This window comes from Sesamum indicum, linkage group LG8 (assembly GCF_026168435.1).
Source record: "Sesamum indicum cultivar Baizhima isolate 11 linkage group LG8, ASM2616843v1, whole genome shotgun sequence".
NCBI lineage: Eukaryota > Viridiplantae > Streptophyta > Magnoliopsida > Lamiales > Pedaliaceae > Sesamum > Sesamum indicum.
The window spans coordinates 21555472-21618630 of record NC_142664.1 but is presented as its reverse complement, the minus strand read 5'-3'; the positions used below and the strand labels follow the sequence as shown (position 1 = coordinate 21618630).

At 34.3% G+C, this 63159-nt stretch overlaps 7 protein-coding genes across 9 annotated transcripts; 4 read left to right on the top strand and 3 right to left on the bottom strand.

The window, feature by feature from the left end:
• The first annotated feature begins 2523 nt into the window (after positions 1 to 2523).
• On the top strand, positions 2524 to 9230 carry ALB4 (OxaA/YidC-like membrane insertion protein). Its single transcript, XM_011088401.3, has 11 exons — positions 2524 to 3195; positions 4150 to 4260; positions 4418 to 4492; positions 4802 to 4862; positions 5634 to 5707; positions 5846 to 5950; positions 6290 to 6397; positions 6786 to 6889; positions 7028 to 7264; positions 7342 to 7669; positions 8786 to 9230. Exons 1-11 carry the CDS (start codon positions 2839 to 2841, stop codon positions 8789 to 8791), a joined length of 1566 nt encoding a protein of 521 aa, XP_011086703.2. The 5' UTR covers positions 2524 to 2838; the 3' UTR covers positions 8792 to 9230.
• A 7424-nt stretch (positions 9231 to 16654) lies between these two features.
• LOC105168345 (putative pectate lyase 5) lies at positions 16655 to 18769 on the top strand. Its single transcript, XM_011088399.3, has 4 exons — positions 16655 to 16850; positions 16966 to 17703; positions 18032 to 18170; positions 18272 to 18769. Exons 1-4 carry the CDS (start codon positions 16744 to 16746, stop codon positions 18491 to 18493), a joined length of 1206 nt encoding a protein of 401 aa, XP_011086701.1. The 5' UTR covers positions 16655 to 16743; the 3' UTR covers positions 18494 to 18769.
• A 1724-nt stretch (positions 18770 to 20493) lies between these two features.
• Positions 20494 to 26652, bottom strand: LOC105168344 (TCP-1/cpn60 chaperonin family protein). Its single transcript, XM_011088398.3, has 9 exons — positions 26263 to 26652; positions 24360 to 24678; positions 23191 to 23539; positions 22645 to 22777; positions 22498 to 22550; positions 22276 to 22378; positions 21361 to 21527; positions 21171 to 21284; positions 20494 to 20999 (listed from the first exon to the last, which is right to left on the bottom strand). The coding sequence occupies exons 1-9, from the start codon at positions 26459 to 26461 to the stop codon at positions 20829 to 20831; spliced, it is 1608 nt and encodes a 535-aa protein (XP_011086700.2). The 5' UTR covers positions 26462 to 26652; the 3' UTR covers positions 20494 to 20828.
• An 804-nt stretch (positions 26653 to 27456) lies between these two features.
• On the bottom strand, positions 27457 to 34375 carry LOC105168343 (actin-related protein 3). 2 transcript variants are annotated; one of them, XR_002287627.2, is made up of 10 exons: positions 33995 to 34375; positions 33360 to 33825; positions 31574 to 31720; positions 29789 to 29881; positions 29383 to 29502; positions 28960 to 29070; positions 28728 to 28853; positions 28534 to 28632; positions 27850 to 28044; positions 27457 to 27773 (listed from the first exon to the last, which is right to left on the bottom strand). XR_002287627.2 is itself a non-coding variant. In XM_020696170.2 (9 exons), the coding sequence occupies exons 1-9, from the start codon at positions 34042 to 34044 to the stop codon at positions 27964 to 27966; spliced, it is 1293 nt and encodes a 430-aa protein (XP_020551829.1). In that variant the 5' UTR covers positions 34045 to 34375; the 3' UTR covers positions 27457 to 27963. The 2 variants fall into 2 exon arrangements, 1 of the variants encoding a protein (XP_020551829.1); XM_020696170.2 differs by having other exon boundaries at positions 27457 to 28044.
• Positions 34376 to 38887: 4512 nt separating this feature from the next.
• Positions 38888 to 45447, top strand: LOC105168341 (oxysterol-binding protein-related protein 1D). The gene is made up of 8 exons (XM_011088396.3): positions 38888 to 39880; positions 40886 to 41242; positions 41612 to 41699; positions 41825 to 42303; positions 43223 to 43378; positions 43615 to 43923; positions 44241 to 44585; positions 44964 to 45447. Exons 1-8 carry the CDS (start codon positions 39347 to 39349, stop codon positions 45135 to 45137), a joined length of 2442 nt encoding a protein of 813 aa, XP_011086698.1. The 5' UTR covers positions 38888 to 39346; the 3' UTR covers positions 45138 to 45447.
• Positions 45448 to 45902: 455 nt separating this feature from the next.
• Positions 45903 to 51248, bottom strand: LOC105168340 (ARM repeat superfamily protein). Its single transcript, XM_011088395.3, has 15 exons — positions 50781 to 51248; positions 49931 to 50107; positions 49725 to 49849; positions 49497 to 49638; positions 48984 to 49133; positions 48844 to 48897; positions 48643 to 48738; positions 48503 to 48562; positions 48309 to 48383; positions 48181 to 48234; positions 47990 to 48091; positions 47247 to 47882; positions 47004 to 47102; positions 46578 to 46685; positions 45903 to 46339 (listed from the first exon to the last, which is right to left on the bottom strand). Exons 1-15 carry the CDS (start codon positions 51177 to 51179, stop codon positions 46190 to 46192), a joined length of 2427 nt encoding a protein of 808 aa, XP_011086697.2. The 5' UTR covers positions 51180 to 51248; the 3' UTR covers positions 45903 to 46189.
• A 1539-nt stretch (positions 51249 to 52787) lies between these two features.
• LOC105168339 (Pyridoxal-5'-phosphate-dependent enzyme family protein) lies at positions 52788 to 56663 on the top strand. Of its 2 annotated transcripts, XM_011088393.3 has the most exons (9): positions 52794 to 52976; positions 53056 to 53169; positions 53364 to 53681; positions 54054 to 54096; positions 54208 to 54552; positions 55279 to 55408; positions 55578 to 55754; positions 55840 to 56073; positions 56334 to 56663. In XM_011088393.3, the coding sequence occupies exons 2-9, from the start codon at positions 53167 to 53169 to the stop codon at positions 56335 to 56337; spliced, it is 1254 nt and encodes a 417-aa protein (XP_011086695.1). In that variant the 5' UTR covers positions 52794 to 52976; positions 53056 to 53166; the 3' UTR covers positions 56338 to 56663. The 2 variants fall into 2 exon arrangements, with proteins under 2 accessions (XP_011086696.1, XP_011086695.1); XM_011088394.3 differs by lacking the exon at positions 55578 to 55754 and having other exon boundaries at positions 52788 to 52976.
• Positions 56664 to 63159: the final 6496 nt, after the last annotated feature.

Below are 63159 nucleotides of genomic sequence, written 5' to 3'. Positions count from 1 at the left end.
ACACACATATATAGGAAAAAATGCAAGCAACCACCTCGTGATATCGTAAATGAGCAAATTATCCTCTTATAAAAAAACAAATAGCGATTTATAAGGAGGTAAATTGCTTCATTTTAAAAAATATAGGAAGATAAATTACTATATTTTTTTCATAGGGGATAATGTGCTCTTTTTCAATTATCACATAGGGATAAATTGCTATTCACCCTATACATATATATATATATATACAAATTGATGTTGAGAGAGTAGAGTTTATAGAAAAAAGAAAAAAAAAAAATAGCAACTGCAGGGGATTAGATTCATGACCGCGAGAGGGGACAACAAAAATTATTAAATATTAGTTTTAAGATGGAGAGAACAAGAGACATACCTTGAAAAGGAAGAGCGGACAGTGAAAAGCGACGGGCAACAGTCGGTGGTCTGCGTAATTAGATTTAATTGTAGAGGATATCGATGTAAATTATCCTAAAAATAAGAAATAATGGAGAAATTACTCCCTCTACTATTAAATTGAAGTATGAGCTACAGATTAGATTCAATCTATGTAATTGTGATCATCAAATTGTGGTCTATTGGAAATTTTTGTAGCTTTTTGTTTCGACAGTAAAATTGACAGATCAAGTTTGAGTTGGAGTTTAATTGAGTCCCAGTATACGAGTGTTTGTCCATTTATACAGTACAATAGTTTATTTGATAATAGATTAGATAAAGAAAAAACCTATGAAATTGATGGAATTTAATGATTATTGTTATATGGTATTAAGGATGCAAACGTCCGTACATCAATTGCATACGAAAAGTTTTAATAGTTTATAAATTTCAAGGGCTTTTCTTCCTAACAAGATACTGATTCAAAACAGAATTATAAAATTTATATGAAATCAGAATGGACAATACCTTAGACAACAAAACACATATGACCTCTTTATCATATACAGTGCTAAATGATGTGAGATGTTGAATGGCGTTCCGTTGCGCGAGGTGTTATTCGCTTAACTTCATATGAGTCTCGTAGTCTCTCTAACTTGATATGAGTCTCGTAGTCTCTCTAACTTGATATGAATCTCATGATTTTATTTTGAAAAGGCAGTAAAGAGAGAAAGTTTGGGTGAATAGCAATTTATCCCCCTGTGATATTAAAATGAACACATTACCCCCCTATGAAAAAAATATAGCAATTTACCTCCCTATACTTTTTAAAATGAAGCAATTTACCTCCTTATATAGGGAGGTAGATTGCTTCATTTTAAAAATCATAGGGGGGTAAATTGTTCTATTTTAAAAAATATAGGGAGGTAAATCGCTATTTATTTTTTCACAAGGGGGTAATTTGCTCATTTGCGATTTAACAAGGGGGTTGCTTGCATTTTTCCCGAGAAAGTTTTAAAACTTATAAAAATTCCTCGTCTACAACTGATTTGATACAATTTCTTTTTCAATAAACTAATCATATATATTATTGCATACATATATCATTATATCTAAAGTCAATTAATTATTGATAAATTAATAATATTCAACCAATAATTAATTATTAAAAGTAATTACAACATACACCATCATATAATTTGAATTATATGGATTAATAATGAGTTAATAATCATAGAATAATAATCTAAATAATCAACTATTAACAAACAAATATTCATATTTCTATAAATTTCCACCTATAATCACAATCTTGAGACATCATCACTTTACCACCACAAAAAAAAAAAATCTTGGGTGATTGATAAAATATAAATTGTCTAAAATTATCTTCATTTATATTTATCACATATTGTCATGATTTCTTTTAATTAATAAATTTTATTAATAATTTTCTATTCATACACATTAAAATTAATCTATTTTATTAATTCTGATTAGATATCCATTTTATTTTATTTTTCATTCAATTAAGTAAATATAATAAAAATTTCGAATTACGCACATATATCAAGTGTGTTTAACTACTGGTATATATAATAATTAATGAATTAATTATAATTATATCATGCATCTCAATCATCAACAATTATAACAATCAACTTATCAATATTCGACATTTAACAATAATTACAACGAAATTAAACCAACAACTAATCTTAAAATACAACAATACTCACATATTGACGGAATTTTGCCTCAAACCTGAAGTTTGTGAAAATTGATTGGAGATTTGGTGAAGGTCTCGTCCAATTTTTGGAACAAAAAATATGATAATTGAGTTTTCTTGACATTTATTGGGAAATTTGGGTGAGATTTCTTGATTTTTGGGGATATAAATTTGAAATTAAGAGTTGTTGGACAAAACCCTCAGTTTGATGCCTTTTAGCCGTAGATTAGTTGACTCATTTTTAATGGGTTGATATGTAATCTGTATAAATGTTGTTAAGTTTTTTTATAGTTTGATTGTTAAATAGAGAGGTCTTTTTGATATATTGTATATTTTAAGGATCATTTTGCAATTTGAATGATAGTTGAGGGGCGGTGAATGTATTTTATTTTTTCAACCTCCGTGTACTTCTAAATCTCCCATTGACTGAGATTTCTGGGACGTTTCCTCAACGAACTGGAGAGCCTTTCTCCATATTTGTTTCTCCAGTGTAAAAAATAATTAAAATACAGATTTCTTAGGTCAACAGATATTTGTTTGTTAAGCAAACCCTTCTCAGTGTTCTCTCCCATTTTCCTATAAACCCCATCAATTTATGAAATACCTAAAACCTTCCACACTTCCAGTTGTATATTTCTGTATGCATATCTTCACGACTTCCTTTTCAATTGCTTGAACCAAGTTCTTGGGCATTTTATACCTATCCCACCCCCAGAGTCTTGGATTTTCTGAAGAGAATGTCGACGTTCTTGTATTCAATTGGACCAAATTTAGTGTTATCTCCGTTTCCGGGGAGGAGAAGAACGCTGAGCCCAGTTTCAGATAGAACCCATTTCAGCAATTTCACAATTCAGAGACCCTTTTTGAGGGGCAGTCTTGGGGTGGCTAGGTTTGGGTTGGGGCAGGTTCCGTTTCCTGAACCGGAAGATGCGGAGCTGATGATGAAGGGCTTGTTTGGGAGAGTTGAAGGGTTTCTGTACACTGTTGCTGATGCTGCAGTTGCTTCTTCAGATAAGGTTGATGCAGTTGCTACGACGAAACAGAATAGTGATTGGCTTTCTGGGATTACTAATGCCATGGAGGTTGTTTTGAAGGTTTGTTAACGATTTGATTTTTGTTTTGCACAAGTATTGGGTTCTTAGGACAGGAATGTTTCGATTCTGGTTGTTGTATTGGTTTAGTGTTTGGATATGAGTTGTGGAATTGATGTTTGGAGGAGAGGGTTGTTGATGACTTGGTGAAATTTGTTTGAAGCATCAAGATCAGAATTTGTTTTGAATCATTGGGGAGAAAGCTGTGATTGGACAAGGATTAGGAAAAGGAATTGTAATTTTATTGGTTGTTGGAAGTTTTTATTTTCTCTTTATGCTTTTTATGTTCCGTTTAAGCCGTTTGTGCTTTCATATGTCATCTTGACAGGAGTCAAATTTGATTGATTGAGGGTATTCTGTCACTCCCCTATGAATTTCTATGGAGCGTAGAGCTGAGAAATTATGGTTATGCAATGAAATCCCGAGCCAAACATAATAATTTCAGTATGAAATGAATTGTTTTTAACTTTGAAAAGAAAGGCGAAAATTGATGTGTACAAGATATGTATGAAGCTTTTGATCTAATTGCAGTTGAAATAGTTATGTTTAGTGTCAATATGTAAGTTAGCTACATGACATGGAGAGGAATTATTGTTATCGTTTCATGGTTAGCTCATAAGTTTCAACGAGTAATTTCACTTAGTGGTTTAATCCTCATCTTTGATACCTTGTTATTGTTGGTGGATGGAAATGTTCATAGTAGGAGACTGTAGCAAGTCAAAAGATTAAATATTTCAGTTGGTTCTCAATGGGAAAATCAGTGAAGTGTTCTCTTTAACTTGCTATCTTGAGGACCAGAGAAGAAAGAAATGTAATTCATTTCTCACCTTTTATGTCTTAAGGCATATGTTTGAATCTTTGCTACTGAGGTATAACTCGACAACAAAATAAATTCAGCTTGGTTATTTGGATGTATTAGAATGCTATAGGCACTATAAAGGTTCTACTATTTTGCAGGTTCTGAAAAATGGACTTTCCACTCTGCACGTTCCCTATGCTTATGGCTTTGCAATCATTTTACTGACAGTACTTGTTAAGGCTGCCACTTTTCCTTTAACAAAGAAACAGGTGATTTTCAGTGCTATTTCCTCATGCTTTTTACGCAAGTTTTCCCCCCACAATTTGAGTTATTTCTGATTAATTGTGTCTCTTAGTGTAATAATTATTGCTGTACTTTAAGCAGTTTTAGTTGTTTAAATGAGTGTCTTCTACCTGTGATGTTTAGGTTGAATCAGCAATGGCCATGCAATCTTTGGCGCCTCAAATAAAGGCTATTCAGGAACGGTATGCTGGAGATCAGGTTACTCTTTATCCTTTTAAGGATCATTGTTTTCTCATTCAAATATTTGACATTAGACATTAGACTTTCTTCTGTAAAATTGGAATTCATCTGAACCTTCAATGATGAAGCATATCTCATATTATTGGTTATCTTGGGCTTTCTATGGTTCTTTTTCCTTTTTTTCTTTTTTTTTTGGGGGGGGGGGGGGGGCAGTAATATGGTAGTTGTGTTTTCCTTTCAACAAGACCATTGAGCGATGCTGGGTAACTTAGAATGTCAAGCATTTTGCATCTCTCAGCTGTTTCTTACACATGACTGTCTCTGCAGGAGAGAATTCAACTTGAAACAGCTCGGTTGTATAAATTGGCTGGTATAAATCCACTAGCAGGTACTAGACTCATAGCCAAAGACCTCCTATCAACTGATACTAGAAGAGGGAAAATAATTCATTGTGTTCAGGGAATTATCTCTACTCGTACTCGTTACCAGGAAAAATGCTTTCATATGTTAATGTTCAGTTCCTTATGGTTTAGAGTAAATTGCATCTGCATTTTGAATACAAATACATCCATATTAGTTTGAAAATTATAATTACCTTCCTTGAGTTTGCAAAATATGACTAACTCAATAGGAAAAGTGTAAAAGTACTTAAATACCCTCACCACAATTTTCTGATGGAAAGAAAAAAGAAAAGGTATAAATAAAATTTGGCGAAATGACCAAAATAGATATAGCATCTTACACCTATTTTGTTTCTTTTCTCCGTCTCTCTATACTGTCTCCCTCATGTCGTCATATCTAGCCGTCTTTTCGCCTCTTTGTCGCTGGTGTTCTTCATTTTAAAGTAGTGAGACATGGGGGAAGTGACAAGGGATGCCTTACCTGAAGATTGGTCCAAAGGGCATTTTAGTCCAAAGAAAATGGTCGAATTATAGTTAAAATTTTATGATTGGTTTTTTGGAATATTACATGTCGAAACCATACAGAATGAAATTCACTAAACAAATTTCAAGTGGGATAATTGTACTTTTTCAATCTAACCGGATGTATTTGTAATTATTTATAATTAGGCCAAACCTCATTGGATGTGGACGTAATTACCCTATGTTTTATCATTGCTTACATATATCATGTTTATGGATCTTTACGTTTGCACCAGGATGCCTCCCAACACTTGCCACTATTCCAATATGGATTGGGCTCTACAGAGCTCTTTCTAATGTGGCCGATGAGGTAAACTGCACCACCATGTCCCTCTCCCCCACCCCCCACCCCCCGTACTTTGTTTCTTCTTGAAAATTGATCGTCCGTTCTATATAATTTATGCCAACAACTTTCTCATCTAAATGGGCTTCTGTCTGTACCATCAAGGGACTTCTTACGGAAGGCTTCTTCTGGATACCCTCACTATCTGGTCCAACGACTATTGCTGCTCGACAAACTGGTAGTGGTACCTCTTGGCTTTTCCCATTCATTGTAAGTCTTTACCATTCTTTTCCCTCCTGTATCAATGACATATTACTAATTGATGATAAGCATGTATGGACATGGTAGAAATGCTAATCACATATTAATGATATTTTACCTTATTTTATAAATGACTCAAGTTAATAGATTACATCTTGCTTGCTAGAGGCATATTTTTATGTGGTATAATAATGTTCAACTGAAACGCTGTTGAACCTATTCTGTAAACCTATGTTAACCCTGCAACAAACCCTGTTATCATTCTATGCGATGGCGTCTCCCTACCTATTTTATGCTAATTGAAGTGTTTTAGTTTATGATTCTTACTTTGTTGCATCTTTTTCACAGGATGGTCATCCTCCCCTTGGATGGTCGGATACTTTGGCATATCTTGTCTTGCCTGTGCTTCTGGTTATCACTCAGTATATTTCTGTTCAGATCATGCAACCACCACAGGTTTGTCTTGATTACATTATATATATTGTTGTTAGCTTTTGTATTGTTGGAAATCACAGTTACGTCATGTTTAACTGTTCCCCATGATCGAGTCGTATTTAACAATTGGTCTTGTAATGGTTTCTAATGTCAAGTTTAAACTTTCATTATTACTTATTCAATTCTGTATTCCCATATCCCTATGCTTCTTCTTATTCCAATATTCCCCTGTTCTGATCTTGAAGTTTTACTTATGATGGAGAGGAAATGTTCCTCATTTTACACCAACAAACTACTGCTTATTTAATATGTAGTATATTTTTATTAAAACTCGAAGGTACTGATTCTGATTACTGTAGTTAGTGTTTAGTAGTTTGTGTCTGATGAAGCTTTTTCCCACCATTTCCAGAGTAATGATCCAAACGTCAAGAGTTCCCAAGCCATAACCAAAGTGCTGCCATTGATGATTGGCTATTTTGCTTTATCAGTTCCTTCTGGTTTGAGCCTTTACTGGTAAGCACTTCATTTGTTTATGACTCAACTTTTATTCATAGTCTTCCATTTTCCGAATCAACTTACAATGAGTTTGGATTGAAAATGGAGTTCATTCCTGTCTCATAGTTCCTGGTTGTTTGCATACACTTCATGCAGGTTTACAAACAACATACTAAGTACAGTTCAACAGGTTTGGCTGCGGAAGTTAGGTGGTGCAAAAAATCCTATTCAGCAATTTAGTGACGACATTATAAAGAAAGAGCAGTCCCAAGTTCTGAAGTCCATCTCCGAAGAGCAATCCCAAGTTCTGAAGTCCATCTCTGAAGCACCAGCAGCCAAGGTGGTTAAAAAGGAAGAGAAACTGGCTTCAGAAGGGCCTCGACCTGGTGAAAGGTTAAACCATTTGCAGTTTATTTCATTCCTGTTTTATTTCTGGTCATCTTTTCTTCTTAACTTGCTCATTTTTCCAGGTTTAAACAACTTAAGGAGCAAGAAACTCGTAGAAAAAAGCAAAGAGAGGAAGAGAGAAGGAAAGCTGAGGAGGCAGCAACAAAGGGAATACAAATAACGAATGGTGAAGTAAAGAAAGACATCAGTTCACTTGAGACGGAAGATACCCAGCAAGTTACATCCGGCAGTTCATCTATTATTGATGGCTTGCCTGTGAATGGTAATAGTGTCAGTTCAGAAGGGAAGGATGATAACAGGGCATCTATTGATAATGAAGAAAATTCTGAAACTCCGGACGACTACAAGAATAGAAGAGATAATCTACATCTCGAGAAAAATATTGAGAAGGTACCATTTCCTATTCCTGTATTTCAACTCTTCGTTTATGCTGTTAGTTGCAAAGAACCGTATTGTTTGCTGCATGAAATGTTACCATTAAGTCTTTATGAATCAAATAGCACTTATATGGTAGTAAAATGGACAATGTTAGGACCTTCAGTTCAAACAGTCGGTTGAGTTATTGACACTTGCCGGGTAGGTTTCCTTTTCTCATGGTCGAAAATGATAATGGTGGGAATCACTGGGATGTTAAACTCAACTATATGGTAAATTTTGGATTAGCAATGAAATTTGCTTTAACTCAGTGGATTTTGTACTATGTTTAGAATCTTGTTAAAAGACTTCATGTGGAGTAGCTGTTGATTTCTTTAGGGGCTACGTATACATTTGGGTAACTCTTCTCATTCTATAGCATCTCAAGGACAAAATTGCATTTTCAATCCCAAGAATATGGGTTGTGCTAATGTCATCCCGTACTTTACGAGATTTTTAAAATTCAGAAAACCCTGTGAGTTTCGTCCCAAAAGGCCTAATTCTGGTAGATTTTTAACAGAGAAGGTCAGGTTCATTATACGTGGTCATCAATTTCAATATTTGATGGGAGAAAATAGGGGTAAAAGTTCATTCTTGTCAGTTTGAGAAAAATGTAAGGTAAAAGTTCAACTTAGGTTTGCTGATCAAGTGTGCAAAGTGCCTCTTCTTCACTTGAGCGCCTTTTTCAAGGAAATCTAGAATAAAATAAGTTTGATTCTTCATTGGATCAATGTCGTTTCAGAGTGTGATTTAGTCCTCGTCTAAGATTACACGCATCATGCCACTGTCCGTTATGGGTTATTATCAAGCTTCAATGAGGGATCTCCACTTTCTCATTTCTCAGAACCTCATAAAGTAAACATAATATTAAGTTCTTAACGGAACAAAGACGCTGTCCATAACTAACCGGTAAATGATCCATATGTCCTTACCTAATATTGAGTTTTGCCTATTCATATATTCATTGCTCCCTCTGAATGAGTGGCCTACATATCTCTGTGTCGACTCTCCAATATTCATGAAGAATGTCATCATACCATATGTCTACGTTTTCAACTTGTGATTTTCTGTTTCATTGTTTCAATTCTCCAGGATTGAGTTTCTTGCTGCCGTTAGAACCAAAGATAACTTACGAAAAAGAGGCATAGGAAGATACGAGGAGCGAGCTTTTTCTGAAAAGATTGGCAACTGCTACTATAGTCGTCAAAGAGCATACGTTTCACATCAGTTCCTGAGGATGGTGCTCGTCGCATGATCTTGGTTGACACGTTGCCGCTGAAGTATGCACTGTTCATGCAAGATGGCAGATGGAGCAATTTCCCATGCATGACTAGATTTAAATACAAAAACTAGCGTAGATTGTAATTGTGAGAAACAAATACAGAGTGTGGTAAAGTTTGTAGCATCCACTACAAGTCTGTAACAGTAGTTGAAGGATAAAGCAGCACAGCCCACATTGATTGGCTGGAGAAATTTTTGTGGTAGTTTGATTTATTCTCTTCCGTCTGCTGATTGAAGAAGAGATCATTTCTGTGAAGTCCCTTGTTCCCAAAGAGGAGGATCAAACTCTTACAAGTGACTCAAATCGAGCTCACGATGAACGATGTTGCTTGTGCAACAAGTCAGCGTTGGCTCGTCTAACCGAGTGAAACGTGTGTTTGTTGCATGATGGCAGTATTTTCATGTCGTCAAACAAAAATGCCAAAATTAAACTTTTTTGTATCTGTATGGAGGCCCATTTACTTGAAATTTTCTTTCATTGGGCTTACAAAAATTTCTAAAAATTGAAGCATTAGTATTAAGAATTAAGACGATGTTCAGTTACGTTTATCCAAAAAAAAATTAATTTTATCATATTTTATAAAATATTTAAAAAATAATAATAATCCGCTCTCATAAGATGACAGTAAAGACAATCAAAATTGAAAGAGAAATTAAAAACTCAGCTGCCTTTTGTCCGAAGTAGCTTTATAAATTAATAACATCTTATTTTTAGATTTATAATTTTTTTCTGAAAGAATAAGCAAACTCTATTTAATATTTTATAAGCTTTCGAACATCTTACAAAATATTTTATTTATCTATTTACTCATTAAAAAATTTAATCCTATACTTGGATTTTCCACGTCGACATATGAGGTTAATTATTTTTTCTTGAATATTGAAAATTTATTTTGTTTCTTGCATGAAATGCTCAACTTCTGTCTTACATCACAACATGTCAAAAAAATATTTTTATTCGATATTATATATATATATATATATATAGCAGGGAGAACTATATAACATCCAGTAATCTATGATGTATTTACAGAAATTATCTCTGTCTTTTGAAAAATTACGTATACACCTATCAGAAATGTCAATATCATTTCACAAATCACCTTTGTTTGTTAGAAAATTATTCATACACCCCTAAAAACGTCAACGTCATTGTACAAACTATTTCTACTTTTTTGACCGTTAGAATTGGCATCTATAATTAGGTAAAAATAGAAAGAATAATTTATGTCCCTAATCGCAAGTATTATAGTTAATGTTGACAAGTTAAGAGTAATTTTAATTGGAGCCGCCAAACAAGTTTGCTTCCCCCAAAAGTGAGATCACGTGCTCATGCACCGTACCACCGTGTAAGGTACAAGCAAAGACAGCCAAGCAAAAGTACTAATAAATATAAATATATATTAAATCCAAGAAATTGATAATTGGAGGCATACTGTTTACTAAAGAATAGTATGGTATTCATGATTGAGGTAACATCACCTAATTATCAACATCTCTCTCTCCATCTACACTACAAAACCCTAATTCAATCATTCAACATAATTTGCTTCATCTTTATCCAAACACACTTAGACAAAGTTGAGAATGTTCACATTATTCTTTTATATATATAGGGTTCTCTTGTTTTTTTTTTTCAATTTTATTTTTATAATATATACTTAAAATTAATAAATCTAAATTCTTAATTTTTTTTTTATAAATTTAAAATCTAACGATTAAAATTAATTGATTAGATTTAACGATTCTCGTCTAATCAATAAGGATCCAATCGTCATTAAAAAAAAGAACAAAATTTAATATATAGGAGCATAACGGTCATTTTATTAAAAAGCTAACGCCGTTAGTCATATTTAACAAAGAGGGATAATTGAGCTAAATTTATATAACAGAGGGGGTGTTTTGCCTATTTTCAAAAAAAAAAAATTTTTTTGCTAAATTTTTAAAACACAAGGAGGTTTTATGCAATTTGGCCAAATATGTTAGCCATGGTCAAGATCATGGATAACCGTGACAAAAAAATTTAAGCTTTCGGATCAATTTTGTTAATAGTTGTCATAATTTTTAAATCATAATAATTCTTAAATGAACTTAAAGCAAAATGGGAGACTTATATGGCTTATTTTTATTAATTATGATCAAATAGTGTATATGTATGCAATTTATTAAATTATTTAATACATTTAAATTAAAAAAAATTTGCAATGCATATATAAACAAGAGAAATTATATCACATGTCCAACTCGATCGAATCTTAATTAATTATATAACAATTGTAATATACTTGTTTTGTGATTGGTGTACAATTCAGAAAAAAATAATCAATCACATAACAAATGTGATACACTTACTCTGTCATTCGTTTGAAAAGATCAAACCTGATTTAAAGAATAATTTTTTATATAAATAAATTAATAAATACGTTAAAACACAATAAAAAATAATAAATTATTATGAAAATACATATATATATATATATATTTATATGTAATAGGACTGAAGCTTATAATCAATCTCAATCTAAACAATCAAATAAGACCTATCGCTTTTTTTTCATAATAAATGTTGGTATAATGGTATTTGAGGGCAATAAATGGGAAGGAGGTAGGAATCAAAAAGCAACGGTTAGAGATTAGAGTTGCAAGAAAATAGTGGTCAGGATTGATGCAAATGGAGACAACCAATGAGAACGGGAGAATCTAAGGGGGAACAGGGCACATGGGGCAACGTGCCCCTGCCCGAAAAAGTGGTCACGTCATCAGGTTGACCGGCAGTACGGACCCTACGGTGCTGCCCGGGAATATATTTTCTTCACTCTCTCTCAATAGTTTTTATTTAATTTATTAGGAAAACAAATCCAGCGGGTTTTCAGGTTGTGACAGTTATAACCATGTGACCCTTTCATTTCCTTATTATCATTCTTGTTATTTTATTATAATAATAATTAAAATAAATTATATTATTTTTTAAATTAAATAAATATCATATATTTTTTAAAATTATAGTTACATCCTTTGGTGGGCTAATTTTAAGGACTGTACCTGCAATTTATCCTTAGTACTATTATCTAATCTAAAAGTAACTAACAACGTACTTGTGATGTTTGTGAGAGTGCACAACTTCATGCCCAATTATTGTTCTGGACAATATTATGTGTTATCCGACTTGATTTTAAGTCCAAGTGTGCACAGATCGATTACGACCATCATATCAGAACTGTATTAATAGTTTACGTGTAATTGGACAATTCAGTCAGGCTTGTAAGGATAAATTACAACGACCTCTCCTAAGGTTTCACATAATTACGAATACCCCCTCGTTGTTTGAAAAATTACTAATACCCTCTCGTTGTTTGAAAAAATTACTAATACCCCCTTGATTTTAACGGTCGTTAACAACTAATCCAATCCGTTAGGTTTTCATACATTTTTTATAGTGAACTGATCAAAATGCCCTTATGAATTTTATTCTGATTTTTTTTTTACTAAGTGGATAATTTTTAAAATTTTCATCCACCTTGTTCGATTTTTTTATAAATTTTTTATTTTTTTTAAAAAAGTGCAGTAAGGGCAAAGTTGACAATTTCATACCACCATCTAAGAATTAAATAATTTCTTCAAACATTAGGGGGGTATTTGTGATTTTTCAAACTAAAAAGGGAGAATTCATAATTATGACAAATCTCAGGAGAAGTTGTTATAATTTACCCTACTTATAAATATATGTTCTTATACTCCAAGTATAACTTTTGATACTCTAATTTTGTTACGAGCTTAACGTATAAACAATCTCACTGACTCAAATATTGGAGCGTACAACCAAGAACTTCCAGATGTTGGAGCTCTAATCTTGTAGGACTATTTGAAGCATACCGGAGACTACAATTGAAACGGTCGATTTGAAACTATGGATTTCAAATCCTCTGAATCTATTCAAATAATTCTAAAATCCTCAATTTTAAATGTGAACTACATTTTATTGAATAACGATGAATTTCAAATTTTTTTAATATAAATATCAATTAAAATGACTTTTTAAAATTTAAATAAAACCTACAAAAATTTATTAAAATTTGGATTCAGATCAATGAATCAGCTTTTTCCAAATGATTGTAGAGAGAGAGGGGTTATGGAAAATGTCGGTCACATGCCTTAAATTGTTGTGTTGAATTTTTGAAGAGGCGTAGGTGTACAGAATTCATTTGGGTACGACTTTTTGGGCGCTTTGCCCTGTGCCCTCACATGACCAATCAAATTTCGTCTTTTTATTTCTTTTATATTAATTGATAATAATAAATTTTAATCATTAAATCAATTGTAAATATCAAAAACTTTGATTGGTTGAGCAGTGAATAAAAATAACAATCTCAACAAACAGAGATGTCTTGATTAGTGTTCCAATCATTGGACCTACCATAATTCTCCTTCAAGAATTGATTGATTCACTGCCAATTCTTTTTTTTTTTTCTTTTTGGTATGGGATTGTACTTTGGTATTTAATTATTATGAAGTTTTCAATATTAATTATTATTCATATAGGGAGCGTTTAATTAGATAACAAATTAGTACAAATTTATCATTTGTCTTTTTCATACGAAGGCCTTCGCTTATGGTAAAAATTCGAGTCTATTTGTTGTTTTATCTACATAATCCGACCCACCAATTGAGGTGAGTTAAATAATTTGACAGAAAAGCTAAATCGGATAAGGGAGTAAATTAAATATTGTTTTAACCCCTTCTTTTTCAGTAGTCCCTTGTTTTCTTCCCTTTTGTCGTTTCTTCTTCCCCTGCCACCCCCTCCCTCCTCCTTCTCTCCGTTGGCCCATCCTCCTCCGGCACCATCCCTTGTTTTATTCCTTTCCCCCGCCGTCCGTACTCTCTCCCCTTCCTCGCCCCCATTTGTCTTCTTCCTCCCCCCTCCGCGCTAAAGCATAAAACATAATTCCAAATGAGGGTTTCTTAACAAACAAGAAGAGGAAGATGATTTAATTCATGAACTTTTTTATTTTTCTTCTATTGACATAAAATGACGTTAATAAGTAAAATTATACTTGTCATATATGTTTAATTCCATCTACCCAATAGAAAAAGTAAACTCCATACAGTTCAGACTATCCTAAATAAATGGCATGTTGCCCTATTATGATACGTCAATTCTTAAATCATACGAGCATCGTTTTTCATTATTCTTGATGCAAATCTACAAAGTTGGATTAAAATTTTAATTTGATTAGGTTACCCAAATGATCTAATTTAACGAAAAATATGAAATTTTGTAAATGTGAAAATCCTAATAATATTTTATACAATCATATCATCAGCCTCTAAACAAGGGGTTTGGGAAGAGTAAAGGGTCCTATTTTTACAGACGGTGTCAAATGATGTCGTTTCTGATGCTTCATATGAGCCTCATAATTTTATTTCGAAAAGACGTCTTACAAAGGAGAGAAAACTTTGCGTTTATAAGTTATCCAAACTCCTCATCGCAATCAATGTGGAACGCATACCTACATTAAATATGTTTGTAGAGTACTTGAACTGTATAAATATTTTTACAATTTTCTCAATACGGGATATTGATATAATTATCGTATAATTAAACTAATTACTGGACAAGTCCATGGAAAGTTATATTGTCGGTGGGATAGGCATGATGTAGCATGACATGTGAACACATTCCACATTAATTCCCAATCAATTAGTCACATCTATCATAATAATTTTTTGTGCCTCCATAAATAGTAAATTGTGTTCAATAAGTCTCTTATAACCCAATAAAAAGCCACACAATTCTTTTATTATTTTTTTAAATTTACATCTATTTATGTATTATTTATAAAAATCATTCCCAATCACTTTCCAAGACTCAACATTAAACATAACTATCAAACACTTTTGCATTAATTTCAACTTAATTGAACTTTGTTGGTTAATAATTTGATCACTTTGACATCCCGACCAATACTTTTTCCTGGATTAATTGCATTTTTATCCTCTTGTCAAAAAATTAATAGAGGTAAAAAAAATTAAAAAAAAAAATAAAAGAATAGTTGTCATCCATGCAAAAAAAAAAAACTCACTACTTCCCACATCCAGTAGAAGGTCACGGGGTCGTGTTCGTCTTTCTTCTCTGGTAAATTACATGAGCTCCTTTGTGGTCTTTCAACGATCATTCAATAACTAGTTCAACTCATTAGTATTTATTAGGTTTTTATCCTTTTAATGTGGTAAACTAGTCAAAATATCATTGTAAACTATAAATAAAAATTTTACTTATTTTTTAAAATTATCTGAAATTTTTCTATGAATTAAGTGGACAATTATTTTTACAACTTTTTTTAGATTTATTCGTCCACCTTGTTTGATTATTTTATAATTTTTAATTTTAGAACAAAAAAAAAGGTAAGGGCAAAGTTTACAATTTCAAGCCCTCTATTCAAAATTATATAATTTTATTAAGGGTAAAATACACTTTGCCTCCTGTACCATTCGTCATGTAATGTTTATCTCCTAATAAATGTAACACTTACCCCCTTGGTTGGATAAAAATGCCCCTCATGCCTTGAATAATTATATTATTTTTAATATATTTTAATATTTTACATATTAAATCATCATCAAATTTTTTTTTTAATAAGTGAAAAATTTACATTAAAAGTAGAGTATAATTAATATATATAATAGATACACAATAAATATAATATAACCAACTTATATTCGCTTCTTAAAAGAAAGTGACAAATATATATGCTTAACAAATTAAACATTTTTTTAAAAAAATAAATAAATATATGTTATCGTACCTTTTAAAGAAAATATGTTAAACAATTCGTTATGTAATTATTCATTTTTATCTAAAAGAATATATAGTTAATAACTTAATTTCATCACTAAAGTAATAAACAATTTTCATGAAATTTTTTGTGTATTTATTGTACTCATTTATTAGTTAACTTTGAGTTTATAGAAAAAATAAAATCAAACTATTAACTCACAATTATATTTTACTTTATTATATATAAAAGATAATTTTTCAATTAAGAAAATTTTAATTAAAATTAAAATACAAAATTACTAAACAAAGAAGAAATTATTTGAACTAAATATATATATATATATAAGATAAGAACAATATTATCTAAAAATTTAATTGTAGGGGATAAGTGTTACATTTGTTAGTTTAGAGGGTAATTGTTACATGACGAAAGTTCAGGAGAACAAAGTGTATTTTACCCTTTATTAAACATCTGAATATTGGTGATTTTTCATAAAGAAAAAAAAAATATTCACAATTATACCAAATTTTCAACCCTTTGTAATTTTACCCTTCTTGCAGGATTTTTGCCTTTATTCTCAAAGGGATCTGTTGCATTTAATCCCAACTTTTGAACAAAAAAAAAAAAAAGGCAAGAAAACAAAACTCTCACTGTACAAAATTCCATCTGTATAAAATAGTAGTCCAATGACTTGTGCTTGATCTAACCCTCACATGCAATCTCATGAATATTCTAAGTCACACCTACATTCCAATCTTTCTTTTATTTATTATTCAATTAACAATTCAAGTTTTGGATATCCACATTTGGAAGATGCAAACTTCAAATTATGGAGAGAAGGTGGGACCTAATGCTCCCTTTCCATTAAATCCCTCCAATCCCAATTTCATTCATCTATATATCTCAGCTAACTCCCACCATACTTCTCCCAATTCCAATTCCAATCCAAATTCTCAAATCCCATTTCTCATTTTCATATCTCCATTCCCAAACATGGGAATCCAACTCTTCGTTCTAATGGTACTTCCCATGTTAGCTCCCACTCTCACACTCTCTTCACCATTTCCAGACCCTGAACTTGTAGTACAAGAAGTTAATGAGTATGATTTATCATAACCCTCGCTGATTTTATTTTACTTTTTTCAAGATTTTATAAATGTTAAATTGTGTATTATAGTCTTAACATTGTGTTATATTTGTATTTTTTGTGGGCAGGAAAATCAATGCATCCAGAAGGAACTTGGCATTTCTCTCATGTGGCACCGGCAACCCTATAGACGACTGCTGGCGTTGCGACCCCAACTGGGAGAAGAACCGGCAAAGGTTGGCGGATTGCGCAATTGGGTTTGGCAAACATGCCATTGGAGGTAGAGATGGCAAGATTTACGTCGTGACCGACTCAGGGGACGATGCGGTGAATCCCAAACCGGGAACGTTAAGATATGGTGTTATCCAGAATGAGCCATTATGGATCATATTTGCACGCGATATGGTCATTAAGCTCAAGCAAGAACTGATGATGAACTCATTCAAGACCATTGATGGGAGAGGTGCAAGTGTGCACATTGCTGGTGGACCATGCATCACCATACAGTATGTCACAAACATCATAATCCATGGCCTTAACATACATGACTGCAAGCAAGGGGGGAACGCATATGTGAGGGATTCACCTGAGCATTATGGGTATAGGACTGTGTCTGATGGTGATGGGGTTTCCATCTTTGGTGGGAGCCATGTTTGGGTGGATCACTGCTCGTTGTCCAATTGTCGTGATGGCCTCATTGACGCCATCCATGGCTCGACCGCCATCACCATCTCGAACAACTACATGACACACCATAATAAGGTTATGCTCTTGGGGCACAGCGATAGTTTTACACGTGACAAGAACATGCAGGTCACCATTGCATTCAACCATTTTGGAGAAGGGCTGGTGCAGAGGATGCCAAGGTATGTAAAACTCATAGGAATAATTATGTTTACACCCCTCACATTTAAGCATATTGCAAGAAATGACTCCTCGTCTTTTTAAGAATTTACACTGCATCCCCCGACAATCTTGTTTCACCGAACGAACTCCCCCCCTGAAGACAGAGTGTCTAAGGGGAATAAAACATGACTGTGGGGAGCATTAGTGCGATTTTTCAAAATCGAGGGGTCTTTGTGTGTAATATATTCAAACCTATTGTGCGTCATGAGATGGTGGTGATCGAGCATTGATTTCAATCCGAAGACAGCATTAATGACTCAGAGGAAACTCTTTCCCCATAACGTGCAGGTGCAGGCATGGGTATTTTCATGTGGTGAACAATGACTATACACATTGGGAAATGTATGCTATTGGTGGCAGTGCAGCTCCCACAATCAACAGCCAAGGGAATAGATTTCTTGCTCCTGATAGAGTGGACAATAAGGAGGTGAGAACATAAAGACAACACTCAATCTAATAAAAACATTGTTTTCAATACAAGATTCTAAGACAGCTGATAAAGTACTATGTTGTCATTGCATTTCATAGGTAACAAAACACGAGGATGCACCAGAAAGCCAATGGAAGAATTGGAACTGGAGGTCAGAAGGGGACCTAATGCTGAACGGTGCCTTCTTCACAAGGTCAGGTGCTGGAGCCTCATCTAATTATGCCAAGGCGTCAAGCTTAAGCGCTAGGCCATCTTCTTTGGTGGGCTCAATGACGATGGGGGCTGGTTCGCTCAGCTGCAAGAAGGGCAAACGGTGCTGATCCAACATGGCAAAACACATGGGGGATTCAGCATTCGAGACTATGTCATTGTATTTACATATGAATTTACCTTCTAGGCCACAACCTATACATTTCTTAGTAAATTTTGTTACTATGTTGCAACAACATCGGCCTGTCTCCACCATGAAATGCCATTAACCATTTAGGAAAGTATAAGAATCCTAATGGGAATCGAGGGGGAAGACAAGGGCCGTTGAATTGATAAATGTAACTTTCTGTGCACAATTTCACTAAGAATTGCTCAAGTTCTCTACATATTCCTTTTGCACTAGTTCACACATCATTAGTTCAATTCAATCTTAACTTCCGAGGGGCATGTATAAACGTCTTACACTTTCTCAACATAAATTCTATGCTAGATCAAGACATAGTCCCTACCCTTGAATCTTGCATTGTTCATGGGCAACTGATTAACACTGAAGACCAACTGCTTCAATCTACTATAATCCTTGCAATGCAAAGGAAGTCCTACACAACCCGTCCAATGTCACATCTTAGTACACTTTGCACTAAAGTATAGCAAAATAAACTACATAAAAAAAAAAAAGCAACAAAACCAACTAAAAACACACACACACACGTATGTATGTCTGTGTTGTTCATATATGTAGTTGAGCTAGAGGTTTGACATTATTAGAGGTGGATTAGTGGGGGGTGATTTGTGAGCAGCCAAGGTGGGACTTCCCTCACATGGGATGGTTGGCCAGGCATCAATTATTTGAAAGACCAAAAGCAGAAAGCACATAGCCTCTGCATCCGGGAGACCATGTTTTGTGGAGGGAGTAACACTGCATCTTTCACAAAGTTATTCATCAAACTTTAATGCACGCATCTCTTTTGCAGGGCAACAGAGAGCGAAAGGTAAAGGGAAACATTGCCATCATCTTAACTGCTCAACCACGCAAAAACTAACGTGGTTGCATTAAAAGCTTTTGTCACAGACGATCCAAGAAGCCATAAATCTTACCCACCAACCCTTCATTTATCGCTGCCCACTTGTCAATAAAGAGCCTACCAGGGCTCCCCCCACCCCACCAGTCTTGTGTTCCTGAGAGTCATTTTACTAGTAGTTTCTGTGGACAGTGTCAGAATAGCGTATGATGAGTAATGTGTCTCATTTAAGCATTTTGGCAATTAAAGAGTAAGGTAATAACATCCCGAGTCCTATTATAACTACCGTTCCAACTTCCAGTCGTTAGCCAAATCGAATTCCCACTAGCATGATGACAAGGGTGGGTGGAATCATACATGTTAAAAGAAGAAAGAAGAGCAGCCTATGAAGCAAGGAAACCTGAAAATGACATCCTCTAAGCAGCATGTGGAGCCTGCAGGAAATCTGTCTGAGTCTTGATAAGCTGCACCGACACATCAATGTAATATATCCACCACAAGAGGCAATTCACATAAAAGTTGTCTTGCCAAACAGTGTAATGAGATAAACCACAGCAGCATAGTCCTTCAACCATGCTTGAACCTCACTGCAATATCACAAACACCAGGACCATCTGATTTCCTTACCCTGCTTGCTGGGCCATGATACTTAATGTCAGTGATGAAACGTTGGAACAACAAAATCTTGATTGTACAAAGTTTTAGCAGCAATAGGCAATCATCTTGCTGAAACTATGATGAAGGTTCCAGTCTCGTTGCATTAAGCAACACCACCATCAAAAACTTCAACAAATATAGCGTGTACAGTTCAGACTTAGAAGTGGATACTGTTGGGAGGGGACGGTTTTCACTAGGAGAACGATTAGGCACTGGCCAAAGCGCATAGAAAACGAACAAGCGCACTTGAACCTGCTGTGGCCAAGAATTTTCCATCTATATCATAATATATTTCTTATCCAACAGAATCTCAGCAGTATTATTTGACATCAAACTACTTTCAGCTGTCAATATTCTAACATATCCTTCTACATCCATTCTTGTGGTGCATCGTCCGCAGGAAGGCTGAATGGTTGTGAACAACACAAAAATTTATAAGTGATAATCTCAAGTCATGAGCAGAATTAGATTTTAACAACAAAAGGAAAAACTTCAGGATACAATATATATCCACTTCAAGTGGGATATTTGCCACAGCTGTCTTACAAAATGGAGAACATGACTGGTCCATCAAACATAGAACAAGTCATTATGAAATCCATTACCAAAAAGCCCCCCCCCCCCCCCACCCCAAAAAAAAAGAAAGAGGAAGAAGAAGAAGAAGAATCAAAAGGACCATGACAAGAACCAACCGTTTCAGCTAGCTATATTATAGTTGACACTAACCTAGCAGCAAAATATATGCATCAAGTGTGATATGAAAAGATCAATAATCGGATGGAGAGATGACATCATCAATTTTCAGAATCATCTTAACAACTTGAGTTGCAAGCAAAATCTGCTGTTGTTTCCCGATCAAAGTCTCAAAAACATTTTGTTCGCGCATATCATTTGTGCCAATGTCATTGCAATCAATACCGCAGCAGGAATTGTTCTCCTGCCAAGAAAAATCATACAATTGCTTTTCAGAAAATGACCAACTCAATTATTAAAAAGAGCTCTCCAAATATGTAGTAAGAAAAAAAGACTTGTTTACAAACACACACACGCAAAAAAAGTAAAAAAAAAGAAAAGCAATGGGAAAAAAACAAAACAGGTTCAAGATTACCTTAATTTGCTGAGATTTAACAGCAGACAAAGTTTCTATAGGTTGTAGACCACTATTTTCTGCCAGTGCCATGGGGATAGCATCTAATGCATCTGCAAATGCCCTAATTGCATACTGGAGCGAGAAACATGCAAATGTGTTTTAGTTTTAGTAAAGAATGGAAGATTAAGAAAAGAGGTTGACTTGTCACCTGCTCAACTCCTGGGTATTTATCAGCTGCTGCTTCCACAGCAATTGAGCAAGAAATTTCAGCAGACCCACCACCATAAACAATAGAATTGTTGCGAATAAGGTTCCTTGCAACGCATAGAGCATCATGAAGGCTGCGCTTTGTTTCCTCTATCATCATCTTGTTACCTAAACCAGCATAAAAAAGAAGACTCAGTGACTGGTGTCTTTCCTCCCATGTCTCTCTTGCAGACTTTAATCCAACAATTACTCACAACATGACACCATTTGAACATCAGAAAGTACAAAAAGGGCAATATGCTAGTTAAGATACGTACGAAGAACCATCACACTTGTGCAACACCAATTGCCTTTAATTCCCTTAAATGTAACTTGACAGAAGAACAGGATAATAAAAACAATGGGTTCACTCTAATGCAAAAGTAGCATGCGTCGGGCCAATTTCAGAAATGCTTGATAAAACACACAATAAGCTACAAACTTACATTTGGAAATCAACTTATTAACAACTAAAAAGCATACATCATCATTAAAAATCCATTTTCTTACTCTATGTCGCTTCTAAGATTTTAATTGTACAAGAAATCAGGACACGTACATGAAATCATTCACATCCTATTATCAAGCTTCATATGAGACACTAATACCACATTAAAGTAAGATACCAAGAAGACAGCTGGACGATCCACATTCAACATAGGCCATAAAGGGAAACAGATAGGAAATACTGTAGGGGCAAAACTGTCAAACACCTTAAACTTCTGATGACAAATAACAGAACAAAATCAACCCATCAGCAATATAGAGCTAGGACCAATTAGCGAAAATAGCTAAACTAAAAAAGGCAAAAAATCAACAACCAAGTGAGACAATTCAAATAGCAAAACACAAAAAAAGAAAGAGAAAATTGACCTACCACCACGTATAAATATGGTGACAGCTCTTGAATTGGCACAATGCTCAATATAAATCATCCGATCTTTAGTGGTACCAAATGCTTTTTCTCGAACTAATCCAGCCTAGCATGCACAATAAATTTGAGATCAATGGACAAACTTTGAAGAATAGATACAAATGACTAAATATTTTACAAAAACATATATAGATAGACAGACATAGCATAGATGGGAAAATCTACCCTGCCTAGTTTTTCGGGTGTCAACTCTTGAAACCTTGGCACAATTCGCCCACCTAGTACCAAATTCAGTGAACATAGGCCATCAGAAGTTCAATAAAGAACATTGTAACAGAAATACATCAAAGAGACTGCAATATGGACACAAACCTGTAGCTATGGCTATCAGCTCCAACTCCACACCACCGACCCATCGGACAGCAGGTAAGTTCCTATGCATCAATAAGTGGTTTGCCTCATCATCGAAACCCCACTGGCAGATAACCAAGGTAGCCCCAACATCCTGCAATCCAGTTTGGCTCGTGAATCAGATCAAGGCCTTTAACTTTATAAGATGTGAAGCAGTATAATTGTATGATCCCGTTACACATTGCAAACATATAGATACATAAGAATTTTAACATTCAACTAAAAGCACCTCGAAAAGACAACCAAAACAGGAAATGTTGAAAGTGCAATGCATGACCTATAGGTGATAACCATAATTTTATCTAGCATACTAAAAGGGGAATGGAGAAGAGTTAGATCAGTCTCCAGCACTGGGTCCTAATAAAAGGTTGAATGTCTATACCTCCTCCTTGTCCACTCCTTAACCAAAATTGTGACAACCACTAACATGAAGTTCCCTCCTCTTCCTTTAATTCTAACACATCTCACCAAACCTGACATACTATTAAGCTAATAAAGACAGATTACCTTGCATTTCTGAACCATATCATCAAAGTACTTCTGCTCTTGCTGACGTAACGTTTGGAATTTCTCCACAGTATCAATATCAACCTTATGTTTAGTCTTTGGCTTCGGAGGCTCAAAGGGGCAAGTCAAAATGGCAATTTTTGCATCCTCAATTTGCTTTGGCATCTGTGGATGACTCATATCCTTGTCAACAACAATGCCATATATTAGTTCAGTATCCTCCAACTTGCCACCTACTTTTCCCTCCACTTTAATTAAGTCTAAGTTAACATCCTTCCTCTCTAAATCCGCAACAGCAAGCACTGCTTTAACTGCAATCTCTGCCAAACTGCGCTTGCACCTATTCACACTGCAAAGCATATTTGACAAGATTAAAACATGTAAAACAGCAGAATATAAGATATCTTGCATAATTACAAGCAGCAATTAGAAGGCTAATATTGAAAAAGCACACTCTAGATGTTGTAAGACAACTAGGTCATGTTTTTCATCAGAAAAAAGAAGGCTACAAGTACCAAAAACAGATATCCTGCAGAATTCCCAGCCACACCTCAACCGCTAGGGGGAAAACAAGGAAGAAAGATGGAGCTGAGGACATATGGAAAAAAGACATTAACAGAAGTCCAAATATGTTCCCTCCTTAAGTTAGCAATATCAACAGAAATGGATACCATAATTGCATAGGGAGCTTGATAATTCATGGAAAGAGGAAAACCATCATTCTTCACAATCTGCATACAAACATACACAATAACATAAAAAGAATTCAGAATGAAAGCATAAAAATGAACTCCATTCTTGACCCAGTAGCTCAGAATACCACCTAATAGTATATTCCCAGGTCTATCAAAATTCAAATAGAAATGATTATTTGATGGATTAGAGGACCTGTGGACACCCAGACAAACCAGATAAAGACTTCAAAAATACTCAAACAATTCAGTGCTCGTAGTCCATTGAACAAAATGTAGAGGCAAATTCAAATTCTTCATATGTAGGAGAACCATGGAGTTGAGACTACGCATAGTGGAAAAAGTAGGGAATTAGCGTAAAGCAAGACATTCAGAATTTTCAACTGCCACATAATATGCCGCAAACAAGGGCGAAAAAGTGAAATACCGTGATGAAAAAGAAGCATGGTCCAAACTTGCATGGGAAAGAATACTTACATCTTGGAAGATAAAGTAGTCATACAGGTCTGAATCAGAGGTTCAATATTTGTTGCGCTAAATTCAAATTTATGGGCTATATGCTCCAAATGTTCAAAAGCTATCCTGGAAGCCAACTCATATCCTTCTGCAATTCGGATAGGATGAATTCCACGTTCCAACAGCTTCTCTGCTTGTTCCAAAAGTGCACCGGCCATGACAACAACACCAGTTGTTCCATCACCAATTTCATAGTCTTGACTCCGTGACAATTCAACCATGAGTTTAGCAATCTGATTGTCAACATCCATCTGCTCCAAGATCGTCGCACCATCATTTGCTGACAGCATAACAATCAGAAATTTATAACTTTTTATCTAAAAGAACATTTAATTTAACAAATCTCTTCAAGAATTGTAACAACACCAGACTTTTAAAACTCTGATAAAAGTCACCAGCACATTAACAGAATTCTAGCTGAATGATATTTACCAAAGTTACACTCCTTGTCCCTGTTACATGTTACAAATGTTGCAAAAGTAACCGTCCATTCAAGACAAGAAGAGTATCTACACATATTATTTTGGTTGATTATGCATATGGATAACGACCTTGACTAGTTTCAAAAATTTACTTTCAGCCTGATATACATATATATAACACACTATCTAAAAGCATAATAAGTTCAAAAGATGAGTTACGCATCCAAGAGAGGATAAGAACTAGGAAAACCTACTTCAGCACATGGATAATAGTTGCTTATTGACTTGTGTTATATTCAAATACAAGCAAATAATTCAAGGAAGATAGAAACACTAACAGGTAACAACCTAACACGCTAAATCCAACACAAAGCAATTTCCTGGTTGCTCCCGTGTAGAGATAGGTTTCTTTACAGAATGATAAAGCTTTAAGTTCTCCTTACAGCACTGACTTTAACCTAGCATTAAACTTCCACTCAGTCCTGTTGCTAGCTACTCCAACATGAAAAATCATAGATAAAGTGTGGTGTTTTCTACAACAAAACTAAATAAGATTTCAAGACTTTGATTCCATTGATATATTGACAAATTTTCTCAAAGATAATATATTGAAACCATGATTCAAGCATGGAGAAGATTAAAAATGAGAAGCAGCGAAAAATAGAGACCTGCATTCTTTATAACAGAATGTTTATCTAATCTTGCCTTATGAACCCATATACAAGAAAGTAATATCAAGGAAGCTAGTCAAAACTGAAGAGATTAAAACCAAAATAAGCAGAACATTTTTCTGTGACCCCTAAAACACCAACTTGCCAGTTGCCCCTGCATAGCAATCCACTTTTGCTACCTCTGAAATGTTTAACTATTGTATCTATATAAAATCACAAAGCTTAAACGAACTTCTTACAGGTAACTTTTTATCTAACTTTACACCTCCACCTTTACATGCTACTAGCTACTACAAAAGGATTAGCATTGTTCTTCACATTACTCCCGCTACCAGAAAGTGGGAAGTCGTCCGAGGAACTAAATCCAGATTTCAAGAAAAAAGATAAGCGCACTCCACGTTGCCCCAACTCCGGTCCTCTTTTCTAAGTTTTACTTCAAATAAACCCCAAAATATTGCGGTCACTAACAATTCAGATCGATAATCTACAACTATAAACCTCCTTAAACCAAATCCTTGAATCGAGGGGACTAGACTTAGTACTAAACTGAGTCTGTCAATGAAAACGTACACATAGAAAAATATGAAAGAACAATAAAACCGCTAATCAACAGCTCAAAATTGCAGATCCAAAATCAGACTAGCCAAATGGATTCAATCCCAAATAACGCCCAATTCATTTCCAAAACCTCAATCAAAGCTTCCACGATTCAAATAATGCGCATGCAAACACGGGCAGACACACCGAAAAAGAGCAATCTGCGAAGCTTACTAATTGTTACGTCCCCGTCGGGGCTCTGGAGCATCTTATCCATTCCTTTAGGCCCCAGCGAGGTCCGAAGGATCCGAGCCACCGCTTTTCCAGAGGCAATGTTCGCCTTCTGTGCATCAAGGCCTCGCAACCTGGTTTTCTGCTCCTGCTCCTTTAGTATAATGAACGGCCGACCAAATTCATCGAAAGCCAACGCCATACGGTCGAATACGGTTCGTTATAATCGGATCTTTCACTGGATCAGATAGGCAAATGGAACTGACGAGTGCAGAAACTGGAGAGTTCAAGAAGCTGTAAGAACAGAGGACGTGCCCTAATAATAGGTAGCACCGAAATACTGTACGCCTTGGCGTGGTTTAGTTAAACCCTTGAACAAGAATTTTCAGGTGGTGATGTCTCTGCAGTTTGAACTCATGTTGCTAGCTAGGTATTCAATTTTTTTCAAAAGCCCACTTATTGGATTTGGTCCATGATCTTGTCAGCATATTTTTGGGCCATGCAAACGGGCCCAATATACAACTCTTTTGTTTTTTTATTTGATAAATTATATTGACACCTTTTGATGTTAGGTCCAATTACACAAACATCTCATCCTTTATAAAATTACAAATACATTCCTTGATGTTGTAAATATAATTATAACTACCCTTATTAAGTAACGAAATTTTACGCAAACAACCCTTAAAGTATATTATAATAATACTGGGTGCATTGTTTATATATATATTTAACACCAAACAAATTATGCTTGCTTATGTGTTATAATTTAAGAGCATCCTACATTTAAAATTTCATTACATTACATTACACTGAGTAGCAATTTGGGAAGCAAGATGTGCTAAGACATACTTTTCTTATATAGAAGATATAAATTACATCAACAACTCCAAAGGAAAGAAAGCATACACTTCAATGCTAAAAATCACATTTGGAAGTCAAATTACACTTTAAAAGAGCGTAGAGCAACTAGAGTGTTGAGCAACTATGAACAATAATGGCAAAAGGTTAGCATTTTGATAGGACCAACTACATTAGGGACGATCAAATAGTAACATTTTGTTCCTGGTCGAGTACCAGAAGTAGTTGGATAACCAACTTTGATTCTTTGCCTAGACATGAGTAGAATCACAACTTGCAATGAGTAATGTTTAGGCTTCTGCCTTTGTTTTAGTGGCATGACTCTCCATCAAAAAATAAATATAACAAAATCATCGATGAGGTTGAATGAAATGTACAAGTGTAACTACAAGAGTAAATCCGGCCAAAACAAATCAACGTTTTTCTACCTTCTAAAAAATATGTGATTTTTCCTACCCCTTTGCCTAACCCAAACAAAACTACCCCTACACGAAAAGAGCTAACTATTAAACCAAATATCCACATTCACCTCAACTGAGCTCAATTCTGGAAATGACATTCAGCCTTCCAGCCAATTTGAACCACTAGTGTTCTCGTCCATGGAAAACAGCAACAGCCACACAACTAGCTCTTCCAATAATTGTTGCTTCCTACTGAAAGAATACAAGAATATCCGTTTGTTACACTATAGATTCAAATTGTAAGTACATTAGCCTCCAGCAACCTGACCTGTAAAGAATACATGAAAGCACATCCAGCTGCATAAACGAATATGCTGGCAAAAAAAATCAACTTTCCCTTCAGGCCAATGTGAATAAGCCATAAGTTTGATTGGTCTTCAAATCAATACATCCCTTTAAAAACTGGGTTTGTGCGGCATATGCTTGCTCCACGTTCCTCATACTCTGCTTTGGTGTGGCATGCCTGAGAAGAGCAGCATGTATATTGGCCCAGCATCAATATCAACAAAAAAAGTCACACACACACACATATATATATATGTACACGTTTGCATTTTGGCTAATTGATTGAACTCCATGATTGAATTTGATTCTAATTACACGTGAAATACAGTTATACACAAATATGAGTCACAGATTGCAGTCTCAGAAAGTTTTGCCCAACAGCAGTTTAGGCTAGGATGCCAAAATGAGATATATTGTGACTCTGAGTTAACAAGTCTTAGACATCCTTTCAAAGTTACAAATTTCATTCAAGAGACCCCCAATTAATTTTGTCGTCTCATTCACAAATAAAAATTGAAACCACTCTCTCTCGCTCTCTTCCTCTTTATGCGTAGAGATATGCGTGTGTGCATATATACATTTGACACATCCAGATGCCAGCCAAATAGGACATTCTCGTGAAGAGATGTTAAACTTTGTGACACCATACTTAAGTAACACTATATACCGTGAAAAACTCAGGTGTGGATGCTAGCACTGAACCTCCAAACCAAACTGCATATCTCTGGACAGGATGGCTGAGAACATTTACTTCCACAGGTTTTGCCTGGAGAAGAACTTCTAGCAGTCAAAATTTGTAATTGGTAGATGATAAAGCTCAATTGTGATTAGGTATGATAATTAAGGAGCCTAATAGCTCACCTTAAATTCTCCACCAAGCCGAGCTTCTGATGCAAAGCCTCGAGCATCAACGATCTTCTTTAGATCCCGCTGCAACCTTTTGTGGAAGCCTTTGAACATGGTTGACCCTCCAGATAATACAACATTCTGCATATAACAGATGAGAGTTACTCCTATTTCCAGAACAATAAAATTAAACAGAAGGTGCAAATAGTCAATAAAACAGGTTCAAGTTAACCAAATAGTTTATCACCTGGTACAAGGCTCTTCTTGTATCTATTGGTGCGGACTGAATACATTTGTCAATCAGGTCAGGTAAAGGGGTGGAAAAATCAGAGCTATAAATTTCAGGGTTGAAGAATAGCTGCCAGATAAGCCAAGGAACCATCAGTAATGTTAGCACCAACCAAAAATATTTTAACTATCTGATCAGATCATTTCCATGAATTCTTTTGTGTCCATTTCCTACATTGAGTTCAACTGATTAAATTACACATACACATATTAAATCCATGCACATACTTTTTCACATGTTCCCTTTTTGTTGCTTGTTAAAGCACACCTACCTGGTTGCTTGAAAAGAGAATTGACAAGTAACAAGGAATCCGTCGTAGCCTATATCACAAGAAATATGTTGCTAGTTTAGTCAACCCTAAAGCCAGGGAACAAAACAAACCTCGGGGCCAAGGAATCGTTCATAGCCTATATCACAAGAATATGGAGCCCCTGTCTTTGGCTTAGTACCTGTCCACTGCTTAACATATTTTGCCGGCTCTTTGTCATGCTTGTTGAACTCCTGAACTTGTCAAAGAATATAGAATTGTTACAAAAATTTAGTCTTAGCCTTAGGAGATGCTAACTACAAAGACACCACGGAACCAAAGCCTACTATATTACATGTTACTTTCTCCTATCAATCAATATCTATACATTCTCTCAGTTTCAAACAATTTGAAAAGAGAAATGCACACATTTGACTTTTTTGCTTTTCCACAAATTGCAAATACAGGTGTAGCAAGCACCAATCTTATTCTTTATGGGTTATATAGCTGGTCCTGAAGTCAGTAGTATATAGGATATACCTTGACAATGTCAGAACAAGTGTAGCAATAGATTTCTTTCACTTTCCTGGCTACTTCAATGGACTCCTCAGGTGGAACAAGCTCTCCTCTTTCCTACACGGGACAATATTAGAAGTAATCTATATCTATAGTCGATGGTATCACAAAATGTACACATAGCTCAATATGTTCTACATTTCCTGAGTTTTATGTGATGACTAAAATAACCCTTCAAGATATAATGTTTGATGCACAATTGAGTAATTTGCACATATCTAATAGAGATGATACTTAGTCTTTAACTTGAATAAAATATCAAAATCTAAAGTAATTTATATTTAGCTAATTAAAGAATTAGTCTTTAAATTAACTCATACTTTTGAAGCGATACATTCTTAAAAGATTGAAAATCCATCTCATTCTGTTAAAGAGCATCTGTCTTTTTCTTGACAGCAGTTAAAGCAAGTGATCTTCAAGACTTTTGCATTCAGTTAGTTACATCTTTCTGGCAAGGTTTCCTTAGCTCATTTGTATTGGTTTTTTCCCCTTATATTTGCCTATAAATAATTTCTTAAAAGTAAAAGATTATACAGTATATCATAAAGTATAATACAACTTAAAGTTTTATCTTCCACACCGATATCATGAAAAGTTTCTGTTAATTAGTCAATGATGTTTTTTGAGAAGCTAATTAAGATATATATACGTATATAGGAGGAACACCTAAGAGCTAATTATGATACAAAAATTAATGAAATACATATTCTCAATAGAAAGAATTTACAATCTTTATATTTCTAAATCTTTATGGAAGTAATTCTTAATTATTACAGAGACAAATTTTGATTCCTTTAAGCATTTTATATCATGAGAACAAATTAGTATGACTAAAGGTGATTTTATTGGGGAGACCATTCAAATTTTTAATATTTGTATTTGTAGCCATTTTAGTTTTGAAACCAATCAGGTTAATCCTACTTGTGGTAGAGGTCCCAAAATAAAAGCCACAAACCTATTACTAGGTAATGGTTTTTACGTACCCTTTTCTTTCTTTAATCTTTTTTTGTATGGATAAGAATCCCTATTCTAAGTGAACCTAAAGCTTTTTCCATATAGTCCCACTTGAAGTAACTATTAAGTTCACTTGATATTTTCTACATGTACCATTGTTATTTATCTTTCGATTAAATTAAGGAACATTAATTAGGCATCGTAGGCGTAGTCTGCTGAGTACATCAAGCTCAAATTTTGTTTAATAGTGTTTTTAGTAAGTGAAACTTTTCAACCTTCTGCATGAGTGTGTTACTAAAAGACATCAGGACTTAAAAGAGGTATGTAAAGATGATAATATATATTACAAAGAAGAAACTAACCACCACAAAAGCAAGATAAATTAACTCCATTCTTCATAAAAGTAAAATACAAATTCCACATACCTATATTGCATGATCAACCTCTGTTCTTGGAGATACTTAATTGCTAAAGTGATCAAAACGTAATATGTTTACTGTATAATAATCGTGAGCATGAAGAAAATTTGAAATGCATATATTTCGATACATCAAAGGAATCAATATGCTTTTCTTCAAATTAAAGAAAGTTTAATTAGAACTACATGATTCCAATAATTGTTCTATAATTAAGGAATACACATATCAACCAAAAAGTTGACTTTTAACAACTATGGAATAGAAACAAAAGCTAAATAGAGCAATTAACAAATAGACTTCTCGAACAATGCTTTTAAGTAAGTACACTACATTACTATAGGACATGAAACATTAAAAAAAAAAAAAAGACACATACTCTCAAGAGCTGCTGGACGAAGAGCGTGATATCTTCCCCTGCAATTGGAATCGATTTAATGCTGCCCCCAATAACATAACCTTCGGCAACAGGCACAACATGAGTAGCGCCATCCCCCGCATCCACAACCACTCCTGTCATCTCACACTAACAAGAAATGTTGGGGTTACAAGAAGAAGAAGAAGAATTAATCAACTATTCAGTGATTACAAGGAGCAGTTATGTCTAAGTGAAAGTGAAAGAAGTTCGTTCCATTGTCTCTCATGCTCATCTAATCATCAAGCGGGCATAAGCATGCAATTAACATTTCACTTTAGCTCCTCAACTACTGTGAGCGGGATGTGATCCAACCCAATAGAAGGCTGCATATCCAAACAATAAAGCAGTTATAGATAAGTATTGATATTTACAGAATAAGTATGCCCTGAGATTAGGAGGTGTACTATTCAAAGATAGATACGGAAACATATGCACATAAAGAGCACAAAGCATGATTACTTGCATATGTTCAAACCCATTCGAATTGCACTGCAACATTTAGTGCTTTGGATTTCCTAGAAGATTCCTTCAAACTTCAAAGATTCAACATATTATCACTTCACAGTCCAATTGGATCATCCGTAAAGAATAAAAACTTCATTACTTTCTTTCTCCTTCTGTCTGTTGAATTTTATTATGACGAGGTACAAAAAATAAGTTCAACGCCACTTTCATCGCACAATTACTAAAGAATACAACTACCTTACGGCGCCTTATTCTACCATCTCCACATTCAGTGAAGACAAAACACATGGGAGTCAATGCTGTATAAAGGAGGAAGACAGAAGTACCTGCACTGGACGACTATCAACTATAGAAATTGCTTTCAAAACCTTAACAAGCTACTTTTACTCTCTGATTCACTTCTCAGTGAGCTGGAAAACATGAGATACACAAACGGAATCTACAAATTTAAAAGCGCAGGTGTGGCACACTAATAGGAATCTCCAAATAAAGAGTACTCAAGTAGTCCATAACTTCAAACTTTTGCCTAATCATAAGTCGAAAAATGATACATTTATGATAAGCACATACGCTATGTTAAAGCATGCAATACAATAGCTAGCCCATGTTCAACAACCAAGTGGCAAAAAGGATCCTCCAGGTTTGATAACAATGAAATCATATCAATGAAGCAAGAAATGGAGGCCCAAAGGAGCCAAAATCAGCTATATATTTCTTAGCAGTATTATTTTCAGTAGTTTTTTCTTTTCTTTGATAAGTACTAATTCTGTATGTAATAGTGCCAATCATCCTAAAATACTAATATATAGATGTTATCATTTCACTTGATTGTTGGTAGGCCAAGTTAACTAAAAAATTTGCTCCCACTCATTAGAACAATCTTCCATCACATGTTACCCATATCAAAAGTTATTGCTTCTGTTTGCACATTATCAGGTATCCTACTATTCTTCTTAGGAAGTGGACCAGCTCCAATAGCAACACATTCAGCCAGCAAAATGAGTACTTATTCATTCTTTCCAATTGCAAAATAGAGACCCATTCCTATACCACAACAGCACAGCTCTCACCTATGTGCGGTTCAAAAACTCTCTTTCAATGCATAGATAACAATTTTTCTCTAGACTTTCAGGAAGATTATACAACTATAGAGCTGTCCAAATCTGTAACAGGAATTGCATTCTCCAAACAGCTAGGTATTCAGATTCTCAGAAACCAATCACAAAATCTCAAGGAAGAAACAAAATATTTTATATAACAAACAACTTAATCGAATGCTAACCTTGGATGCTGTGTACCCAGCAGCCAAAGCAAGCACAGGCTGCACTGCAATGTAAAGGCCTGGAACGTTAAAGGTCTCAAACATTATCTCACCAGTATACTCCCGACTCTCAGGCGCAGTCATTGGACTCTCTGTCAACAAAAAATAATGATCCTCCGGATCACAGCGCAAATAATTAAATATACACTGCTGCCAGAACCTCTCCATTGCATCCCAGTCATCAACCTGGCCATGTCTAATAGGGTAGGTCAAGTTAGAAGTGCCACTAGATTTAGATCTAGACAATGCCTCGTCTCCTATAGAAAAATCTAGATCCGCCATCACTCCCGCGTTATGCTGCACCAACCAATTGCTGCTCTTTATAGTACCAGTTCGTGGCTGAGCGATAGATGACTCGTTCGCTGTCACCACCGTGGGGACTATAAAACACGGTTCCATATTTCCAGCAAAACCCATTTTCGTATACCTGGATATAAAAACAAACCCAAACCAAAAATTCCAATTTCAACAAAACCCATCTAAAAATAAGCAAACGGATTCGAAAACTCATACAAAATCAACAAAATTCAATTCAGTGAATCATTTCATCAAACAGCTTATTCGCAGTTCCAATATCAGAAAACACGGCCACTTACCCAGTCCCATTATCGATAACCACAGCAGGGCGAGAGGTGGCAGGGTCCATGAGTAAGAATCAAGACAATCCGCGGGTGAGATTTTTCAAGGGTTTTAAGAAAAACGGTGATCATGGTCATTGAAATGCAATCCAGACTGACGCTGACTAATCAACGGCGAGCTGGAGCTCATGTAAACTCGATTAGCGACATCAAAAACGGTGGCGGTGAACGCTCTGATTCCATCCATTTCATCTTTAAGTCATCATCATCATCAAATCAAAGAGAGTCCGTAAAAAGTAAAAGTGAGTATTGATGACGATGATCTCAGGGGTTCTCCTCTTCCTCTTTTCTTGGCAATCAAACGAGGCAACTACTCTATGTGGGGTATAATATAATTGATTTATTTATTTGTTTTATGTGACTTTATTTGCTATGGGGAATATTTGGTAGGTATTTTTAATTTGATCTATTTTTTATGGTAGGGGTATAAATTAATTATAAAAAATTCGAAAATCATTTTTTTTAATTTGAAGTTATATTTGAATTTACTTTTTTCAAATTTAATTTAATTTTAAAAAAATTAAACTCGAATAATTTAATAGTTTAACATTTACTATTAATTTATAACTGAAGCTGAGTTTTAATTTTATTAAAAAGAAACATATATTCTAATGATAAATCAAATTCAACCAATCTTTAGTAATCGGTCTCACACGTCAAGTATTAGTTATTTTCGCGTTTTTTCCACTTTATTGGCTTATATTATTATAACGTGAACATTAACTATTTTCAATTTCTGATGAATTGATTTACGCCAAATTTATTTCGTATTCTTCATATATTTCGATTTCAGATTGATGGATCGTTGGAGTTCAAAAAGCGTGGTATTAAATTCCTTTTCTCTTATTTATTTATTTTTTTAGTAATTTGATACCAAAAAATATCATTAATTTAAGTTAAATTAGATATTACTCGAATTAGGCAATTACTTCATTATTTATGAATCCATCTGCATACAAATACATGTTAGAGATATTTGAAGATTTTTCAGTGATAGAAATGTTGTAATTTTAATAAAAATTACATGAAAAATTCATGGATTAGGTTAAGAAAAAAAGAATAAATATTTTGTCCCATGTTGAAGAATGATGGGACAATGATGAGAATTGATACGTATATAAGGTGTTTGTGAAGATGAATGTCATACACTCATATTTTATGGAGATTAGAGCGAACATGGGGGTGCCCTATGCGTGCGCCGCCCGCCCTTTCTCGCTCTGATTTCGAGCGTTGGATGTTGTGGGGTGAATGTCTTAGAATATATCGTTTTGAAATAATTTTTTTTATTTATTTTAACAGTTGAAAATATAATTTTTAAATTATTTTTAAAAATTAATGCCATTTCTCGTTTGCAAAAATACCAACACCAGCAACTCAAACTCTCGAGCTCTCTCTCGATGTCTCAACCTATCTCTCAAATTTCATATTTGATTTGTAAAGTGGGTTTGAGTGTTTGATCGAAGTATTTTTCAGTATAGTGCTAAAATCGAGAATTGCAATCGTTTTATTTTGAAAAAAATTACGTTGTACACGTTATACTACTGATACGGGACGTATATTTTCTTCAAGACAAGTAGTGAATTCTACGATTCGGCTAAATTTACAATTACAATTGGACTGAGAATTGTTACGATATAATTCTCGTTGTAAATTTACTATTTAATTTACTTGTCGTAAATTGTGTTTCTAACTAATATATATATTATTTCTTCCAGTGTGGCTTTTATTGCTTTTAATTTTTTAAACTTCATTGTTATATTTCAAAATGTTGTTTCATTACACAAAAATTAAAATTTTCGAACAAGAGATCCCTCAATCAGTATGAATTTTAAGATAAACGGTAAAAAAATAAAAAGGCAGCTCATTATTATAATTGTGTGCCTCCAAAATAAAGATCATAAGCTGTGTACATATAATTTTTGATTTGACATACGATGTTGATCGATTTTTCAGGGACAAGCACATGACTACATGTCTACTTTTTTTTTGTGCAATTTTTTTATTATCATTATTCTGATTCAATTCTTATTCATTTTTATTTATTCATTCGTTCCTATTATGAATAAAAATTTCAATTAAGATACAAAAATTTAATTCAGATTAAATTGAAAATTTCAAAAAAAAAATTAATTTTAAACTATACACACTGCAGATTCAATCCACTGAAGTCGGGAGTAGTTATCCATAGTTGGGCCATTAGAAACTTCTAGTAACTCAAAAGGGTTGTTTTGCACATCATAAATGGCACTAATTCTTGGAGGCACATTCTTTCTCCCTTTTAAAGATGTCCACAAAAGTGTGGTAAGTAGCTTTGATTGCTTAATGTGTGTGTGTGTGTTTGTTGCACTCATTAACCTATCACTTTGAGGATTACCAAACCAATAATTCCTCTATGCATTGATTTTGTGGTTGAAGAAGCAGATGGAGTAGGGGTGGGGGGAGGGGGAGGGGGTGTTGTGTGGAGTAATTTGCTAGGCGCCTCATACTTCCTATTAACATCTGCAACTTATTGGTGAAATGTGTAAATTATATTTTGTAATTCGAATTATGTCTGTTTTTATATTTTGGTATCTAAATTTTTCTGAATGTCAATTTACCATTTCAATTTTACGAAATTTGTACTTTACCATATATGACATTTTTTTACTGATTTTTTATCGAAAAAGCATCACATGTTGTGCATAATTTGCAAAATATCATACCACATAATCATTAAATATCATATGTGCACTACATGTGGTCTTTTTTTTTTTTTTTATAAAAACATTGCTGGAAAATAATTATAAATGTTCAAAGTAAAAAATTTTGTAAAGTTGAGATGGTAAATTGACACAAAAAAAAGTTTAGATGCCAGAGTGTAAAAACGGTCATAGTTTATATGGCAATATGTAATTAACCCTAGTAAACTTATAAAATGTTAATTATATTTTGCAATCCGGACTATTAGCGTTTTTGCACTTTTGACATCTATTTTTTTTTTTTTTTTTGTCAACTTACCATCTCAACTTAAAGAAATTTCACACTTTGTCATTTACAACTATTTTCACCAAGTTTTTTATCGAAAAAATATCACATATAGTGCACATGTGGAATTTAAACGTTATGTGATGTGATATTTTTCTTATATGCACAGCATGTTGGTGTTTTTCTGACAGAAAAATCAACAAAAAGACGATTATATATGGCCAAGTGCAAATTTTACAAAATTAAGATGGTAAGTTGACACGAAAAAAAATTTAGATGCCAAAGTATAAAAACAGACATAGTTCAAATGGCAAAATATAACTTACCCAATTATAAATATGAAGTTGTTTCAAATACTATAACTTTAAACTTTTTTTTAATTTTTATTTCAATACTCCCAACTTTTATTACTACTTAACTTACAACTTATTTTCACCATAAAAATAAAAATTATTACGAATACCCCTTAAATTCATCATTTATTGACAAATTGCTTATATGGTGGTGTTTAATTGTGAATTAAAATTAAAATTGGGATGGCTACCTACATTTTTTGAAAGATGGAGTAAGGGCAAAATTGCACTTCACTCCCTCAAGAAGTATGTTTTCACATATTATGTCCCAAAAGTATGAAAATAGTGTTTCAACCTCAAGAAATCTGAATTGGTTGCACATCGCATTGGACATGATTGTAGATGCAAAATTTCGATAGTTATCAATGGAACAAGAAAAAAAGAGGACAATGCCGTTAAAAGCAATCTGTAGATTCCCTCCCAAAAGTGTGAAATAACATTTCAACCCCTAAAATCTTAACTGGTTGCATCTCACACTAGAAGTGATTATCAGAGAAAAGATTTTAATATTTTTTTTAAAGAAATCTCTATCTCTATATATATAGAAAAAATAAAATATGGAGACAAATTATTGATAAATTATAAAAATAAAAAATAAACATATTTTTATTTTAATTATATGTTTTCACATATTAGTGTTTTTATTTTTTAATTTTTAGTGGTAAATATGTGTTTTTAAATTTATTTATGTTTTCGTGTGAAATAAAAATGTATTTGAATTAGATAATAAAATTGCGTTTTATATTAAATTATATTTTAATAAAAATACATACAAATAAGGATAAATTACAACGACATTTCTGAGGTTTGACATATTCACAAATACCCCATCTTTGTTTGAAAAATTACTAATACCCCTTGATTTTAATGACCGTCTAACAATTAGCCCATTTTATGAGTTTCCATTAGGTTTTTATCCATTCTTTTTGTGGTAAAAACTGACCAAAATATCCTTGAAAACTATGAATCATAATTTTATTTTATATTTTTTATTGACTAAGTGAATATTTTTTTTATATTTTTTAAAATTTTTTCATCCACTTCTTCCAATTTTTTTTATATAAATTTTTATGTTTTTTTTTAAAATACAGTAAGGGCATAGCAGACAATTTCATATTTCCATTCAAAAATTACATAATTTCATCAAATATCAATCTGTACTTATAATTTTTTAAACAACAAAAAGTATTTGTAATTATATCAAATTATAAAAAGGATGGTTGTAATTTATTCTATAAATAAATATATTTTCTTATTAATTGTTTTTTTTAATATTAATTACTATCTGAAAAATTGAAAATCGAAAATAAAAAGTGGCCAAAAAGCCAAATATTATTACTTCCAATAGTAGTCCATAATTGAGGTGAGAGTGAGACCGGAAAATCCTTTTGATGAATTACCGAAAACACCCCCGGTCAACATCAGAAGTCAACTTTCACGAAAAGGAAACCTGTCGCCCTCCTGCAAACCCATTTATGTCATTTTCCCTGCACCCAACCCATTTCACATTTTACCAGAGACCCCCAGCAAAATTCGCAGTCGCTGCCTCCGCAAATAGCACCACCACAGCGCACGTTAGCTGTCCCCCGTAATCATTACGCCTAACCCAAAGGGAAACCCATGCATTTAAATGCCTCTGCTTAACCTACGCACCCCTCTTCTCACACTGACAACACTCCCATTAATTGGATCTGCAGCTATACATACAGACACACTCTCACCTATACATACACGCGTTCCTGTATCTATTATTACCCGATCCGTTGTGAGACTGTACATATTTATATATATATGTATAATCTCATCGCTCACTGTTGTTTCTCATTCTTCTAATCTCTTGCTGCCGGTGCTGGGAATCATCATATGTCATATTCTCAGAGTTATCGCCCAATCGATTTCCGATCGGGTGTGAAGCTCCGGGCTTTCTCTCGCTCCGAAACGGTGTCGTCCGGGAGAGATCGGAGCCGATTCTCGTGGTGCTGGTGATCGAAGCATGAATCCGCTGTGCTGCATTGCTCCGGTGTCGGTTGAGAAGGATCGAGCTGTGGTGAAGTCGCAAACCCTAAGTCAGGAGCTGGTGTTTGAGAGTAACTGCTCTGATGAGAGTGTTAGGTGTAATAATAGCAACAATGTGATTCTGAGGCCGGTGAGTTTTAACTCGAGGAGGAGTTTGTCGACAAATGGGGGTGGTGGAGGAAGTGATTTGCACGCTGAGAAATGCGAGGAGAATGATGAGGTTAAGAGTGTGGCTGGGATTTTGTATAAATGGGTGAATTACGGGAAGGGGTGGAGGGAAAGGTGGTTTGTGTTGGAAGATGGGGTGCTGTCGTATTACAAGGTGCACGGGCCGGATAAGATTGTTGTGAGTTCGGTTAGGGAAAAGGGGGTGAGGGTGATTGGGGAGGAAAGTTGGAGGTATATGAGGAAGGGTAGTAGTGGGAGTGGGAGTGGGAGCGCTAACGGTCTCCGGGGAAATGGGTTTGGGTCTGGGAAGCGGTGGAAGCCGTTTGGGGAGATACACCTGAAGGTCAGTTGAGTTATTTTGTTTGTATCTGAAATGGGTATTTATGTCCATGATGTTACTTTGTATGTTCTATTAAATGTAGATAGGTCTCACAGTTTGCTCCACTGATGAAGAGGCTCGTCATTAAATATTGTGTGTATTTGACGCTGTGCAAGTGTTATTTTTATATTAACTGGCGGAAAGATGAAGCCTTCATCTTCCAAACCTGCATGCTTTTCGGCTGTCTTGGAGAATTTTAATTGGTCAGTTTATAGGATTCTAATTGGATATGGACTGCTTAGAAAAGCTATTAAATAAAAGGAAGTCATTTAGTATTTTGGTAAGTCATGGTTATGCAACTGAAGTACTAATGCTAGACGGAGAAGATTTTTTCTAAGGGTCTCTGGGGTTGTGCTCTCACCATGTTAAAAGAAATCAGTGAAAGTAATGAATTTGGACAATCTGGTTAGAATGAACTAGTTTATGAGGGGAAGAAAAATATGAAAAACTAAGGGCTCGTCATCTCAATCTCATCGATTCCTTATTTTTGCTCTACACTTCCGAGAATACACTCAGTGCAATGACAATAATTCATGTGGAATATGGATCTGCTGAAAATAGGCTCTTGCAATTTGGGAACTATTCTTAGTACAGACTATTTTCCCCTTGCTTACAGGAGAATGATAGCAGTGAAGTTGAGCAACAGGTTTCTTTTAGGTGCTCTTGGTTTATTTGAAAAATATGTGCATCCAGTCAACGCGTAACATAATTTCCTCGTGCCTGTGACATGTAATGAGACTACGAAATAGAAGTGTTGCTATTCTCATTCCCCTTTCTCCTGCCAGTTCCTTGTCTTAGCTAACTATCTGGTAGAAATTTCTGCTGTAAAGCCAGTTCTGGGTAAGTTTATTCTGAAGTAGACTTGTTATGGAAAGATATTTGCATCTACTAATGCTCACATTAGATCAAAGAAGATTGAAGCTACCATTTTTTTGCACCTCATTCTCTAGCCAACAATATCTTGAACAGGTTTCTTCAGTTCGGGCCAGCAAGTCAGATGACAAAAGACTTTCCATATTCACAGGAACAAAAACTCTCCACTTGCGTTGTCAATCCAAAGAAGACAGGGCTTCATGGATTGAAGCTCTTCTGGTTGCTAAAGATAAATTCCCTAGACTATTAACAAGCAACGACTTAGCACCCTCTGAAGAATTTGTTGTATCAACAGAAAAGCTAAGGTCACGGTTAATGCAGGAGGGCATCAGTGAGACAGTTGTAAAAGACTGTGAGTCTATAATGCTAGGTGAACTTACTGAGATGCAGAATCAATTGAAGACTCTTCAACTCAAACACATCTTGCTGCTGGACACATTAAGAAGACTGGAGGTGCACTCTTCATCTCTTATGTTTCTATATAGGGTAGACTTTGATATTTTAGATCCAATGCACTTTGTTGAAATGACAACGGAGTGAGTTTTTAATTTCATTAACAGTATCTCCTGGTACAAAGTATTTTTTCTAATGATCAGAAGATGCCTCTTTCTCCTGTTGGTATTGTTTATCCCTAAGCTGAGGCTATAAGCATGTTTTTTGTGTCTCCCCAACTTTGCTATCATTTTGATGTTACCCGACCATTGTGATCCATTGACGATTTGACGTAAGGTCTTAGTTCCTATTGCGCATCTATTCATTTAACTTTCTCTCATTGGGCTCGTAGAGCGTTTAAGGGTTCTAACACCAATTTTTTTGCTGCAGACAGAGAAGATAGAATTGGAAACAACTGTAGTTGATGAAACAAAGGGACGAGATTCTTGCTGTGGACAAGGCAATAGAAGGTTCAGTGGTAAGTTCAAATTTACGCTTGCATGTTTGATTAATCAAATGATACTGAATCATGTGTTTTGTTATGCTATGATAGCATTCACAGACAATTTGATTGCCTAATTCCTTTATTTGACATTGTTGCAGATTTCTATTCAGTCATGTCTGAGGGCAGTGCAAGTGACTCAGATGCAGATAATGAAAGCCGATATGGTGTGGATATTGAAACAGATGATGACGATGGTATCTTTTTTGACACGAATGACTTTTTGTCTGCTGAGTCTCTAAGAAGTGCTTCGTATCGGAGTAGAGATAATCCAATATATGCTCATAGCCCCTGGACTTGTGAAAAAGAATCTTCCTTCTCTAATCAGTTAAGCGAAGTTGGTATGGAAATAAAGGCAATTGAATTTCCATACATCAAAAGAAGGGATTATTTACCAGAACCCAAGGAGAAAGAGAAGCCAGTTGGGTTATGGTCAATAATTAAGGATAACATAGGCAAGGATTTGTCAGGTGTTTGCCTTCCTGTGTACTTCAATGAGCCTTTGTCCTCGCTTCAGAAATGCTTTGAAGACTTGGAGTACTCATATCTTGTTGACCGAGCATTGGAATGGGGAAAACAGGTCAGGTCCTCATCTGGAGGTTGCAATTTATCTTGTGCAACCACCTTCTTAGGGTTTTTGCGTCTCGGACAGTCTTATGTTACTTCTTTTGGTTGTTCAATGATTTTTGAACTTGCAAATTCTATTAAATTGATTTACATTTCCATTGGCATGAGATCCGTCTGGGTATTACTAAAAGAATCCAGAAGGTTATAAATTATAATTTACACCATGCTTTGGTCCTACTGCATTATATAGTTCAAATGACAATAAGAATTCAGAGTTCAAGTAGCAAGCAAGACTGTTATTTTACCAGCTTTTGTGAAGTAACTCTGGAAGGGTTGAAACTAGTTGCTTTTCCTAGTTCAAAGAGTTGTGTTGATGGCACCTTTAGATCATCAAACCGGCCTGATCAAATTGCTCCTGCACTAGGTCTGCAGGATTGCCTGGATTAAATGATTTCTTAATCTGATGCTTCATCCTGTAATTAAATGTGACGAATGCCCACATGCTTTGATGTGGTCTGGAATTTGAGTCTTCTGGAAACTATAGCTGACAAGCTTAAGACTTCCAGATAACAACTATATGAAAGTTACATTAGTCACCCAGAGGGCTATTTTGAAGTCCGTTGAATAGTCTCAGTTTTTTGCATAGGTTTTTGGTGTTGATTTGTTTGACTATTGAACTTGAATTCAGTGCTTCCTGATCCAGCTAAGAAGTATATGAAGAGCTCATTTCTCATATCCTGCAGTCTTTTCCACTTTTCTTGTACACGCTTAAATATATATGTCTTGTTCACATAATGGGTCATACTGCAATTGATAATTGCATTTTTTTCAGTTACAATTATAAATCATTTCTCATCTATAATCTTTTCGGCGTTTAAGGTTTCGTTGGATTTGTTGAGTTTGCATGCTAACACTGCTTTTTGCTTCTGCAGGGAAATGATTTAATGAGAATTCTTAATGTAGCAGCTTTTGCAGTGTCTGGTTATGCATCAACAGAAGGTCGACAATGCAAACCCTTCAACCCTCTCCTTGGGGAAACCTATGAGGCTGACTATCCTGATAAGGGTTTGAGATTCTTCTCCGAAAAGGTGTTTCTTCTTTATTCAACAAAACTTCCTCAATTCAGGGATTTCCTCTTTATTGTTGTTGTTGTTGTTCTGGATAATATAAACTTCTTATGATTTGGATGCCTACTTTCTGCTTTTCTACGATTAGTGTATAAGTCATAAACATGGAAGGTTGTATGTTGTGTTGTTTCTTTGAGATAAGAGATGACATGTCCCAAGGTCAGGATTTTTGGGCCAACAGTTTCTTTGTGTTTCAGGTTAGTCATCATCCAATGATTGTTGCCTGTCATTGTGAGGGTAGGGGTTGGAAATTCTGGGCAGATTCTAATCTGAAAGGCAAGTTCTGGGGCCGTTCCATCCAGCTTGACCCTGTTGGGATTATTACCCTTCAGTTTGAAGATGGCGAGACATTTCAGTGGAGCAAAGTCACTACTTCTATATACAACATTATAATTGGTAAAATCTATTGTGATCATTACGGAACCATGCGCATAAAAGGCAGTGGTAACTATTCTTGCAAGCTCAAGTTCAAGGAGCAGTCTATCATAGACCGAAATCCGCATCAGGTAATCTTTTGATCTTCAAGGGTACTCAAGTTAATCTTGAAGCCTTCCACCATCCCCCATCCTTTTCTATGGATGAAAGAATCTTGGAAGAAAGAGAGAGATAGTTGACGATTTTACCAGTATTTATGGGATATGCACATAAATTTGTTACAAATATTATTCCAAGCCAGTGGATCTGCTTGTCCTTTGAATTTCTGTTACCAGTGGAAGAAAAATGCATAAGCGAGGGTGCATTCCTTGGTGTCTGGCAAATGGCTTGTGAATTTGTCTCTCTTTTTATACAATACATTAAATTTTATTGATTTGTCAAAATTTAGGTTCATGGATTTGTGCAAGACAATAGAACCGGGGAGAAAGTGGCAGTTCTGCTAGGGAAGTGGGACGAAGCAATGTATTATGTGATGGGAGATCCAACTACTAAGCCCAAGGGATATGATCCAATGACAGAAGCCGTTTTGCTGTGGGAAAGAGATAAATCTGTTACCAAGACAAGATATAATCTTACACCATTTGCAATATCTTTAAATGAATTGACATCTGGTTTAAAGGAGAAGCTGCCACCAACAGACTCAAGACTGAGACCCGATCAAAGGCATTTGGAGAATGGAGAATATGAGCTGGCAAATGCAGAGAAGCTGAGACTTGAACAATTGCAGAGACAGGTGAATATTTTGTTTAACAGTCTTCCACCTGACATTATTGCCGTTGTGTCTACTCTTTTTCATTGAATAATTGTGTGGTCTATTTGGGAAATTGTATATACTTCCTGGTCATATGTGTATTGTCGTTTGCTCGAGTTACCGAGTATGGTTTGACCTTACTGAAATCCCTACTAAATTTTGTTTGCTTCACCTTTTCTTCAAAAGTTCGTTCAGTTTATGAGGGAGACTTCCAATGGTTGTTAGCATCATTACTCAAGCTGTTATTATAACTCACTCCTATAGTTTTGCCGGTGCCACTGAGAAGACTACAAAGCTGGGACCAGCGTTGCTGAAATAATTTGTTAATTATCTGATTTACTCAATGTTCATTTGTCGCAGGCGAGGAAGCTGCAAGACAGAGGCTGGCAACCCAGATGGTTCCGCAAGGATGAGGATGGTTGTTACAGTTACAAGGGTGGATACTGGGAAGCAAGGGAAAAACATAACTGGGATGGAATCCCTGACATATTCGGGCAGCCCTGTGATATCCCAGTTTCTGTAGTTGAAGAGTGAGCTTTCTCAGGTAAGGCATATACCCCAGTCAGCCATTTCCACAATTTTACGGACTCAAGAAGCACGGCCTTTCAACAAGAAGAAAAACAGGAAAGATATCAGGACCACCAGTTTTGAAGCCAATGTTGAGCGACACAAGAAATGTGTCAATTATGGGAGCGGTGGTCATCTTCAGATTGGTTATGATGCTCTTTATAGATTTGTCCTATGTATATTTTGATGGCAAGACAGACATGCAGGAAGAAGTGTATATGTGCTTAACACAATATTCTTCCCATTGAAATTGAGTGAAACCATGGCAATTTGGTCCTGCTGTCTGAACTCAACTGTTGATGCATTTGAGCAAAACCAATCTCAGGTCAAACCAGTTGCTGAGATCCAGGAGACCCTGTGCTGTGAATGAGCTAATTGGATCTCAAGCATTACACATCGTCCTGTCCGAGCTTTCCTTAGATGGCACAAGAGCTTATGTCTACTTCAGCAGCAGCAGCAGCAGCAGCAAATTAGACTGCCCTTGACAACATGCTGACTGATAGATAGATGATGCTTTTTGACCTTTTGAAATGGAAGTCTTCATGGTTCCACTTCCAGTTCCATTTTCAATTGAAAACGAATGAAAACATCCATCCAACAGAGTCAAATTATACTTGTATTTGATTTAGTAATTAATTAATTTATATTTAAATGGATTTTAGTTGAATTGAACACAAAGAAACAGATAATCAAACTTATCATATTTAATGCAACGAACAAGAATTAACAAGATTTAACCAAAATATTAATCCAATAAAAGTTGAATAAACCTCTAAGCATTTTGACTTGTGTTGTATCAAAGATGCCTGTGCTAAAATTTCTGGGGTTAGTCGACATGCATGCCGATATCATATACAAGAGAATGGAAATAATACCTAGACCGCTGACCAGGACAAGAAAAGTTGAATACCTGACAATCACCTTTTGATTTTCTTTTGCTAAATATTAGTAAAATTATAAACTCGATTGGAAAGGAAAGATAATACATAAAACGCCAGACAGGAGCAATGGGCTGGTCATTATTTCCATGCTTTCCGTCCACGGAATTGTTTGCTCGACCGTTGTTGTTGTTTCTTCTTCTCTTGGCGAGTTTTTGCTATCTTGGCTCTTTTTGCAGCAAGTGGCATAGCTTTCTTGTGTTCCTTTTGCCGATTGCTTAAACCACCGGTCTGTCCAACAATGAAAGATAAACACATTAGGATAGTATTTAGACATAAACTTGAATCCCCCATTATGATGCTTCTATGTCAAACGAAACCAAACCAAACCTCAGTCTCATAACAAGCCTACAGGATTCAAAATGAAAAAGCAAAAACAAATAGGACATCTTGCAGACAAGATGAAGAAACCAAACGCCAGGTTCTCACGTCAAGAGGAACTTCTTTAACAAGTGAAAAAAAGACATACCTTCTTCTGCTTCATAGCAGTCCGAGATTGGTATTTCCCTCTCTCCTCCCTCCCTGCTCTTATCAATGCCAATCTTTCTTCCTTTGTTAACTTCTTCTTTATGTTAGCCTGATATGCAGGATAAAATGCATGAGATGTGTCTTCACTACAGATAAAGAGGGCCAATTATGTGATTGAAAAAGAAATAAGAATTTCCAAGCTGATTGTCACTCAATTTTAAGATCCTCTGAAAACTGAATTGTCAGAGAAATATATATTTATTGTCTAGGATTGACATGTGCTACATGATGACACTGGTTAAGCATGATCACATCCACACATCAAAGTTGGAGATATTGACCAAACTATATCATTTTCATTAATTCCCTTTTTTTGTACTGATGTACTGGATAATCAGCGGTCTGCTACTTAAGAATCCGAACTCACCTCAAGTTTGGCAGCATCAACCCTCTTGGTGCTAAGTTGGTCTGAGCTCGGAACCTTGAATCCGTGCTGAGTTAAGGCAGCCCTAGCCTCCTTCTTAGCCTAATCATGAATGTAAATGAGATATTATCTCCGCATCGGAGTATGAGGGAAAACAAGTAAGACATTGCTTGATCGAAACAGAAGCACTAGTTATCGAAATCAATGTCTACTACATGCTTGATTCAGTATTAAGAAGATCCAAACCTTGAGCTCTTTTATTCTTTGAAAGTCCTCATTAGAAAGAATGCCATCATCTGTGTTAGAAGAGGTGTTCCCGCTAGCTCCAGCTAATTTCTTCAGAGCACGAAGACTTTTACTGGCTGCATTCAGCTGTCCCTCAAAATCAGCAAACTTCCTTTTCTTTGCTTTTGATTTAGGATTCGTTGCACTAACAGCATCAGTTTCCGGTAAACCCGACTTGTCATTCTCCTCATCAGCATCTTCCTCGCTCTTCTCTTCATCACTGGCGTCATCAGCATTGCAATTATTATCGTCTTCATCAGACACTTCATCATCTTCAGCACTCCCACCACTGTCATCATCCATTTCATGAGCAGAATCACTGGAGTCACCAGATTCACATTCAGAATCATCATCACTTCCAACATTGCTATCCTCTTCAGTAAGACCAATGCCATCATCCTCTTGACAATCATCATCTGTAGAGGAACCATAGTGCTCCCCATCTAGGCCCTCATCGCTATCACCATGATCATCTTGTTCCAATAACTCAACGCCTGGGATGTCGCTAGCAACATGCACCTCACCAAAGGCTTTAGGTCGGGCCTTTGGGTCTGCAGGCCGACCTCTATCCTTCTTGATCAACAGTGAAGGGCAAACCTGCACGAAACTTCATCAGTCCTCCAGCACAAGAATTGCCTATTACCATAGATGATATTATGACATATATGCCACTTGACAAGCAGAAGAGAGAAAGAGGCATGTACCTCTCTAAATAGGGTAAGAAGTGAACGAGCAGCTGAAGAAACTGCTTTCTCATGTGATTTTCTATATAAGACAAGGTCTTGCAGCAAATCCTCGGTCATCAACTGTAAACAGAAAATCACACATGAGACACTATGACAAATAAGAAAAGAAGTGGACCTAAAACATACTTCAATGCTATCAGGGAGTTTACCAAAGGCATCCGTAAACATATTTCTCGCACCACATTCAAACCCACAGAGATGGCCTGTAAAATGATAATAGGAGTGTAACTAAGAAACAATTAACATAGAAGAAAATTCTAAACACACACAATGGTACCTCAGGGCGTGATCGATCATGTACAAATTGGTTAACTATTTGCTTAAACAACGGTTCAACTGCATCAGGTGGTACCTAATAGAAAAGAACCAAAGGATCAGTAATATCTCTTGGAAGAACGAATAACAACAGAAATCACTAAGGCTGACCAAACTTTGGTAAATAAGAATAAAGGTTAACATAAAAGAAGATACCATGTCATGGCAGGCCTGAACAGCTGCTGCAAGTAGATTTGTGACATCTCTCTGATGTGGCTGCAAATGAATAAAAGAAGACTTAGCTAATAAACATTCAACATCATTTGCCTCTTGAGAGTAGTAGCACATTAACATACCTGGATATATTTCTGAAGGTAGGGGTAGAAGTTTAACAAAATCAAGTGGTGAAGACCAACGGTTCGGGCAATAACTTTAAGAATCATCATTTTTACCTGCAAGAAAACAACAGAATTTTGAAAAGATAAGTGAAGGACAAGACTATTACACAATGGCACAAAGGATCTGATGTCAAAGTTATAAATATGAACAACAATTACCTCAAACCTTTCATTGCTAGCTTGCAGGCGAGAAAACAGCTTTTCAGCAAATCCCTGCATGCAGAATTTTTATTCAGATCTGATCTGTGCATCATGCCAGAATATATTACAGAAGAGACAGAAAAGTATAAGGCAAAAACCTGTGCATCTTTCAAATGGTTTAGTGGTGAGTAGTAGTTTGAGTTAGTTTTCTCAGATGATATTCGCTGCTGTTTCTTCATGCTACGGATAACACGCTGGAGCTTTGCCTTCTTTTTCTTTTTGCTTGATGTTGTGCCTTTGTGGTTTGCCTACACGTTCAAAAATAAAGTTATAAACAGTGAGGCAAACACGTCAGCAATAAAAAAAAATATTAATATTATTTACATCATTGCCTTTGTGAACCAAGCAGAAAAAGCACTGATGTCTCAGATAATGATTCAGACAAAGTTTGCGAAGAAGTTTAGAAGGATATCCATAACTCAAGAAGAGACTGGTGTTATTAACTAAACCAATCTTAGAGAAAAGCAACGAATTGGAAAATTTCCAACTAGAGTCAAGTTAAGTGATCGGAAAGATGAATGTTTCCCTGCAATTCATAATCACAAGGTTGGCTACTCTCGTCCAATGAAGCAACAAGGGCAGATTCCAAGTCACAAGAATGACCAACCAACCTTGTAGATCGCTTCTTTATTCAATACTATTTGAGGTTGTTCAGTAGCTGGCTCATCTTCACTGCCGGAATCATCACTATCATCATCATCATCTTCAATCTTCTCAAAATCAAGAAGAAAAGATAGGGCAGCAATCATGATCCTGAGAAACAAAATATGTTTCAGATAATTGTATGTCAATTAGAGATATGGAACCCATCAAGCAGAAGTAAACTGCAGAATTCCAACCTTGATGAAGAATGAAAACATGCCATGCATATAGCATTTGCCGTCCTGTCATCAAACCAGACTTTCCTCCGATGAAGATCACACAGAGTAATAAGTGCTCTCTTTGCTTTCGCTTCTTCCTCTTGCTAATTTGCCACACTTTTCATGCATTAGACAACTCTAAGAATAATGAATACATGAAGAAATTTGCAAGCAAATTAATATACCTGCAGCATTCCAAACAAAACATTCTGAAGCGCCCTATTCATTGGATCGTTTTTATGCTTCTGGTTCATGCGTCTAATACTATGAATGACGTGGGAAAAAGCCAATTTTTTCAATGCCCTATCCCCCAATGTCTGAAGCTCCATGAATACTACAAGTGTCTCTCTGATATCAATGATCTGAAATATACAAGAAATCAATCCGCAACAGCCATTGCAAGGCATAGAAACTGAACATAAAAACTGTCCTTCCTGGCTATACAAATATAAAGTAGACATTTCCACTAAAATATGATTATCCAATACTTAAACCCTGCAGATACAAACACCTAATGTACTCCATGCCACAAAAACCTCCTATACATTCCACATGTCCCATGACATATGCTGCTATGCATATTTTCAATATCACACTCCATGCCACAAAAACCTTCTTCTATATATTCCACATACCCTGTTACGTCAAAGTACTTTTACCATATCACACTCCACGCACCAAAAACCTTCTTCTATACATTCCACATTTCCTGTCAGATATACATATGCTACCATATCATCGACTTTTTCTCCACTCTATGGCCCGTTGTGACAATCATGAAGACACTTAAAGTGGCAAGATAGCACATAAGAATGATTTATCCTAAAAATAAAGTAGAATACAAAAATTGTATAGCTAATTAAAACAGAAGCGTCCGCTTAAACTGGTAGATGATACAATCAGACCCAAGCCAAAAAAAAAAAAACATAAACGAAATCCCAAGAACAGTGACAAAAACCAAACTTTCTGGCTCGGAATACACCAATCTAAATAAATATCACTTCAACAAATCAGGGGGAAAAAATAAAAAAATACCTTTCGGTTAATCAAAAGAATCAGAGCTTGTGCCACATGCACCCTAAGTCCCGACGGCAAATTCCGGGCAGAAGATTCCAGAAACCTGACCAATTCATTCGGGTACTGAGCTAATTCTTTCGGATAAAACGGAGTAACGTGGGCTAAGAACATAGCCCGATCACCCAAATCCTTTGCCACGGTGGAGTCAGCAGCAATCCCACTGAGTGATGTGAAATTCAACGCAACTTGCTGCTGGAACAGCTCGAGAGATGACTTAAATTGTTTGTATATCAAGGTTAGCTCCGAACTATAGCCTTCAGGATCAGATTTCATTTTGGATTGAAGGCTCGGAAGGTTGAGCTTTTCTGAGGTCAGTCCGGAGGCGGATATCGAGTCCGCGACGAGGTCGGGGGCCATTGCCGACGTCGGAGTTGGAGGGTTTTGGGAGGGGAAGCTGAAAACCCTAGAAAAACCCAAGAGAGACAGAGAATGACTTAATTGAATAGGTTTCATAAAAGCGCTATTGGGTCGGTGAAGGAGCTGCATTAGAAACGCGACAGCGATTTTCCTTGCATTAGCTCCTCCGTAATGTATTTTCCTTTTTTTGGTATTGATGGCCAGCTTTTCTTTTCTATTTTAAGTTAGTAAAAAAGAAATAATTAATTACTTAAGTTTAAGTTCGGACCGAACACATTATAGTTCAAATTTATTTAAATATTATCGAGTTTGAAAAATTAGATCTAATTTAAATTGATTATTGATCTGATCGGGTTTAAGTAAATTTTAACTGAATCAAATATAAGTCGAATTTAAATAATTTGATGCTTTTAAATATATTTATTGTTTTTGCCGGATGAACCGAGTTTGAAAACTATTAAATAAAAAATTGTGTTTAAATTTAGTTTGTTAAATTTAATAAATCAAATTCAAATGAGTGTATCAGTATTGAGCTTTTGATTTATTTTTTTAGCTTTATTTAAGTTTTATAACATTTGATTTTAAAAATAAAAATGAAGAGTACTTTCATAAATAGCAAGAAATGGAAATTTTTCAAAAAGAATAATTTAAGGTATTATTGATACAATGAAAAAATTGGTTTAGTGGTGTTAAAATGAAATGTGAATTTACTTTGTTAATTATTTTTTTATAGTGAAAGTTGAAAATTATTTAGATTTATTTTTATAGATAATATAAATATAAATATCGTAAAGCACTTGTTATAAAAACAACATTTAACTTTTACTTAAAGTTTGATTTTAATTATGTCGAATGTGTACATGAACAAATACATGTTTGGCCAAACAAATCATAATAATATTAACAATAATAATATTGTAATATTAGAAAAAAATAAATAATGAAAAGAAGAGTAAATTACGTTGACACATATAAATTTAGGTCAAATAATATAAATATGCCCTGTCTTTTATAAAATTACAATTATATCACATGAGGGGCGTTTTAGTGTAATATATTTCACGGATTGTTTGTGTAAGCTTTGTTATAAATAATGTAGTTATAATTAGAAAATTTTGAAATCCATAAGTATATTACAAAAAAATTCAAATTTAAGAGGAAATTAAAATTCTTTTAATTTAGAATTAAATTGGAATAAATTCAAAGAATTTGCGTTGAAAATTTAAAATCCATCTATCCAAATAGAATTTGACCTTATTTTGTATTTGTTAGCGACATAATATGATTTATCTACAAAAGGGCATAAATGCCCTCCATTATAAATAAAATACCAACCATGCACCCAAGATCCGTGCCCTATTGATCCGACCCTATCAAGAAATTGAAAAATTAGGACTCGATCATCTAACAACACCCAATTAGAGATGACATCATAATTCAGTCTTATAAATACATTTATTGTAAAAAATTTCGACTGTCGTTTTTCAATATTAAATATATCAATTTTAAATATGTTATCTCAAATCCAAATTAGAGAGGTCTGAATTTTCGACCCAAATCAATATTAGAATGAAACTAATGATAACTAAAATGGGAGGGGAAAAGTTAAAGACTCGCTTTAATTTCAAACAATGCTAGTTCTTAGAATTCGCTTCGCCAACCAACAAAGAACTTGTTACTTGTCCATAGTAAATTTTCCCAAAATGAGAGGCTTCCCAAGCCAACCCTCATTTCTTTACTGCAGATAATTACATCATCTTCATGGGAATTCAGTAGCTACCAAGAATTAACCAACAGGTACTTCTCCTGCTTTCCTTCCCCTTTTTACATTTGGAATTTGTACAAGTAATGAATGTTTTTGCGATTTGTTTTCCAGTGAAATGCGTTATTCATAGTTGGTGAACTGTAGTATCTCTTTTTGTGGAGTTCATCTTGAGCTTTTTCTATGCTTGAGGCGTTCCTGAGCAGCTTCAACTGTTGAAACGAGATGGTAGGGCCCTTTTAATAATTTCTCATTGTTCAAAAGGATTGCTGTAAGTTGGAAGTGGGAAAAAGGCGTATAATAGCACCGCCCATCAACTGTTTTTGAGTACTGATTATGTATATGGGCTATTATGTATGTGCATGTGAATTTGCATTGGTTTTTTTGAGCAAATCCTTATCACTTTAGGTTGTTTGTTTCAGGGTGTTTTGAAGCATAATCCTGTAAATGATAAACTTGTGTTGAGATTGCTTGATAGACGGTGGGCTTTGAACAGCCCGGATGCGAAAATTAACCAGATAATGATTTTGAATCCAAAGGAAGATGGGTTAAATGGGGATGTTACGTTTCGCAATATCACCCAACCATGCCTTGATGAAGGCATAATGAAGAAGAACCAATCTTTTCCATCTTTCTATGTGGTTAGGGATGACTTGTTGCATCCTTTGGTGAATGGTAACAAGGCGAGGAAATTGGACGCTCTGCTTCCCCTCCTTGAGGATTATGACGCGACTGATGTGGTGAGATTGGATTGCCTACAAAGTTCCTGTGGTGTTATTTAATTCGGAGTGGATCTAGGTTGTTCCTTGATGATAAAGTTTGCAGCCAAATTTCAAAATTTTGACCAACTACACTTTGGAACATTTATTCCTGTAAACACTAGCACTGTCTTTACTGTGTGATCTGAGTTATGATGATGAAAGTGATGTGCAATGCACTATGAGAGTTGTGTTTTGCAATACATTCGTTTGTCGAATTGCTGCATAGAACTACTATGTCAAATAGTAATGTAAAACTGAGAATTTTTGTTAAAAAATTTAGAGTCACCCTGAATAATTATGTATCTCTGAATATGTGTAAAATGAAATGACATCCTTTTGGGAAATTTCTAGGTTACATGTGGGGGCTGCCAAAGTGCGCACACTGCAGCTGTTGGTATGTTATGTTGCAGTCAAATAGGACATCCTTATTTCCGGGTGTTTTTCTAGTCTTTTAGTTACGAGCAAGGATAATGCAGCTCTAACCATTTATTTCCACGTAATGCAGCTGTGTCATGTGCAGAGAGAGGATTGAGGCCACACTTACTTCTTCGAGGAGAAGCGCCTGAGACTCTAACTGGCTACAATCTTGTTTCTACATTATATGGAAATGTGGTTTATGTTCCAAGATCTTTATATGCCAAAAGAAAAGAAATGCTCACGAGGCATGCTGAGTCAGTGGCAGGCCGTGATGGATCCGTTATATGGCTTGATGATATATTGGGGGCTTCGTCCAGAAATCATTCATCTGGGAAACAGAACTTCTCCAAAGCAGATCCTGTCAAATGTCCTGAAAAATCAAGAAAAGTTGTCGTTATAAACGAAGGTGCAGGAGATTCAGTTGCATTACTAGGTACTTAGCATTTTCAGTTATTGAAATTGTATTTTCCTCTTCTTCTTAATGTCCAGTCATTTACCATCTTCCCCTATTGTAATGGTCATTTCTTGTTCAAGAAATAAGAAATTCCCATTTTGTCTCATGTTACCATTTCACATGTCCTGGAGCTGTTTATTGTTATAATTGGGTTTCACTTGTTCTTTTTCTGTGGTGTCTCGGGATGAGACACACTGAACATATTTATGCCTAATATAAGATAAACTGCTCTAACATATCTTGTCATGTTGGAAGTCTGATCCATGTTTATTCAATTTTCAAAAAAATTTTAGTTTACCCACAATGTCTTGGAAGGTTTCTGACTACCAAAAAGTTGACTTTCAATTTTCGAAAGCCTCGAGTGAAAATGAAATGTAATGCTTCCGTGATAGTTCATTCTCGGTATGTCTCAAGTGACATAAATGTGTTTTCAGAGTTCTTCAGTAATCACACCTGTTATTGCTGTTTCCATTGCATCATTTGCTTTGTTAGCTATTTCTAATGCTTGAGCAAGCACACCCGTTTGCTTCGTTTTAGTTGTATATTTCCTATCTTCTGTCTACTCCTGTTCTGTAGTTGGTAAGATATTGCACGCAGGGTTGCATCTGAAACCCCACTCTTATTTTTCCACTGTTTAGCAATTGCATTGTACTTGTGCGTGTCAGATGCTTTACTGAGACATTAATGACTTATGATTTCTGACAGGCGTCGTGCGTTTGATACAATACTTGTCCCAAAACCACTTGTTTGGAAAAGATCAGGCACTAAATATTGTTGTGGATGCTGGCACTGGGACAACAGCTGTTGGTTTGGCTCTTGGAGCTTTATGTTTAGGGTGAGCCGTCTATGTTTGTTCTCGATATGCTTCGAGTCGTCTCTATCTACTATTACTCCTAGTTTAGTTTCTGCTTTGAAAACCACTTGAGCCTCATTTTCATTCTGCTGAGGTATACTAGCAACTTACAACTTCTCGTTTTTTTCTTTGGTCCCATTTCGGAAATCAGACTTCCATGGGAGGTAACGGCAGTGATGCTGGCTGACAAAATCAATGCCTACAAAGAAAAGGAGCAAAATTTGATATCTGAATATCTTAGAAGTTTTATGTCTTCTGCTGACGGCCTAGACCCAAGCATAGTCAATGCCGAAATTGTGCAATGGGTCGAGCGCAGCTTACCTAGAAAGTAATCAAGGAGTTGATAGTTCACATTCCTCACCCTGATACGCATTCGACTTTCCAAATAACAAGGACTTTTTGCATCCTTGCAGGTTCGGGAATATTTTGAAAGGCGAAGTTCAAGAATGCCAAAAAATAGCCAGGCAAACTGGTATTCTTGTGGATCCGATATACACTTTGGCTGCTTGGGATATTGCAACAAAACTCAGCCAAAACATGTTAGAAGATAGGAAAGTGGTGATGCTTCACACGGGAGGAACGCTGGGGATGTTCGGCCTAGCCCAGCGCTACAGGTCTTACTTCAAGATACCTGACGAAGATTTCAGGTACAAGTCTAACCATTGATGCAATGATAAATTCATATTTCAGCTTTAACACTATAGTGCAGTCAGAAGGCTTATAGTAAAAAACCATGCAAATCTTGAGAAAATCACTTATTGTTGCATATTTGCGATTTCTGAAACTGCCAACTGGAATGCAAAGATTATCGTGTATAAACTTCTCATTTCATCGACTAAAACTCCCGTTATCATGGTCACCGAGTCGCTTTTAGTTCTTTTCTTGTATTTGATCGAGATTATCGCAGGTAAACTGCTGAACGGCAACCGAATCTTGTGTCTTTTGGTTCAATCCCTATTCAGATTCGGAGGGTAAGCTTCTATGGATGAATGCTTCCGGTGGAGAGGTTGCCCAGTTAGGATCATCGTAATGGCAAGCTATGATGGAATTCTCACTCAATCAAGTCAGATTTATGCTCAACTAGATGATGACAATTTGTACTTTCACATACCTTCAAAATTTTCGAATGCTTTTACATACGAGCACAAGCTATCCAATGTCTTCAGTATTTTTAAATATTCTTTGATACGAGTATAAATTATCTATTGATAAAATTGTGTACAAATTACAAAATCCACATCTACTGTATGTTGAAACTGATAGAGTTTTCGTTTAGACAACAATCTTGATCGACACACATGATCCCAGTCACAATGCTCCTCGCCCGCTCCCATTTTCTCATTTCTATATCAATTAAAATGTTGTCATACGAAAGTAAGAATTTCAAATGATTCTACATAAAAAAAATTTAAAATTTATCAATATTCAATAAAATATTATTTGAAGGAAGAGTTGAAGTAATTTGAAATTCATAAATTCAAAACCATTATGTCTAAATGTAACATTAATACTGATTAATTAATCATAAGATTAACCTTCCTTCACCCATACACAGGGTAAATACTCTAACCTTCATCTTTGCTTCACACTTCCTATCGTAATTTTGTATTTTATTTAACTTATAACACCGAACGAATTATATTATATATATAAGAGTTAATTATACTTAAATTTTATCAAAAATATAAAATTATGCTTTCTTCTAAAGAATTATTTAAGTAATACTTACAACATTTTCGAAAATTCGTTCTTTACACCTTATACATTTCCTTTATGATTTGTATAAAAAATAGTGACGCTAACAAAAAATTTACATAAATTTTTAATTTTATCTCTCATTTAACATTTTTCATATTTGTTTTTATACTTATATAGGGAAAAATATAATATATATGTGAATGAGGTTAACATACTTATATTTTTTTTTCTTATAAGTTCAAAAATATAACATTCGAATGTAAAATGGGGGGGGGGGGGGGAATTGAATATTTATATAATTTTTTCCTAACGTCAGTATTTCTCGTTCAAACCCTAATGAAAGGTAATAAGGTGTAAACAGTGAATTTTCGAAAGAGGTGTAATTATAATTTTGCATTTTCAAAGGGGGTTTAAGTGTAATTAACCCTATATATAATACTGTGAATTACACTTAAACCAATCGTATCTAAAAATACGAAATTATATTTTTCTCAAAAAAAAAAAAGTGTCTATCATACACAGAATTAAATGAAATATAAAATAACAAAAAAAATGAAATAAATTAGTGCAACAATTATGCAGTTGAGATTAATTAATTTCTGACAGTGGATCAAATATTAAATTCCTCAAAAAGAGATATAAGACACACACAACACACACACACACGAGGTGAGTTTTTTTTACTATCTTGGAAGTAAGAAAAGTAGCTATGGCTATGACTATGACTATGACTGACCCACATTGGTTTTCTACAAAAATATTAATATTTATTTATGTATTATGCATGAAAACATTCTTGGCCATGGTGAAATTATTTAATTAAATTAAAATATAATATTTAACTCGAAGCATGTCTGGCTACAAACCCTTCTCATCTCCATAACCACGTTTTTAATAATTGTTATTTATTACAGCAACGTATGACACGACACGACACGACAAGAGTCCCGAGATTCAGTTGACTGTGTTTTATGGTAGTAGTGGAGCATGCACTACTAGGTATGGTGGTGGCAGGGTGCAGCCGCCCGTTTCAGCCGCCAGTCACGGTGGCTATTGGCCATTGGACGGCGGAGGTGGTGGTGGTGGGCAGCACCACTCCTGGTAACAAGGGAGGCAAACATGGATGCATGGTCCTTTTTGTGTTGTGTGAAAAGAAGAGGTGGGAGTGGAGTGGCCTTTTAACTGTCCTTTCTCACTGCTAATAACTATATATATATTTATATGTATGGTAAAAGTTAGGACAATTACGAGATAAAAAGTATGGACATGTTGTGGAGTTGGAAATTCTCACCAATATTAAATTTGACGGAAATATGCTTATTATGTGAATGGTGTTCATAATTTAAGAAAAAATAAATTATATAAAAATTTTTATGTTTTCAAAATTTAGTTAAAATTTTTATGTTAAAAAAATAGGTAAATTATCCCCTATATTTTATAAAATACAGTAAAAAATACCTCTCTCTGTTAGAAGCTAACAGAGACTACACGACACTCGTCTATTGTGTGACTGAGCCTCATTTTTTTGCCCTTTTTGGGTTTATTTTAAGTGTATAATGTTTATTTTGCCCCTTGCTTTCACATTTAAATATGTTTTAAATTAGTTTATTGATATTATTATTTTATTTAAATATATTCAATTAATTTAAATTATTTATTGGGTCCAAATATATGTAATAAATTATATTTATTTATAAGATACATTAATTTAATATAAAAACACCTAAAAAGTTAATATACTAAAATTTACTTTTCAAATTAAAAATTTATATGCAATATAAAAGTCACTTATAATAATTATATATATTATTAACTTAATTAAATTATTATTAATTTATATATATTTCATTTATTTATAAATACTAATTAAATATCAAAATATTCAAAAATTAATATAAAATATTTAAGTTATATTATCTATTATAAATAATAGTTAAATTAAATTTAATATTTAAAATTTTAAAAAATTAAATTACATTTACTTTATTTTTAAAAGAAATACCTTCTTCATTGTTAGCGGCCGACGACAGAATTTTTGCCCTTCTTTTTTGAGCGACCACCATCGCCCAGATCAATGGTTGATATAAGAATCGTATAATAAGCAATTCAACAAAAAATTAAAGCTATGAGGGCTTACCTAATGGAAGAGGAGAGTATGCAACATTTTGAAAAACACTTATTTGCCTATTTTCTTAATACGACAATTTACCCTTTAAGAAAATTGATATTTGTTATGTGATTTGTACACAATTTTAAAAATGTAATTAAACTCACATAAGATAAATATTTACACGTTCAGCGGAATTTGAACTCTTGACCTCAACTTGCAATTAATATTTTGGCTACAGTTACAATCACGGCAAATTTTGATTAATTATGCCAAAATTTAAATTTTTATTTGACAGTGGTAAGTAGCATTCATTTACTATGTACGATGTTTACATAAAAATTTACTTTTATTCCTCATTCACCATTCCACACATATAAATTGCTGATATAATATGACTACTTTTTTCATTAACCGACAACTAAGTTTGATCCAATATCAATTATTTCGGAACAATATTTTATTACAATTACATCATTTTTACTTTTTATATATTATATTTACTCTTGTACAATTATAAAATTATTATCAGAATTCAATAAATTATTGAAATACTGAATGGGAGATATAATTAAAAGTTTATATAATATTTTCACAGAAGTATCCATAGGATATCTTACATTTTCTTTCCCTAATGTTTGGTGTAATTACACGTAAACTTTTTGTGGTTTGAAAAATTACATTTAATACTCCTGATGTTTCTTTTCGTCTAACAAATAGTTACTTATGTGAGTAAAAATTCACTAAATTTGTTTGATATTAACAAAAAAAATTGCATGAAAATTTATATTTCCCTTGATTGACTTATTATTGACTTATAATATGTCAAAAAAAAATTCTGACTATATTACCCTTATAACGGTGAGGATATATCTCTTCACATGCATTAATGTGTGAAGACATATGAGGATAATTTGATCATAAAAATAAATTATTTGACCTGCAATAAATCAGTAATAAGTCAATTAAGGGTAATTATAGATTTTTATCCTATGTTTTTGTTAATTTATTATTTGTTATAGCATACTTCAAGAGTATCAGATGTAATTTTTCAAACTATAAAAAATTTATATATAATTACATCAAATTTCAAAAAAAGAAAGTGTAATTATTCCTATCTTTAACAATAAATTATTGGCTGTCATCACAAAGGAATGTTTGTTTCTCCTAAACCTAACATTTGTAAGTAGGAAAGGAAAGTGGAAAGATAGAGCAGAGCAGACATCCCTTTCCCGCACCTTTTTCAACTCTTCAATGGAAAAAAAACCCTTTTCTTCCTTTCTAAAACATCATACACATCAAGTAAAACTAGGGTTGCATGAAATGAAATAAACAACAACAAATTACAAAAGGGATAATTATACGTAAATTTTCTATGATTTAGAAAATTACGTCTAGCATTTTTAAGTTTTGCTTCCGTCTAATAAATAAGTCCCTCTATTAGTCAAAATTCACCGAAATTGCTAATATTAACCAAAAAAAAAAATCTATATTTACCTCCAATTAACTTATTACTGATTTATTGAATGTCACATAAATATTTTTATGATCAAATTACCCTCATACGCTTTCACGCGTTAATACATGTGAGAATGTATATCTTCATCGTTATAGGGGTAGTTTAACCGAAAAAAAAAATATTTGATCTGTAATAAGTCAATTAATGCTAATATCAATTTTCATTCAGTTTTTTTGTTAATATTAATAAATTTTGTGTATTTTGACTAACACGAGAATTTATTTTTTAAACGGAAGCAAACTTAAAAAATACTAGATATAATTTTTCAAACTACAGGAGTTTTACATATAATTATGTCAGACCTCAGGAGAGAGAAGTGTAATTATCCCATTATAAAATTATTGAATTACACTTATAGGGTATTTTACATTGAACTCTTTTCTTTCTTTAATTTTCCACCTAGATTATTCGATATAAATAGATTGGTCTTTGACATTGTAACGATTATACAAAATAATAAGTTATTACTTACTAAAAAACATCAGATAGACAGATGAATATGTGATCTTTAATTTTATATTGAGTAGTACATCTGGAATTGTACAATTGAGTCTAAGTTATGGAGTTTACGACACTAAAAATATATAAAAAAGAACGTAAAAAAGAAAGTACAATATCCCCCATAACTATTTTTTTGAAAAAAAAAATAATTACATGAACAATGGTTTTGTAGCATTCAAGAATTAAAAAGTAGTATTATAATAATAATAATAATAATTTGGAGGACAAGAGCATGCAAAGCAACAAAGACAAGGTTGGAATTAGGTTTAAATAGAGGCATTGGAAAGCTCATGTTTGCTCACTCTGGTCAATATAATCTCCGGTGCACGTGCACCACTATTTTATCATCAATTATTATTATTATTACTACAATTATTATTTATTTATTAACAAAAATTAAATCTTATTTTCTGCCCCAATTTGTCAGCTGTCAGATTGCCAAGTATGACTCTCCTTCACAACCCCCCCCCCCCCCCCCACACACACAAACACAATAAATAAAATACTATTTTTTTTAAAATATATGTAATATATGATTATTTATATGAAAAAAAAAGAGAAAATCTTGAAAAAGTGGGGTTACTCAAAAGGGCAAGAGGGATTCATGTGGCAAACAAACCACTTTTGGAAATGGGACAAACCATCATCACACTATTCTATTTAACCAATACAAAAATATAATTAAAAAATAAATAAATTATATTGACGTCTCTTAAAATTAGAGTATTATATAAATACCCTTTGTTTTTATATAGAATTATAGCTACACTCTCGAGATATTTTAGTATAATATTTTTTTAAAATATGTTTGTGTGAGTTTTGCCGTTAAATAAGGGTATAGTTGTAATTACAATTATAATTGCTTGAGGTACATAAATAATTTGCAAAAAAATAAGAGGTGATATTTTTATATTTTGACCTAAAGTCATGGTGTGCTAATGTAATTTATCCAAAAAAAACTCATAAAATATACTTTTCAAATTATTAGTGGTTAAAGTAAATGGAGTTAATTTTAGAGGTTGTTTGACTAAATTAACTTTTTAATAAAATATAAGTTGATGCATTTGATATAATATTTTTTGGAGTTTTAAGAATGTCCAATTTTAATTTAGGAACACTACAAGAAATATAATATTTAATTATATTTAATTATGGCTAAAATAAATGCTCATAATAAATAATTTTTTACCACGACCACACAATGATTGTTAGCTGTAATTTTTATAAGGATGGATAAAATATTTATCGTGACTAAAAATTATAGTACATATTTTTGTTATGAATCTTAGCCATGATAAATAAATTTTATATGATGAAAAAACTATGTTTTTACATTTTAAGTATGTCTTAAAATAGAATAAAATAACATTAAATTTAATGTTGCTCTTCAATTTTTCTCCATTTCCTAGCTAATATATAGTTTCTTTGCACAAATGCTTTAGTTAGTATCATTAAGCGATATTTATATAATTACATTAATACATCAATTTGCTCGATCAGTAAATCAGTATAAAAATAATAATAATTGATAAAGCTACAACAAACTCACATAAAATTAGACAATACCCTTCAGATCGGGTTGAATACAAATTTATTGACGAAACCTCAACTTTAACCATTAAATTAAGACATAATTGATATACTTATCATATAATTTATTCGAATTCGATCAGATACAATCTGAAATAAAATTTTCCCTACTTCTAATATGTCCTCCTTATTACACTTATACTCGAGAAATTACTTTCCTATTTATAATTATTTTTTTCTCCAATTACAACGATCGACTTACGTGTTAGAGAATTTTAGTTTAAAAGACCTCGTAATGGTCATAATGAGTTTTTTGTGTTATAAATAAAATATTGATTTTATATATTTTTATTAATGTACTTTTATATCTATAAATTG

Coding starts and splice junctions, on each gene's coding strand:
- ALB4 (XM_011088401.3), top strand. CDS start 2,839: ATGTCGACGTTCTTGTATTCAATTGGACCAAATTTAGTGTTATCTCCG. Junction 3,196..4,149: donor CCATGGAGGTTGTTTTGAAG/GTTTGTTAACGA, acceptor ACTATTTTGCAG/GTTCTGAAAAATGGACTTTC. Junction 4,261..4,417: donor TTCCTTTAACAAAGAAACAG/GTGATTTTCAGT, acceptor TGTGATGTTTAG/GTTGAATCAGCAATGGCCAT.
- LOC105168345 (XM_011088399.3), top strand. CDS start 16,744: ATGGGAATCCAACTCTTCGTTCTAATGGTACTTCCCATGTTAGCTCCC. Junction 17,704..18,031: donor CTGGTGCAGAGGATGCCAAG/GTATGTAAAACT, acceptor CATAACGTGCAG/GTGCAGGCATGGGTATTTTC. Junction 18,171..18,271: donor ATAGAGTGGACAATAAGGAG/GTGAGAACATAA, acceptor TGCATTTCATAG/GTAACAAAACACGAGGATGC.
- LOC105168344 (XM_011088398.3), bottom strand. CDS start 26,461: ATGGCGTTGGCTTTCGATGAATTTGGTCGGCCGTTCATTATACTAAAG. Junction 22,379..22,497: donor CACCCGAAAAACTAGGCAGG/GTAGATTTTCCC, acceptor TGTGCATGCTAG/GCTGGATTAGTTCGAGAAAA. Junction 21,000..21,170: donor TTAAATCTCAGCAAATTAAG/GTAATCTTGAAC, acceptor TTTTCTTGGCAG/GAGAACAATTCCTGCTGCGG.
- LOC105168343 (XM_020696170.2), bottom strand. CDS start 34,044: ATGGACCCTGCCACCTCTCGCCCTGCTGTGGTTATCGATAATGGGACT. Junction 33,826..33,994: donor GTTATCGATAATGGGACTGG/GTAAGTGGCCGT, acceptor TTTTATATCCAG/GTATACGAAAATGGGTTTTG. Junction 28,854..28,959: donor CAAGAAGAGCCTTGTACCAG/GTGATAAACTAT, acceptor TGTTATATGCAG/AATGTTGTATTATCTGGAGG.
- LOC105168341 (XM_011088396.3), top strand. CDS start 39,347: ATGAATCCGCTGTGCTGCATTGCTCCGGTGTCGGTTGAGAAGGATCGA. Junction 41,700..41,824: donor AGGCAATAGAAGGTTCAGTG/GTAAGTTCAAAT, acceptor ACATTGTTGCAG/ATTTCTATTCAGTCATGTCT. Junction 42,304..43,222: donor CATTGGAATGGGGAAAACAG/GTCAGGTCCTCA, acceptor TTGCTTCTGCAG/GGAAATGATTTAATGAGAAT.
- LOC105168340 (XM_011088395.3), bottom strand. CDS start 51,179: ATGGCCCCCGACCTCGTCGCGGACTCGATATCCGCCTCCGGACTGACC. Junction 48,563..48,642: donor ACCTTCAGAAATATATCCAG/GTATGTTAATGT, acceptor ATTCATTTGCAG/CCACATCAGAGAGATGTCAC. Junction 46,340..46,577: donor CTGCTATGAAGCAGAAGAAG/GTATGTCTTTTT, acceptor ATTGTTGGACAG/ACCGGTGGTTTAAGCAATCG.
- LOC105168339 (XM_011088393.3), top strand. Junction 53,682..54,053: donor ATTATGACGCGACTGATGTG/GTGAGATTGGAT, acceptor GGAAATTTCTAG/GTTACATGTGGGGGCTGCCA. Junction 55,409..55,577: donor CTTGGAGCTTTATGTTTAGG/GTGAGCCGTCTA, acceptor TTCGGAAATCAG/ACTTCCATGGGAGGTAACGG.